At 55.3% G+C, this 60,948-nt stretch overlaps 4 protein-coding genes across 5 annotated transcripts; 2 read left to right on the top strand and 2 right to left on the bottom strand.

Annotated features, from left to right (window-relative positions):
- Positions 1 to 7,377: 7,377 nt before the first annotated feature.
- On the top strand, positions 7,378 to 7,833 carry GNG8 (G protein subunit gamma 8; the record flags this gene model as incomplete). Its single annotated transcript, XM_080829532.1, has 2 exons — positions 7,378 to 7,461; positions 7,705 to 7,833. 2 exons carry the CDS (start codon positions 7,378 to 7,380, stop codon positions 7,831 to 7,833), a joined length of 213 nt encoding a protein of 70 aa, XP_080685658.1.
- Positions 7,834 to 15,223: 7,390 nt separating this feature from the next.
- Positions 15,224 to 19,245, top strand: PTGIR (prostaglandin I2 receptor; the record flags this gene model as incomplete). Its single annotated transcript, XM_080829428.1, has 2 exons — positions 15,224 to 15,991; positions 17,046 to 19,245. The coding sequence occupies 2 exons, from the start codon at positions 15,224 to 15,226 to the stop codon at positions 17,430 to 17,432; spliced, it is 1,155 nt and encodes a 384-aa protein (XP_080685554.1). The 3' UTR covers positions 17,433 to 19,245.
- Positions 19,246 to 22,384: 3,139 nt separating this feature from the next.
- CALM3 (calmodulin 3) lies at positions 22,385 to 31,861 on the bottom strand. 2 transcript variants are annotated; one of them, XR_013968275.1, is made up of 7 exons: positions 31,669 to 31,861; positions 27,195 to 27,225; positions 24,856 to 24,999; positions 24,574 to 24,680; positions 24,233 to 24,368; positions 22,878 to 24,079; positions 22,385 to 22,568 (listed from the first exon to the last, which is right to left on the bottom strand). XR_013968275.1 is itself a non-coding variant. In XM_080827998.1 (6 exons), exons 1-6 carry the CDS (start codon positions 31,669 to 31,671, stop codon positions 24,051 to 24,053), a joined length of 450 nt encoding a protein of 149 aa, XP_080684124.1. In that variant the 5' UTR covers positions 31,672 to 31,861; the 3' UTR covers positions 22,385 to 24,050. The 2 variants fall into 2 exon arrangements, 1 of the variants encoding a protein (XP_080684124.1); XM_080827998.1 differs by having other exon boundaries at positions 22,385 to 24,079.
- Positions 31,862 to 58,542: 26,681 nt separating this feature from the next.
- Positions 58,543 to 60,559, bottom strand: LOC308358373 (paraneoplastic antigen-like protein 8B; the record flags this gene model as incomplete). The annotated part of the gene is given in 5 exon segments (XM_080828557.1): positions 58,543 to 59,700; positions 59,889 to 60,078; positions 60,247 to 60,404; positions 60,408 to 60,466; positions 60,469 to 60,559. Coding segments are annotated over 5 exon segments (1,656 nt in total).
- Positions 60,560 to 60,948: the final 389 nt, after the last annotated feature.

Below are 60,948 nucleotides of genomic sequence, written 5' to 3'. Positions count from 1 at the left end.
GTTGGGGACTTCGCAGCAGTAATGTCCTTGTACCTACCACTGTGCCTATATGCGTGTATTTCCAGAGGCTCCACTGCTAGAAATAGAATTGTTTGGTCATTATAATATGTTCATTTAAAATCTTTTAATTGACACTGCCGCACCTCCTTCCACTAAGCGTGCCCTCAGCTGACATTTCCAACAGCAGTTTCTGAGATGCCCATTTTTCCATCAGTTCACTGGACATTTTTGCCAATCTTATGGGGGAAAACTGTGTTCTCTTTTAATTACCACGTCTCCCTCCCTGTTGCCATGAGGCAACACATTTGTATCTCTATTAGGCCACTTTTAATTCTATGAGTTGCCTGTTCACACCCTTTGCCCATATTTCTATTGGATAATTTCAGTAATCACACCGATTTCATGGGTGCGTAAGGAGAAGTTTGGAGAGGGGCCTTTACTAACCTTCGCACAGCAGGAAAGAGGGAGCTAAGGCTGGGACCCAACCCCCACCCGACTCCGAAGTCTGAAGAATGGTACTTATTCTGCATTGACCTTTGTATTTACATGGGTGGGTCCATCTCTCTGTAGCTTTGAACCCTGAAAGAGCAGATACCAGACCTGCTCTGCTCACCTGCGTGTCCTGTGCCCACTGAGTCGGTGGGGAACAAAACAAAACAAAACCCAAAAAAGGTCCTTCCTGTGGAATTTCCATTCTAGAAGGTGGGCAGGTAGTGTGTGTGTATGGATAAGCATGTATTTCTTTCGGAGTACCAATAGATAAAAGTCAGTTTTGAAAGTCTGCCAGGAAAAGCCATTGCTTGTCAGGCTTTTGGGAATATTTGCCTCATCTCCATTCCATCAAAGAGACAGCTACACTCAGGGGATGGGACTTGTCGAAGGCTACACAGGTCGCTTGGTGGCCAAAATGGTTGAAGTACATATGGGTGACCATCCTTCTTTTTTAAGATTTTAGTGCTTGCTCATTAAAAATAATAAAAGAGTAACAGCGGGATACCTGTCTGGCTCAGTTGGTAAACACATGACTCAATCTCGGGGTGGTGAGTTCAAGTCCTACATCGGGCGTGGAGCCTATTTAAAAAAACAAAACTAAACAAAATAACAGTTAACAATAAATTGAGCATTTACTGCATGTGAGACTCTTCTCAGTGACTCATTTAATCCTCAGAAACTTGAGAGCCTATTAGATAGATATATAGATACTATTATGCCCATTTTACAGGTGGAGAAACTGAGGCACAGAGATGTTAAATAACTTGCCTCAAGTAAGTTAATAAGTAGCAAAGCCAGATTTAAGTTCAGGCTGCCTAAAAGTCTATGCTCTTAAGCACTGGCCTATATAGCTTGTTTGCTATATGGATTATTTCTAGAAGGGTGCAAAAGGAACTGCTTACCAGGGTGGGAGGTGGAGAAGGGGCAAGGCTGATGAGTTAAGTAAATAAATTGTATAATTTGTTAAAGGCGATAGGGACTGTGGGGAAAAAACTGAGCAGAGATATGAGGGACTTGGAGGGGTTGGGGGAGCGGAGTGATCGGGGATGATGGAATTGAGAAGATGGCATTTGAACAGAGATCTGAAGGAGGTGGGGGAGGGAGGCTTGTGAATGTCTTGGGGGGGACGGACAGCAGTGGTGAGAGGAGCCAGGGTGGAGGCCAGAAAATGGTAGGGCCCACCACATTGCATGGGGCATCATGGGCCTTGGTGACAATTTTGATTCTTACTCTGAGGGAGGTGGGAGACATGGGAGAATTCTTAGCACAAGAGGGACTTGGGTTTTTCCCGGTGGGGCGGGGGGGGGGGCGGAGGGAGGTGAAAGGATTAACAGCTCTACTGAGATATAATTCATCTACCATAAAATTCACCCATATAAGTGTAGTGTTCAGCGGTGTTTCATATATTCACAAGTTGTGAATATTTCCATCCCAATAAGAAATTTTGCACCCTTAGCTGTCATCGTCCACTATCCCCCCCCACCCCCCGCCCCTGGAAACCACTCATCGGATTCTCTCTCTGTCCCTGTATATTGGCCTATTCTGGACATTAGGCAATACATGGCCTTTTGGGACCAGCTTCTTTCATTCAGCATGATGCTCTCAAAGTTCAGCCCGTGGCAGCACGTGTCAGTACTTTGTTTCTTTTTACTGCCAAATGCTATCCCACAGTCTGGACAGACCACACTTCGTTTTTCCACTCATCCGTTGATATTTGGGTCATTTCCACTTGGGGGCTATTATGAATCGTGGTGCCACGAACGTTCATGTACAAGTCTTTGTGTGGATGTATGTTTTGGGGGTTTTTTTTAAGGTAGGTTCCTAGGAATGGCATTGCTGGGTCATATGGGGACCTTAACCTTTTGAAGAACCGTCAGACTGTTCTGCTGCTGAATGAATGCAGAATGACCACTACAGTGGCCGCAACATTTTACTTCCCACCACCAGTGTGTGAGGGTTCCAATTTTGCCACCTCCTCGATAACATTTGCTATTATCTGGGGACTTCATCTCCACAGGATCCCTCTGGCTGGTCTGTGGGGACCAGGATGAGAGAAGCCAGTGAAGAATGGTGGCTGGACCAGAGTGTGGAGAGCAGAGGAGGTGAGAAGTGACTGCATTGGGGACAGCCGGAAGCCGGCATTGATGGTATTTGTCACTAGATCAGTGATGTGAGAGAGGGAGGGTAGTGACAAATGAGTTACTATCAGACGGTTGGGACTGCAGTAGGAAGAGGGTTTGGCAGGTGGAATCTGGAGCTCACTGTCACACCCACCAGACATCCAGCTGGAAATAGACAATAGGCGATGGGGTATGGGACCTTAGAGTTACTGTTGGCATTCATTGCACACTTCTTGAATAATTAAAGCTAGAACTGAAGCCAAATGCAGGGTCTCAGTTTCCTTCTCCAAAAAATGGGCACAACAATACCATGGACTCCTAGGCTGTCACGAGGCTGGGGCCATTTCCTTTGCGGCACAAGACAGCATTGCACACCTGGAAACTAAAGTTATGCGGGTGGAAAGACGGCTGAGGTTTGCAGCTCCGGCGAGAAATGGAGGTTATGAACGGTTCAAGCAGCGTCGGTCAGTCCGTCTCCCCCGCCCCCCAGCGTCTGGCTGCCGTCAGGGAGGGGGATAGGAGACTGGGTCGTCACCCTGTCTTCCCCCACTCTAAGCTGGGTTTCCTCCTTGGGGGCGGCCCGGGCCAAAACTGCTGATGGAAACCAGCTGCGGGAGGCTCAGAGGCTCGGCGCAAGCCCAGGCCCCTCCCCGGCGCCGGCAGACCCCGTTAAGGGGGAGGACGAGGGCGCCCTAGCTCCCCTCCCCCTTCTGCAGCCGGGCCCGGGCCCCTGGCACGTCCGGCGCGCCTGATGCTTTCCAGATGTGAGCCCGGTTCCCCTCCCCCACCTGGGCCCGTTGCTACCGCAGGGCTGGGGGCGGGGGAGTCAGGGTCTGATACCCTCATATCAAATCGCTGCCAGGCACCTGGGCCGGCGTCCCCTTCCAGCCGGTCTCGCTTCCCCATGCAGTCGGTAAAAACCGAATTTGGATGGGCTGACTGCGTGGAGGCCCCCCTCTCCCCCAACACCCGCCGCTCGGGACACGCCTCCGCCAGCCCACGCCCCTAATGGTCAGCCCCGGGACGCGCCTCTTCGGAACCCCGCCCCAACCACGCCCACAAGAACGCCCGGGCCACGCCCCTGGGGCGCGCCCTGCAGGCCCCGCCTCCGCCACCCTCCCCCGTGGGCCGCTGAGTGTGCGAGTTCGTTCGTCTGTTCGCTTCTGTGTTTCTAGGTGTCTGCGTTTCTCGGTCCCTGTCTCTGACTCTCTATATTTCTCTTCTTTTTTAAAGATTTTATTTATTTGACACACACAGAGAGAGAGAGCACAAGTAGGCAGAGGGGCACGCAGAGGGAGAGGCAGAAGCAGGCTCCCCGCTGAACAGGGAGCCCGAGGTGGGACTCGATCCCAGGACTCCGGGATCATGACCCCAGCGGAAGGCAGCCGCTTAATAACTGAGCCACGCAGGCGCCCCTGACTCTCTACATTTCTGTCTGTGTGTCTCTCCTATACCCTGCACGTCTCTGTCTCTGCCCTCCTCTGCCTGTCTCTGTTGCACCTACTCCCTAGGTCTCCATCTCTCCAAATTTCTGTCTCTGCCTCTCTTTCTTTTTTTTTTTTGTTTTCCTGCCTCTCTTTCTGCCACACTGCCTCTCTCTGCAACTCTCTACTCCCTCTCTTTGAACTTCTCTTGTCCCAGTCCATCTTCAGTTCTCTCCCTCGGGCCTCCAGGCCCCGCCACCCTTCCGTGTCCTGGTCTTCCTCTGGGGTCTGCCGCTTGCTCTCCCAATTTCCACCTCCGCCTACGGCTTCGGCGTCGGCGGGCCACGGGCGCCCCCGTGTGGCCATCATGGGGCAGTCGCGAGAGGCCCGAGGGCTGAGTGTGGGCGCCCGCAGGCGTGTGCCCAGGGCTGGAGAGACACCGTGGGTGCCCCTGGGTGACACCGGGGAATGGCGTGTGACGCCAAGAGACTGTGTGAGAGTGTACTACCGTGAGATCGTGCATGACGCCAGAGGTTGGTGTGTGGCCGTGTGACCTTGGGAGGTTTTGTGACTACCAGCCAAAGGGTATGACTGTGAAACCATGTGTTACACTGAGAGGTTATGTGCGATGGTGTCTGTGAGATGGGAGAGATGACGCGCGGGTGACTGCGTGGGACCCCTTGAGGTTGGGTGTGCCTGAGACACTATTTGGGGGACCGGTTGAGACATTAAGAGACTACGTGAGAGCGAGAGATTGTGTGGCACAGTGTGCAACATGGGGAGGACACGAGTGCTGTGTGTGTCACATGGCAGATGATGTGTGACAGAGAGTGAGACTGGATGAGTGGGACACACTCAGAGATGGTGTGAGAAGGCGGTGTGACAGGCCCCAGGGGAGTGGGGGTGACAGAGGGACCATGTGAGTGTGACAGTATATGTCAGCCACACTGACGGACTGTGAGAAACTGTATGACTCTGTGTGGCACAGATCGTGTGGGATAGTGAAAGACTGTCACAGTGTTGTGACAGCGCATGAGGGCGTGTGTCACTGTGTGGGGCCCTTGGAGATGAGAAGATGAGCGAGATCTTGTGCCCGTAAATGTGTGTGCCACACGAGACTGCAGGGAGAGGGTGGGGACGGCTGTGTTCGGTGTGGACTGCGCAAGGCTTAGCAGGAGCTTGTGTGCGTGACAGTGTGTGGAGGGGACACTCTGTGAGGGACTGTGTAAGACTGTGTGTGACACCAGCAGATTATGCAAGAGCGAGCGTGACTGTATGTGTGTGGGGGTCACTGGACGTGTGACTGTGTGTCACCATGTAACACCACAGAATGTTGTGGTTGTGTGACAGAGCTCCCCAAAGATGTCGTGTGAGTAATTCCATGTCACCGTGTGAGACCCTGACAAAAAGTGTGGCGGAAGTTGCTGTCAGGTGTGAGACCCAAGTTTCAGCTGCCTGCGAATGTGTGTGATGGACGTCTCGAGAGATTGCGCGGGACACTGGGTGAAATTCTGTTCGCACACGGGACAGTCTAAGATAGGATATCTGTGCTTGTGCGAGGTGGCATGGATGCTTTGTGGCAGTTTGAGGGGCTCAGTGGCTGTGGAACCGTAGGACCCTGTGTGTGGAGCGAGCGGGTTGGTTGTGAGACAGTGAGTGAGGTAGTGTGCGCCTCTGTGTGATGGGCCGGGGTGGGGTGACACAGGTGGCAGGAGTGACAGGGTGGGAAAGCACATGTGATGGAGTGACATGCTGTGCGGGACTCACAGGAGAGGTTTTTGCGATGTGGAATAAGGACAGGGTGTGGGCACACTGGGAGAGACTGTCTTTTCCTGAGAGAGAGTGTGTGTGTGCGTGTGTGAGTGTGTGTTCCAGAGGGACAGAGACCGAGGCAGAGGCAGAGACTGAGAGGGGAGATTGGGAGAGAGAAAGGGGGAGAGCAAGAGACACCCAGAACAGGAGCGACAGAGACACAAAAACAGAAAGACAAAGAAGGGGACAGACAGAGGGGACCCATAGAGACAGACCTGAGGCGGCCAGGGCGCTGAGGACAGCGGCAGCGGCAGCAGGAGGAGGCGGGCCCTCAGGGGCTAAGCCCTGGGGGAGGGGGCGGGGCGGGACTGGGGGTGGGGGGGGGGACCCAGACGCTTTCTCCCAGCCACCGCCACCTGCCCGCCATCCTAGCCCGGAAGCAGCAACAGGTAGGAGGCTCGGATCTCCACCGCACAGCTAATTCCTCTGCCCGATTGCAGCCTCGGTCTGTCCGCCTGGGAATGAATGAATGAGTGAGCGAATGAATGACCTTCTACTTCTGCGTCTCCATCAGTCTGTCTCTCCCCCAGCCCCTCCAATGGCTCCCTCTCTCAGTTCCCCTGTCCCTTCTCTCCTCTGTCCCTTTATCCCCGCTGTGCCTCACTCTGCCCCTCCATTTGTCCATCTCTCTCCCCTTTCCCACCCGCTTAACTCCATCCCTCCAAGACCCTCCACCTCCCCTTCTCTGTCTCCGCTCTGTCCCTTCGTCCCCCTGGATCACCCTGTCCCTTTCCTTACCGCCCTATCTGTCCTCCCCTCCCTCTACTCCTTCCGTGGCCCCATCCCTTCATCTCCCCCTCCCCAGTCTCTTTCTCCTGGGCCTCCGTCTATCCCTCTATCACTTAGTCGCTCTCTCCGCCCCTCCATTTGTCGCTGAATCCTCTCTGCCCCTCTCCCAGCCGGGCCTGGGTTACCCGCCCTCCCCCCCTCCCCCAGCCCTCTCTCTGGCTGCTAATGAGCAGAGGAGCCTTTGAGGTGGCCAGGGCTGGGGTGGGGGAGCTCCCCAAGGGGGCCGGAGGGGGCAGCTGCTGCCAAGGCCCTAATGAGGCCCCCTCTGCGCCTTTCCCGCCGCGATCTTAATTCCATGTTCTCCCCGGAGCCACCGCTAATTGGCCTGGGGAGGGCCCCCCTCCTGGCTCCTGCTCTATCCGCCAGGGGGCTGAGGACACCTGGATCCCGATTCAGCACCTGTGGCCCTGTTCTTCCGTCCCTCTCTCCACCTGCCTCTAGGTACCCCATCCTATGTACCCCTCCACCATCTTCCCAGGCCCCTCTCCCCTCTGTTCCTCTGTCCCTCCTTTGGCCTGCCTCTTGGTCCCCCATCTGTACGTCTCCTCATTCCTCTTTCTCTGTTTTCCTGTCCCTCCCTCCATCTCTGGGCACCCCATTTGTACGCTCTTCCATCCACGAGCCTGTCGCCGGGTCCCACTATCCCTGCCACCCTTACCTGGGGACTCAGACTTGCCCCAGTCTAACCCTCTCAGCCCCCCACTCCCGCCCGGCTTTTAAACTCTTCCCCGCCCTCAGTCATGTCCAACAACATGGCCAAGATCGCGGAGGCCCGCAAGACGGTGGAACAGCTGAAGCTGGAGGTGAACATCGACCGCATGAAGGTGCGGGGTGGAGGTGGGGAGGAAGGCGGGGGCTCCGGGGCTGGGGTCTGGACCGGACGCCGCTGGGGTGGAGCCCGTGGGAAGATTCCCTTCGGAACTGGGCGGGACCCGGGGGCGGGACTCGGGCAGGGGGCGTGGTCACGAAGGGGGCGGAGCCGGGCCCAGGGAGGGGTTGGGGGCGTGCCCGGGCAAGAGGCGGGGCCTTAGGCGGCCGATGGACGGACATCACTCGGGCGCCCCCAGGTGTCGCAGGCGGCGGCCGAACTCCTCGCCTTCTGCGAGACGCACGCCAAGGACGACCCGCTGGTGACGCCGGTACCCGCCGCGGAGAACCCCTTCCGCGACAAGCGCCTGTTTTGCGTTCTGCTCTGAGTCTTCCTGACCGCTTACCCTTCCCTGCCAAACTATGGATCCAATAAACGTGGTGACTGTGGTGGGACCCGTGTTTTGGGGGAAAGTGAGGCACGCCCAGAGCTTGGGATCGTCATGGAGGAACCTGCGTCCCTTCTCCTCTCTTCTGAGTGTGTGTGGAGTGTGTTGGGGGGTGATGATTCGCGGGGTGTGTGGGGCGAGGTGTGTGGGCGCGAGGCTTGCGCGGGAGGAAAGGCGCTCTCTGGGCTCTGACCTCCACTGAGCACTCCACGATCCTGAATTTATTTAATCATTTCCATAGCCCCAGAAGGCAGCTGGCTGCTTGTATAGTACCCATTTTGCAGATGAGGAAACCGAGCCAAAGGAGGTCCCTTATTCCAAGTCACACAGCTAGGAGGTAATGGGGTGAGGACCATGGCCTCCAGCGCTGAATCTCCGAACCCCTGAGCTGGCCTCTCTCCTCTCTTAGGCTGTAGATTTTTAGGAGTCCCTGTGCCCGTCGCCCCTTTCTCACCTCCCTGAATGACCAACCCCTGCCGCAGGCTTACCTCTGTCCTTAGCACTGATCTCTGTTTGTTGTTCATTCATTTCTGTGGTAGCTGCTGTGCGACCAGTCTCCTTGGGTGAAGCTAGGAACAGCCCTGGCCTTGCCCCCTTTGGGCTCAGAAACCCTTGGGAGGGAGACAGACCTATCCCCAGATAATGGTGACCCCGAGTGGGCAGAGCTGGGGTCGGGGGAGCTCAGAGGGTGTATTTGACTCAGCTTAGGAATCAGGGAGGACTTCCTGGAGGAGGGGACATCTGAGCTGAGACAGGGTGATAACAAAACTTGGGGACCAGGAGTGGCGCCTGGGTGGCTCAGTCAGTTAAGCGTCTGCCTTCAGCTCAGGTCATAATCCCAGGGTCCTGGGATCAAGCCCCACATTAGGTTCCCTGCTCAGTGGGAAACCTGCTTCTCCCTCTCCTGCTTCCCCTGCTTGTGCTGTCTCTCTCTCTCTGTGTGTGTCAAATAAATAAATAAAGAATCTTAAAAAATAAACTTACAACTTGGGGACCAGGAGGAGAGAGAAACGTGGCTAGAGGGGGAGGAGACAAATTAATATGTACTATTCTTTCCTTCAACAGTTATTTCTTTGTCCTGAGGACACAGGGAAGACTGTGACAGCTCTGGTTCCTGCCCTGTGTTTCTCAGTTCACACATGGGTGGCCCACAGGACATTTCTAGCCTGCAGTTCTATTTATTTCATCTTTTATTTATTCATTTATTTTTGGTTCTTTACTTTTGGCCTACATAATGTTTAAAAAATGTTCTTGACTTAGTGACCCAATGGAAAAAGAGGAGTCCTTTGCTTAAAAGTCCTTATTTCCAGCTTCTCCCAAAGTGGAAGTGCGGGTGGTCTCAGACCCATATCCTCTTCAGGGTGACCAGAGACTGGGAGGTGGGACCTGGGCTTTTCAGCTCTCCAAAGTCAACACCATGCCCCAATGTCTCCTGCTTAAGAAGTCTCAGTGCTGGGTGTTATTTTTCATGGAGCCTGAGTCAGGGGCTTCTTAGAGTGGAATGTATCACATCCTGAACGTCTGCTGAAATGAGATGAAGGGGCGCCTGGGTGGCTCAGTCGGTTGGGCGTCTGCCTTCGGCTCAGGTCATGATCCTGGGGTCCTGGGATCGAGTCCCACATGGGGCTCCCTGCTCAGCAGGAAGACTGCTTCTCTCTCCTCCTGCTGCTCCCCACTGCTTGTGCTCTCCCTCTCCCTCAAAAAAAAAAAAAAAACATTAAAAAATCTTAAAAGGAAATGAGATGCAGATTGGGTGAGTTGTGGGTTTGGTCAATTACTTTACCAGGTTGGCTGGAGGGCCACAGGGTTAGAGACCCCCTCCCGTCTCTTCATCCCCACTTCCTCTTTTCTCCGGACTAACACCTGTGTTCCCCAGCCTGGGGCTAATGGGGGCCAGACCCCCGAATCTGGATGGAGCCGGCTCACTGGGCCGTGTGTGTTTCTGGTGAGTGCTCCATTATTCACATTGGATTAGGGTCCCCTGGGCCCCAACTCTGAGCTTCCTGTTGGGTTGAGGCAGGACCAGCTGTAATTACATCTCCCTCCAGCCTCTCACCCCTCTCAGCTGGCTCCAGGCCGACTTGCATCATGTCTGTGGGAGCCCCAGGGGACACTGGGGACAGAGAGAGCCAAGGATGAGCTGGGGGGCGGGGTGGAGCTGGGGAGTAGGGTTACTGGGAGGGAAGTTGCCAGAGGATTCTGGAATTTCTCAGACCCAGCAACCGTACATCCTAGAACCTGAGATGCAGAGGAATCTAGAATCGCGGACTTCAGGGGGCTGGAATTCTGGAGTATTTCGACCCTTGGGGGCCAGAATCTTGTTCCTTTGTCTGGCTGGGACCCAGAGCTCTTCACTTCAGGAGTGTAAGGATTTCCTGAGCCTAGACCATTGGGATTTAGATCCTTTTAGAGCTGAAATCATGGGCCTGTGTATTGTGGATCCTTCCTCCTTTACATTCCTGGTCTTGGGGAATGGAAGTCAAAAGAAGCAAGGGGACTGGTTGACCCAGTGTGGGGAAGGGAGGGCTGGCAGGAAGGAGGTCTACCTGGAGGAGGTGTGGGAGGGAGGCAGGGGGGTGGGGTGGGGGCGGATGCTGGATGAGCTAGACAGGGCAGGTCCCGGGTGACCAGCATCCATGCATGCAAACCTGGGTAATCTTGTTAGCGGGTATGACTGTAGTACCAGCTTCTGGTTACCCGCTGCTCTTTCCGGCCAGCCTCCCCCGTGAGGTCAGCTCTGGGGTCGGAGCCAGGCCAAGAGGCAGAGAGGGCACCACCTGGGGAAGTGCTTGCTGCTAGCCGTCCCCTGCCACTTCACCCCAAACCCTGAAGGGCGCTAGGCTGTCCCTCCCAGCAGCTGTCTGCCCTTTCCACTCCACATGCTCTGAGCCAGGCTGGGCTCTGCTGAGGGGGTTTGGGGGAAGGGTGGCCCCTAGTCACAACTATGACCATCACTTACTGGAGTCCCGTTTCTGAAGCCGCACCTCACTTAATTCTCAGATGACCCCCCAAAGGACTCTGTTTACCCCCATTTAATAGGCATGGAATCAGGCACAGGGAAGTGACAGCACCTGGCCAGTTGGGGCTTGAGGTTGGGGTGGACCCTGATGGATGAGGGTTTAGGAGGGATTGGAGGTGTTGGAGGGGGGCCTGAAGGACAGAAGTGAGGGTATCTCAGAGGAGGGGCCCAGGCCAGGCAAAGGCAGGGTGGGGATGGCAAGAGTAGAGCCCCTTGGAGCAGGGACGAGAAGCAGAGGCTGGCAAGGGCCCTTTTGGGGTGTAGGAGAGGGTGGTGGGCAGAGACAAATGGCCTTTGTCTGAAGGCGTTGGCACCTGGCAATGAGGGACAGGTCGGGATGGCCACACAGCAACTTCCTGCAGCATGGGGAGGACACAGGTAGACAGGTAGGCTTGGCAGGTGTGAGCAGGGGATGGGATGTGCGGGAGCGTCTGCACTCGTTTGTGTGTGTGTGGGTGGGGAGGGGTACGAGGTGGGGCCAACCTCTTCCCACGGCAGGGTCAGGACACCAGGGAGTCAGGAGGTCAGGCCCTGGGTGAGCAGGGTCTTAGCTCAGGGGCAGGTCCGGAGGGGGGCCTGGGCAGGCGGCTGGAGACACTGGCCAGCAAGCAGGCGTGGGAGAGGCCCAGGGCTGCGGATGACTCAGTGGAGGATTTCTGAGCTCAGGCTCCTGCTCTTCCTTGCCACTTGGGAACACGTGTCCATCAGATGGTGCCGTCAGAGCCCCTCTGCACCCCCCACCCTCGGCACCCTGGAAGTGGGTGACAGTTTGTCGAACGAATAGTAACAACGCCAGCGGCTGGTTTGAGGGCTTCCTGGAGGCTGGCGGGGGGAACTCGGTCCCTAATCTTTGCACCACACCCCCAACAGGGACAAGGCGGCCACGCAACGAAGAACATCCAGGCTGAGCCAGGGGAAGTCGTTGTCCGGAGTCTCACAACACAGCAAGTGACTGGTGAGGGGCAGGAGGGGCGTTGCCAAAGCCGCTCTCTTCCCCCTGCGCTAGGCAGTCCCTCTGTGCAAGCAAACACACACGCGCACACACACACACACACACACATACACACACACGGAGACACAGCCATAAAGAAGCCCATGGGCCCACAATATAACCACACATGCACAGACCCACAAAGAGGTGGACAAAGGAACACAGACGTACAAATAGGTAGTCGAGAAAATCATGCCCACTCACAGTCACGGTGCCCACAAGCACACACATTCACGGTGCTGTCTAAATGCGCCGGTAGGGGGCGCCTGGGTGGCTCACTCCGCTGGGCGTTTGACTCTTGGTTTCAGCTCAAGTCATGATCTCTGGGGTTCGGCGGATTGAGCCCCATGTTGGGCTCCACACTCAACGGGGAGTCTGCTTGTCCCTCTCCTTCTGCTCCTCCCCGCACCTCGGATAGATAGATAAAATATTTCTTAAAATATTTTATTTATTTGACAGAGACACAGCGAGAGAGGGAACACAAGCAGGGGGAGTGGGAGAGGGAGAAGCAGACCTCCAGCTAGGCAGGGAGCCCGACTGGGGGCTCGATCCCAGGACTCTGGGATCATGACCTGAGCTGAAGGCAGATGTTTAACGACTGAGCCACCCAGGCGCCCCAAGAAAAATATTTTTTAAAAATGCTTACTTCAGTTCTGCAGGCCCCACTAATGTCACACAGACCCACGCCTGAAGTTCACATGTCCGCCACAGCCCCTTGCGCGCCCCCTCCCGGGTGCCCGTCTTCCCCTCCCAGGTACTGTGCCGGCCATTCCCGGTTGCCCCTGGGCCGCCCTCCCTCCTCTGCCCCTGTCCACAGTCCTTCTGGGGATTCCTGAGTCCTGTTCAAGTCGTGGGAGAGGAGAAGGGAGGCTGATTCACTCTCCCGGAGCTGTTCCTTCCCACACTACCCCCCACTCCCAGTCCTGGAAGCTGCCTCCTCACAGCCCAGCTGGAGTGACTTCTCACCCCCAAGACACCTGAGGGAAGAGGAACCCTTTGTGGCCCTGGCTGTGGGCGTGGTCACAGATGGGCAGGATGCCAGGGTTCCGGAAAATGAGTGGAGGGGGTCCAGCACTGAAACCAGCCTTGGGGACCTCTCATTAGAGTCGCTGCCTCCCCCACCTGTCCTGGAGCATATGACGGACGCCAGGGATGCGGGCCCTCCTGGCCCCCAGGGGTACAGGTGGATAAACTGAGGCCTGGAGGGGGGCAGGGTGCCAGAGGCCAGGCTACACTGGGCCTGGGAGCCGAGTGGACTTCCTGAATGCTCATCGGTCCCTGGTGGGGACAGGAAGCCAGGGGGAGGGAGGCTCCAGGAGCCAGTGCTGCCCCGCCCCGCCCCCCAACTCCCCTGATGCTGCCACAGGACATAAGCCCGCCAGGCATCATCCCTCATTAATATCATATAACTTCCTGAGTTCCTGCTGGTCTGCCTGGGGATTGCAGAAACCAGGGCCGTGGGGGGAGCCGCAGAGCCAGGAGGCTCGAGGCCTATGTGCTCCGGGCACCTCCCCAAGCCCCTGGCGTGGCTAGAGCTGAGGCCGGAAGCTGGGGTGCCGCTGCGCATGGGTGATAGGGAGAGGGGGAAAGGGGTGAGGCAGTTGTGGTCACCGAGGGGCTTGGGTGCAGAAAGGGGAAGTCTGCAGCTACCCAGTGTTCAGCCCTTGGCATCGGGAGCATCCCTTCCAGGGCTCAAAAGTGACACATGGGTGCATGCACTCTCCTTGTCACAGAGAGGGCTCTGGCACGGGCCACTGGCCATGGCCGGCTGCCTGGCCCATGAAGCTGGGGTTACCCCATTGTACAGATGAGGAAACTGAGGCACACTGGCTTCTCATTCTCACCCAGGTCATCACGCTGCAAAGAGGTGGTGGAACGGGGACGGCAGCTCAAGTCAAATGAACGAGCCCCCGAGTTTGTAATCTTTCCACTTAAACTGCCTCCCTCAGAAATAAGGGGCGTCTGAGAGGGGCTCTGGCACTTCTGCGTGGGGAGGTTGCATGGGAAGCCATTGACTCCGAGGGGCCCCGGGGCTGTGACCAGTGTGTGGGCAGCAGGGACATGTGGGCTGAGCACACGGGCCCGGGGGTGGTGGCTGGGGTGTGTTTGGGGAGGTGTGGGAGAGTTGGACATGACAGTGATCTTGGAGTCCTGAATGGCTGTCTGTGGCCAAAATATTATTCCTGGAAGTCAAGGTCCCCGGGGCTTGGCCTGGGGCCTGGGCTTGCCAGAGCGAGAAGCAAGAGGGTGGGAGGGCGCGCCCCTCTGATGCTCTTGGAAGTCCTGGGGCCTGTCCCTGGCAGACTGCTGGACACCAAAGCCCTCCTCCCTGGAATCTGTCTCCCCAAGACTCGGCCGGGTTGATAGGCTTGCACCCTAGGACAAGCTCTAGGGACTGGAGTTCTTTCTCGAGCCCCACCATCTCCTTCCTCGGCCTTCTGGAAGGAGTGAATTGTATCTGGGGGAGCAGAAATCTCAGTAGTGGCTGAAAAACACTACATCGGGGAGGAATTTCCTACTCATTTCTCAATCCCGGGCAATGTCCTAACCCCGGGGCCTGAAGCCCAGAATAGATCCCAAAGGCCACCCCCAGACAGCTTCTCGGACCAGCCAGCTGTGCCCCTCAGGTCTTGGTGTGCTCCAGGGTGTAATGACTCAGGGATCCCCATGTGCCCCGGGGAGATGCTGGGGAGGGGCGGAGGAGGGCAGAGACCTAGGTGTGGGGAAGCGGCAGGTGGCTCAGGGAATGAGACCAGGAGAGGAAGCAGGGAGGGAAGGCGGAGGTGGACTGGGCTGCACTGGGCAGGAGAGTTGGAGGGAGCGGGCCAGGGAAGGGGGGAGGAAGCAGGGGGGGCCCTCTGGAACAGGCAGGGGGAGGGAAGGCGGGGCAATCAGAGGAAATGAAAAAGCTGGGGCGAGCAGGCTAGATGAGAAGGGAGGAGGGAGGAGGGAGGGAAGTAAGGAGCTGCTTTCTCGAAGAGGCAGAGACTGGTGGAGCGAGCCACAGAGGAAGGGACTGAGCGAGAAGGCAGAGGTGCGGTGAGAGCAGGTAGAGGGCCACTGCGGGGAGAGAGGGAGAGGCAGAAGGAGAGACGGGGTGGTGGGCAAGTCGGGGAGAAGGACAGAACTAGGGAGAGGGAAGGACGAAGGAGAGAGGGGGAGAGAGGCAGAGAGCCGGCCAGCCAGCCGCACACAGGAGAAGGGGTGGCCCATGGCAAGGGCGGTGGGCGTCTGAGCTCCCCCTCTCCCCCACCCCCACCTGCCCCCCGGGGACCTCTCTAGTCCAGTCCGCCCCCGAGGCCGCCGTGGGGCCTGGGGGGATGGCCGACTCGTGCAGGAACCTCACCTACGTGCGGGACTCGGTGGGCCCGGCCACCAGCACCCTGATGTTCGTGGCGGGCGTGGTGGGCAACGGGCTGGCCCTGGGCATCTTGGGGGCGCGGCGACGCTCACGTCCCTCGGCCTTCGCTGTGCTGGTCACGGGGCTGGCGGTCACCGACCTGCTGGGCACCTGCTTCCTGAGCCCGGCCGTGTTCGTGGCCTACGCCCGCAACAGCTCACTGCTGGGCCTGGCCCGGGGCCGGCCCGCCCTGTGCGATGCCTTCGCCTTTGCCATGACCTTCTTCGGCCTGGCCTCCATGCTCATCCTCTTCGCCATGGCCGTGGAGCGCTGTCTGGCGCTCAGCCATCCCTACGTGTACGCCCAGCTGGATGGGCCGCGCTGCGCCCGCCTGGCCCTGCCTGCCATCTACACCTTCTGCGGCCTCTTCTGCGCGCTGCCCCTGCTGGGCCTGGGCCAGCACCAGCAGTACTGCCCGGGCAGCTGGTGCTTCATCCGCATGCGCTCCACGGAGGTCGGCGGCCGCGCCTTCTCTCTGGCCTACGCCAGCCTCATGGCCCTGCTGGTGGCTGCCATCGCGCTGTGCAACAGCTCCGTCACCCTGAGCCTCTGTCGCATGCACCGCCAGCAGACGCGCCACCAGTGCCCCCCGGTCCCCGGGCCCCGGGCGGGAGAGGACGAGGTGGACCACCTCATTCTGCTGGCCCTCATGACGGTCATCATGGCCGTGTGCTCCCTGCCCCTCACGGTGAGTCCCCCTGGTGGCTGGGGTGGGGGAAGGGGGTCTGACGGGGGTGGGGTGGGGGGGAGGAGGGAGGAGGGCAGCCCCCAGCTAGGTCTGCCAGCGGGGTAGTCTAGTTCCCAGACGGGGACACCGGGGTCCCAAGAGGTCAGAGGCTTTGGGCGTGGTCAGATAGCTCCCAACTTTCTGGAGAGGTGTCTCCCCTCCCGAGCCCTTGGCTCGCCCCTTTCTTATCTGCGGCAACCCCCCCAAACCCACTCCAACCTTCCCCCACCCCCTGTAATGGTCATAAGATAATCAGATCCTCCCGTCCTGGAACCGTGGTTCTGTGTCTGCCCCGTGCCCTGTGGTTCACAAATTCTCTCTCAGATCGTCTTCAGATGACCTTAGATACCCCTTCCACAAGCACTTGCCAAGGAGTGGAACCAAGTTCCTGTCCCGTCATTGTTTTTACAGACGGAGGGTGACGGGGCTTGTCCACAGTCACACAGAGCCAGGTCTGGACCTCAGGCTCGTCTGATTCCAGAGTCTGATTTCCCCCGCAACCTCCCAGCCCCGCCCTCACCCCCCCACCTCTGCCAGGGGCTCTCCGGCCTTGACCTTTTCGGGCAGAGCTCCTGCCGGCCTCCCAGGAATTGGATCAGGGGAGCCCCCTGTAATCATCCTTCCCACCTCTCCCCTGCCCGGTACTCTGGGCCTCGGCTTCTCTTTCTGTAAAATGCCAGAGCTGGTCGTCAAAACTTTGGGGGGATTACAGATGACTCACAGGCTGGAAACGTGGAGAGCCACACAGCTGTAGCCCCACGCCTTACCCGCACGACCTCCGACCTCGGCTTTGTCCCTCTAGGCTGGTGGTTTCCTGGGGCTTTCTCTCCCTTTGCTCCCCAGATGCATTTCTCACTTACTTTTCGTCATATCTTATTTCCTGCCCCTGCGGCAGGGACCCCCCCCCTCGTTCCTGCCAGGAAGCGCGTGGAAGGAGGGGAGTGAGGGGGGGTGGGTGTTCGGTGGGGGGCAGAGGATTCGGGGGTGCTTCCTGACGCCCCCGCCCTGTCCCCAGATCCGAGGCTTCACGCAGGCCATCGCCCCAGACAGCAGTGAGATGGGGGACCTCCGTGCCTTCCGATTCAACGCCTTCAACCCCATCCTGGACCCCTGGGTCTTCATCCTCTTCCGCAAGGCTGTCTTCCAGAGGCTCAGGCTGTGGTTCTGCTGCCTGGGTCCCAGGCCTACCCACGGCAACTCGCAGGCACCCCTCTCCCGGTCCGTCTCTGGGAGGAAGGACTCGAGGGCTCCCGCCACTCCCGGAGGGAAGGAGGGGAACCGGGTACCTTTGTCAGCCTGGGGTGAGGGGCCGGGGACACCCGGGCCCCAGGCGCAGCGAGCTGGCAGCACTGTGGGTACATCATCCAAAATGGGGTCCGCAGCCGGCTGCTCCCTCTGCTGACATCATCTGCCTGTGATCTCCTGCCCCTGGCTGCTGGGAGCAGGAGCCCGACGCTCAGGGCCGTGGCTGTCTGTGGATGAGCGGAAGTGAGCCCCTGGAGTCCTTGCCTGCCGGAATCTTGACCCCCCTGAATGCAGGGGGGGCAATCAGCTGCTATTTCCCTATTTCTCCTTCTCGGGGGTGGCCCCGACAGGCTCTGGGAGAAGAGGGAGGGAGACGGGGAATGTCTGTCCTGGAGCAAAAAAGAACACTTCTCTCAAAATAACCCCGGGCCCAGCCAGCCCAGTCTGGCCCTCGCTTGCCCATCCATCTCACTGTCTAAATATTTAGAAGGCAGAAAAGTTTCCCAGAAGCTTCTGTGCGTTCAGGTCGGCTCTGGTTTGGCTTCCGGCTCTGACCCACACCTGTTCAGGGTGCCCGGCTGCCCACCCCAAGCCCCCACGAACAGCCCAGGTTATCTCCCAAGCCGCTCTAAAAGCCAGACCCTCTCTGCCTCCTGGGATCCAGCGATTCCTGGACCAGCTCCCGGCCTCCCCTCACTCCTGATTTCCCATCAGACTTGGAAGCCCCCGCCCCCACCCTCCAAGGGGGAGGCCAGAGGAACGAGAGACTGCTGCATTGCAAGGAGCGTGGCTGGACGCGTACCTTGGTGGGCCACAAGATGTGGACTGTGGGAGCCCGGGGGTGTGTGTGTGTTGGGGGAGTGGGATGGAGAAGCTGGAGGACAAAGGCATGGGGGTTAGGGATCCCAGGGTCCCCCACAGGGAACACAGCCTGTCTCTGGATGAGTAGCTGTGGCTTACCTACAAAGCCCGCCCTCACCTCCTGCATTCTCAGAGCCCTCGCAAAAAGCTCATTCATTCATTCAACAGCGAGCAGCCCGATAGACCAGTCCCTGCCCCACTGGACTCCGCTGGGGTGATTTCCAGCCTTCAGGCTTCTCCTGCCCTAAAGAGAGGCCCAAGATCGAGGGTGCTCAGGAGGGAGCCAACTGGCAGAAGGGAAGTGGTGTTTACAGGAAATGGGAAAGGCCTTTTCTCCCCCCCAACCCCACCCAGTTCCCCTTTGAGGTTGTTCCAGGGTTGAAAGCACTTGATCTGGGGTTAAAAGGGTAAATGTGAACCTGGGGACAGGCTGGGTAGGGAGGCATGGGCCTCTGGAGAGTTAACAGCACCTCAGCCCTGCTGTCATTGGAGCCTTTCCACAGACACTGGAATCAAGGTCCAGAGAGGGTACTCGCCAGCCCCAGGTCACACAGCGAGGAGGAAGTCTCAGTGGGAAGCGGACCTTTCTGTCTCCAGAAGCCAGCTCCCTTGTTTGCTTACCAACTTTGCCTCTCTGTGCCTCGGCCTCCTTTGGTGCAGAACCGCGATCGATCAGTAATCTAGAATTTAGTTTATAGGGTGGTGCGGAGGATTAAGTGATTGCCTCTGATAAGCAGCCGAGCACTGGGCCTTCCTGGAATAAATACCACAAAAATGTTACAGTTACTGCAATCCTGTTGCTGCTGTTGTGTGTGGCTAGCTGGGCAAATGTGGGCTGAAAAAAAGCAACATTTCCCTCCATGGGTCTTTCCGCCGCTATGATTCAAATCACATTACAGAAGAACAAGGTGGTGTCTGGGGAGAGTTAAAGATTGGTCAGGATAACTGCCTTATGGGGTATGGGTTTCCTTTTGGGGTGATGCAAATGTTCTGGAAACCAATAGTGCTGAGGGTTGCATAAGATCGTGAATGTACTAAATGTCTGAATTGTACACGTTCGAATAGTTTATTCTATGTCATGGGTATTTTGCCACAATTAAAAAAAATGTAAGACTAAAAAAAAAAAATGAGGGTGTTTAGAAACATTTATGAGTCTTGCCAGAATGACATATTGTTTGAATTTGGTAATGAAAAGAGTTGACCTGTGCAAAACCCAAACAGGGCAAGAAGCATCAGATGGAGTCCTGCCTTTGTCACCAAACCTGGCCCAGCCTCAGTGGGGACCAACCCAGAGGGCTCCCCAGAGGGTGATGGGAAAAGGATGGCGTGGGTGGAGGGGCTCCAGAGCGGTATTTGGGGAGGGAGGCGCGGGATAGGGGGCCTGCCTGCCTGTCCAGGCAAGACCGCCAGGGGGCGCTCGCCTCCACGCTTGGTGCCCGTCCCAGAAAATGGGTCAGTCTGTCTCTCCAGCCTCTTAGGGCTCACTAAGTGATGGCCACACAGGGCTGGGCATTCCATCCCACAGCATTCAAGCCCGGGGTGGGCACTATTATCATGCCCATTCTTTCAGATTCGGATTAAGGGGTTAGTGAGGCTTCAAGCACGGAAGCTGGTTTTCTGCCGGCTTTTTCCCTTCAGACCTAACATCTCAAGAATCCCTCTGCCCTCTGCAGACCACCATGGCTTCTGGCCTGGGTGTGTACACCCATCTACCAGGTCAGGGGTTTGCAAGCATTTCCTGGCCCATCTATCTCCACACAGCCCCTCCGGGATGATTTGGAAACTCCTCTCCTAGCTCATGATGCTGGGGACACGGCAGTGACAGAGACAGCCCCGGCCCTGCTCTCCTGGGGCTCGGAGTCCAGAGTGGGCAGAGCTGTGAGATGGGGGTGGGGTGGGGTGCAATCTAAGGGGACATCGGGGAGGGCTTCCTGGAGGAGGCAATGGCTGAGCGGGACCTGAGGATTGGAAGAAAGTGAGCCTGGGAAAGAGGGGTGTTTTGTTGTGCTCACAGTTCTGACTCTGGCCTCCTAGCCTGCTGCTCCTTCATTAACTCAACAGATTCCCTGGAATTCGTTTGCGGCCCAAGGCTGCTCTGCACCTTCTGGGGATACAGCAGGGACTGACACTGCCTTGGCCCTCTCTCACTCACGTTCCAGTTGGATGACAACTTCGTGATCACAGAACCAAGTATTCCAAGAAGCAGGGGGAAAAAATAGAAATTTGTGAGCTGGGTTATGTGCTGAGGTCCTAGCCAAGGGGTTTGCTTAGTGTGGAGCGGGCGTTAGGAAGTTACGGAGAATGTGTGCATTTGTAATTCGTTTTATTCATTTTGGACTTCCTAGAACTGGGCCTGGCCCACAGATGGGACTCAAGCACCATCTGTCTGTCTGTCTGTCTCTCTCTCTCACACACACACATACACACACACACACACACACACATAGACTGACTGGCTAGTCCCCAGGAGTCTCAGCTCTCCAGGCCCTCAGTAGTCACAGCCCCACCTGCTGGTCAAAGGGGGAGTGACATTTAGAAATGGTCCCAGTGGCCACTACCCTGGGGGTGGGGGAGAAGGGAGGGGACCCTGGGTGGGCACCTCCCGCTGTGTCCCTTGGCTAGTCCCCGCTGAGGACAGGTGTGAGCTGGTCCAGCAGACCCGAGAGCCGGAATTGGAAACGATTCCCACTGTCAGCATCCTGCTCCAGGCTGGAATCAGCTCCCTCTGGGCCTGCCCCGTGTCCATTAGAAGCTCCGAGTGCCGTCTATGTGTCTTTGATTAATAAAGCATGGGAAAGAGAAGGCATGATTATTTAATAAAGCAGCCTGTCCAGGAGTAAAAGTCTTTCAAAACATAGGGCCCAAGGGGAAGAACTAATGATAGGAGCCAGAGCCGCGTGGGCAGCCTGGGGCGCTTGGGATCTGAAGGATCCAGGGTTTGAGACCCAGCTCGGCCGCTGCCTGGACGTGCGGTGTGAGAGGGTATTACCTGCCCGGGGCTTCCGGTTCTTTACTGTCAGGTCTCGACACTTAATTCATGCCTCTGCTCACCTTCCGTGGCCTGCATGCCGACTGAATGGGGTAGGTCTAGAAAGTGGTTGGCACAACCCTCCCGAGTGGGTATTCTTATCTTCATCTTATAGGGTCATTATTCTCCATCTTGCAGACCAGTAAACTGAGGCCCAGAGAGGTGAAGTCACCGCCCCAAGGTCATCAGGGACGAAGTGGCAGAGAGAGACCCTGAGGGTTGGAGAGCGCGCTGACCTTGGAGTGGTCTCTTCGCCCTTCTGGGCCTGTTTCCCCGTCTGGAATCACAGTGTCCTGGAGGCAGAGCTGAGCAGCGCGCCTGTGAAGCGGGAGCCTTCAGTGAAGAATGGCCAGCGGTTGCGGTGCCCCCGTGTCCCTGTGGGCTCACTCAGTCCTCAGCGGCCCCAGGGGCAAGTGCTCCCATGTGCCCATTTTAGGGACGGGCTCATCTGCCTGAGGTCGCGGAGCCGGCCCCAGGCCCAGAGCTCTCGTCCATACGCTCCACCTCCTTCACTAGATAGACCTAGAGGCAGACAACCAGGTGGTAGGAAGAGGGGGCACAGGCGCTGGGGTGCTGGAGAAATGACCTGCCGTTCCCGACTTCCCCACCCACTGTGCTGGGCTCCAACGATGGCCCACGCTGGGTCGGTCCAGTGCTGGCCTAGGGTCTCTGCCACAAGGAAGGCCCCCGAGGTCGGGCCCTGCTGCTGGGCTTCTCCACCCTTCCAAAGCTGGGTGAAGAGCGAAAGCGAGTTTTTTTTTTTTTTTAATTCCACTGGATTAGGTCTCTGCTTCCCTCCAGCCCCGCCGTTGCAGCCCCGTGCGAGCAGGTCACAGGCTAGACGGTGTCTGCGAACTGTTCATTCCTTGCACCCCTGAATGGGTGAGCACTTGGGATTTGCAGTTGGAGGCGGGGCTCCTCTATTTTGGGAAAAGCCCATAAGGATTCTGTTCCATGCCTTCCTACAGTACCACAGGACCCCAGGCCCTCTCCACATCCCCACTTGGGGCAGGCAAGTTAAGGGACTTTCTGTTCCAAATCCCTCTGTCCCCGTGCCCTCTGGGTGGCTAAAGCTCTGTGAGCAGAGGTCCCCCTCTGCTGCCGTGACCAGGATGAGGCTCTGGAGTGAGCTGTGTGCGGGAAAAGCCCTTCCAGGGCGGGGGTGCGGGGCGCACGCAGGGAGCAGGCCCAGAAACAGAGGCAAGCGGGGAAGAGCCACGTCAGGTAGTCACTGTATTTTATTGGAAAACATTGATATATATTTTTCTTCACAGCTTGAACTGAACACAATATTGCCCGGTTAAAAAAAAAAAAAAAAAAAGAAAGAAAGAAGAAATCCCAAACCAAAACACTCCGAAAACGTCCACAGCCTCACGCCTACCTGCCCTTCCCCTCAGCTCTTGGCTGGGTCTCCCATGACGCCCCGACCCTCCCCTCCCCTCCCCCGGAGGCTGGGTGCCAGAGGGTGGATGAGGAGGTTCTCAAAGCTGGGCAGGTCCCAGGAGAAGCCACTTGAACAACCTGGGGGGGTGGGGGGTGGGGCAAGATGAAATGAACAGAAAAAAGGAGAAGAAGAATCCAGACGACCGAACTGCCCACATTGACTTACTTGTCCCAGAGGCGAAAATCAGAAGCAAGGTCACGGGTCATGCTGGGGGAGTGTGGGGGGCAGGCGGGGGGGGGGGAGGGGAGAGAGGGCGCGGAGACCAGCACGGGTGTTACGGAGCCAACCGAGTCACCGCGGAGAAGCGGGAGGGGCCCGGCTGACCAGGCCGCGGAGCTGCCCTCGGCTGCCGGTCCCGGGCCAGCTGGCCCGTAAGACTGTCTTATTGCAGGGGTGTTCTCTCCGGAGCGTGGCGGGCTCATCTTCCCTCTCTCCACCCTCCAGCTAGCCCGGCATGGTTTTCGACAGGATCAGTTTTAAGGGGAATAAAGAAGAAAACCAAAGGAGAACCTGTACGGGACAAAGCAACATCCCTGGCTCCGCGGCAACAAGGGGCCTTTGGCGCCGGGTCGGGGAGGGTGGGAGGGGGTCGCACGTGGCAGCGCGGGTGGCATGGGACGTTAGCACCAGGTATTTACAGAACAGCTCGAGATCGCTTTAGGAACACGGGCACGTACAATTCGCAGAGCGGCCATCTCAGCAGCCCCCACCCAGCCCACCCCCAGGAAACCGATCAGATGGTCTCACATCAGCCAGTGGGACCGGAGCGGCGTCCACTCTATCCGTCCCCTTCCAGGAGTCGGCCCCCTCCAGCGGGAAAAAGAATGCCAGCTTCCAAGACTCCCTCGCCCCCATCCTGGACCATATCCAAGTCCACACCGCGACTCAAGTCCCCCCCCTCCCCCCAGCCCTTCTGGAATGCCTCTCTCGGCACCCCTGCCCCGAAAGGCTGCTGGGATGTGCACAGGGAATCACAGGGCCGGTCGCATGCAACAGCGGAAGGCATGCTCTCCTGCCTGGGCGAGGCCTCATCCCCTCCCCAGCAGGGCCGGGGACAGGGCCGGCAGCCACCCCAGCACCCAAAGTCAGAGGACACATGAAAGGAAACAAACCAAAAGAGAGGAGAGCCACCCGGGCTGGAGGAGGAGGGCAGAGGCTCCCCTCGGGGGAAGGGGGCTGCGTCCAGGAGTGCATCAGGCCTCGGAAGATGAGAACGGAAAGGGGGGAGGGCGAGAGGCGGAGATGAGGGGCACGGGAGGAGACTCAAGGAGGGAGAAAGAGCAGTCATGCAGCTTGGGACAAATCTTTTGTTGCTTTATCAGATTCTCAGTCAATCAACTGGTGTTTGCTAGAACCGGGGAACGCAGGGGAGTGTTGAAGAGAGCGCGCGCGCGAGAAGAGAGAGAGCACGAGAACGGGCATCACCAGCTGCCCAGGGGCCTTCACTTGGCAGTCATCATCTGTACAAACTCTGTGAAGCGAAACAGAAGGAGGGGGTCAGAGCGGGCGAGCGGGCCAGGCCAGCGGCCCTCCCGGACACGAGGGACTGGCGGCTCGCTCCTGATGTCGAGCCGCGGACTTGCTCCGGAGACCGGCCCCCGCCCCGCCCCCAGCGGCCACTTACCTTCATAATTGACCTGGCCGTCCCCATCGATGTCGGCCTCTCTGATCATCTCATCCACCTCCTCGTCGGTCAGCTTCTCACCCAGGTTCGTCATCACGTGACGCAGCTCGGCAGCACTGATGTAGCCGTTGCCGTCCTGGGCACCGGGACAGGGCAAGGCTCTGAGCCGGCCAGGGACCGTCAGTCACCGCCACCCGGCAGGGGAAGGGGTGAGGTCGCAGGGCAAGCCGGCAGCGGAGCCGGCACTGGGACCCAGGCCTCGGGGAAGTGGCGTCCCGGGGCCCCACGCAGTCTGTCCCTCTGCCAGAGCACTAGAGCTACTGTGGGAGACGACCGCCTACCTTGTCGAAGACACGGAAGGCCTCTCGGATCTCCTCCTCGCTGTCCGTGTCCTTCATCTTTCTGGCCATCATGGTCAGGAACTCGGGGAAGTCAATGGTCCCATTCCCTGGAAGGCGGGCAGGGGAGTCAGGAATGTTTTTGGCCCGGACCCTGGGAGACTGCCCCAGAGCCCTGGCAGAGGGGACGCAGGTTCATCCGTCGCCCCAAGGGAGGCTCCCAATGGTCCTGAGATGCGAGACCGAAAGGGGGCCACCCCCCCCCCACCGCCCCACGGGGCTCACCGTCCGCGTCCACCTCGTTGATCATGTCCTGTAGCTCTGCCTCAGTGGGGTTCTGTCCCAGGGATCTCATCACCGTCCCCAACTCCTTGGTGGTGATAGTCCCGTCTCCATCCTTGTCAAAGAGGGAGAAGGCCTCCTTGAACTCTGGGGTGAGAGAGGGAAGGAATCGGAGGTCAGGGACCACAGGGAAAGCCTCCGTGAAAGGCGGCCACAGGAGTCCTCCCGGAAGGAGCCAGGAGGAGCCTGCCAGTCCAGGCCCCTCGCTTCGGTGCTGGGGGCAGAGCCCTTCCTTTCTTTGGTCAACATTTATTAAGCACCTGCCTTGGCCAAGCTAGCTCAGTGAGGACCAAGGGGAAACAGGCTGACAGGGGTCCGCAGAGAAGTCTACATTTCTTTCTGGTCCCTGGCTTCGGCCTCTCCCTCCAATGATGAAACGGACTGCTGTCATGGAGCGGACGAGAGCGGAGAGAACCCTCCGTGTGAGGCGCGCCGGCCACGGTCGGCTGGCCGCGAGGGGCAGGGGAAGGTGCAGGATGCCTTGGGCGGTCCTCCCGGGCCAGTTCCCCGCACCGAGCGGGCGGTGTGCGGCCGGTGTGCCGTGGCATCGGGGCGGGGGGGGGTGCGTGGCGACGCGGCGGAGAGGTGGGGGGATGGAAGCAGAGGGGACGGCTGCCAAGCTGGGATGAAGAGCGAGTGGCGCTGAGTGGGAAGGCCACAGCTGGGGACGCATCAGGCGCGGGGAGAGGAGCACGTGGCTGCTGCCCTCCCACTGGGCCCATTTTGGCACCGGGTGCTCCCTACCCCCAAACCCTGGGAGAACAGATGCCTGGCAGCCTATTCCCAGAGAGTGTGGGCTGGGGTGAGGTGGTGGACAGTTTGCTAATGGGGACAGGGTGGGGAGCCTAGTTTGTGTTTGTGTCACGTAAGGGCAGAGCCCGGGCGTGGGTGGCAGGTGCGGCGGGAGACGCTCGCACAGCCCAGAAGCTGCGTTCCCGAGCCTCTGGGCCACAGGGACAGGAGTCTCCTTGGGGATGCCGGCACCTCTCTGTACTGAGGCCTTGTGCCTCTTGTGGAGGGCAGGACCCGGAGCTCATGATCACTCCATAACCAGGCGGTTCTCCAGCTTTCCTCCATGGGTCTCCATGGCCAGAGTTTAGAAGATGAAGGTGTGACTGCGTGCTGGGGGCGGGGGCAGGGAGGAACGGAGAGAAGACGAGTCCACTCTGGCCTCCTCCCGTGTCGGCGGCGTACTCGGCACTTAGCCTGCAGCCTGTTGGACCTGACAGCAAAGCTGGGGCTGGAGAGCTGCTGGGGCCCAGGGCCCATTCTGTGAATCCTTCCTCCTGTCTGCTCTGAGCTGGCCCAGAGCTGGGGGTAGAAACCGAGAGCTGGCTTCTGTCCTAAGCAGCTCACGGTCTTGGGAGAGGGAGACGGAGAAGCCCACCGAGTGACGCGATAGTTCCTGTAGTGGTGACCCTTCTGGGGTGGATGGGCCAGGTGGCTCCAAAAATGAATTAGACAGGATTCCAGGATTTCTGCCGGCTTCCTGGGGGATATACGGCCATTCCTTTATCCACCTACGTGGCCAACAAAAATTTACGGAGCTCCTACTATATTCTAGGCACTGAAGGTACAGCAGGGACCAACAGAAACAGCCCCCAACGCAAGGAGCTCACGTCTAGTGACAGGAGATACAGCAGGCGAAGACACGAAATACTTCCGACAGTGAGAAGAGCCACAAAGGCAATACACAGGGCGACGGGCCGGAGGGTAAAGGAAGGCTGTCCGTCCGGGCAGGGAGGGAAGGCCTCTCCGAGGTGACATCGGAGCAGAGACCCAGAGAATGCAAAGGAGCTGCTCACGCCAGGAGCTGGGGGAGAGTCCTCTCTGGCCGAGCAAAGTGACTCGAGATGTGTGAAGGGGAGTGCAAAGCACAGGCAAGTGCAGAGGTGGCAGTGACAAGCCATCCTCTGGATGGCTCCTGAAGCGGGACAGGAGGCTCACCTTTGGAGCCCAACGGCGGGAGCCGGGACCGAGAGCTGGGTTTACCCTGCAGCCACCAAGCAGTAAGAGGCCCCCAATGGCCCGCAGCCAGGAGAGGACATGGCTCTGACATCTGGTGCATGCCCGGCTCAGGGCCATGGGGGTCTGTCTGGTGTTCCTGGGGGGCAGTGTGCTTCTACCCATGGTCCCCAGAGTTCTAAGCACAGGACCCAGCACTGGGGCAGGGGCCACATGAGTCCAGCTGTCAGCTGCTACTCCCGCCGGGGTGAGAGCCAGCTGGGGATGCACAGGCCTTCCTGGGGCAGGGCGGGGAGGAGGAGGGTAGGCAAGCTCACCTGCGATCTGCTCCTCGGTCAGCTGGTCAGCCTGGAAAAGCGAGGAGGAGACAGTCAGTCCCGGGGCTCACCCGCGGTGGTCCCCACGTCCTGCCCGCTCAGCCCGGCAGCCCCCTGGTGAGGCCGGCTCCACAGGACACCCCCTGCCCCTGGGCTAAGGAGCTGCACGCCAGGGTCCAGGGCTGCAGGAAGGCCAAGTTCTGGGAGGAAATGTGGGGATTTAGGACTCTGGGAACTAGAGTGGACTGGAAACCCAGGCCTGCCTGCCATGGGGCCCAGTTAAGTTGCCCAGACCCAAGGCCTTCCAATCGTGACCCAGCGCTTGGGAGCCACGATGGGTGGGGAGACGGCCTGCTCCAGTCCAGCCCAGCCCAGCCCAGCCCAGCCCAGCCCAGCCCAGCCCAGCCGAGCCAGCACAGCGGGTTCCTGTCTCTGCTTAGCTGCTGCACTGCTGCCACCGAGAGCCCCAAGGGGTGAGTGAAGGGAGTACTTGCCCTGGAGGCCTAATCAGGCATTTCTAGAAGGCTCCAAACTGAAGCAGGCCAGTCCTTGGGTAGGACAGAGGGAAGATGTCTGGGGCTCTCGGCTAGTTTCTGTGTCACCTATTTGGACGCAGCTGGCAGGAATTCTCCTAACTGGTCGCTCTGAATCACTCCGGGTACTCTGGTCGGGCCACAGGCAGCCGCCCCACTTCCCCGTGCACAGGGCAGGCGCAGGGCACCGTTCTGTTCTGTTCTGTTCCTTTGGGGCCGGAAGGGCCACGGCTGGCCCGGGGAGGGGCTGTGGGACCCAAGTCAGCTTCCCCGGGCTCTGCTGCAGCTTTTAACCCTTTCCAGTCCTGGCCGCTCTGGGGACTGGCCAGGTGGGGGCAGGGAACCCTTGTTGCATGCTGGGTTTGGGGATGAGGCAGAGGAGAGGCACGGACCAGCTTTTTCTGCACCGGTGTCCCGCAGAGGAGCTGGGCAGGCGGCTGAGCCCCAACATTTAGCTTGAGGCAGCAAACACATGAATTTTCCTTGGTTTTTGCCAATGTCGCCAAGAGGGCACCACCCTGCCTTGTGCCCAGACGAGCGCCCCCTCCTTTACTTCCTTTTACAATCGGGAAAGGGGCTCCGCGTCTCCGGCAGGGCTCCAGCCTGGAAGCTGAGAGCCCTCAAAACCAGAGCAAAGAGAGCAAACCATCTGCACCACGGTTCCGGAGCTTCCCCGCAAGCTAGCAGTGACCCGCCCACCCCCACCCCGTCCCAAATAGAAGAACTGGTCACATCACAACTGGTCTAAAATGTCCTTTACGGGTTTTTTTTTTTTTTTTTTTTTTTAATCAAAGGGGGAAGGAACTTGAGGCCAAGCCCCAAAAAGGCAGAAGGGGAGGGAAATCAAAGTGATGATGACAGAGGAGAGACGGCTAAGGGAGGAGGGAAGAAGGAAGGTAGAGAAGGAAAAACACACACATTCTGGAAAAGTCCAAAGACTAAAGGGACGGCTAGGAGGCCAAACGGAGACCCTTCTGCATTGCCTCCAAAGGAGACTCGGGGCTGCTGGGCTCTAGATGCCAAGCCGGCGGCCCCGGCCCACAAGCCCCCTGCTCGGGCCACTGCCCTTGGCTCCCACGGGCAGAGAAGCCTGGTCCTGACACCCGAGGAAGCGGCTCGGGGAACGCGAGAAGACAGGATGGGCTTCTGGTTACCAAGGCCAGGCAAATGCCAGGGGAGAGGGAAGAGAAGGAGCCGAGGGCAGAGAACAGGCTGGGGAGGAGGGCAGCCGTTCTATCTGCTCCTGGTTCTCTCTGCCTGGCCCAGACTGGAAGGAGCTAGCCCGAGTAGGGGGGGGCTTTCCCACCCCTACCGCCCCACTCTGCAAGAAGCCCAATTGTTCCCCCACTTTGGGCAGCCCTGTCAGGGGCTGGGACACGTGGCCCCGCATGCCCAGGAGTGGCTCTGAAGGGCTGGGGCTGCCACCCGCGGCTGGAAGGCAGGGATGATCCACACCAGGTACGGGGCTGTGGCAAAGAGGCCTGGCTCTGCTTCTAGAGCCCGTCAGACACTCTCCTGCCTGTTAAGAAGACCCTCTCCCTGACCCCCGTGGGGTGAAGGAAAGGTCCCGGCTCCCAGCTATGGATCTCAAGGCATGGCTGCTGCCCACAGCACTGATCACCCAAGAAACTGTTATCGCCGGGGACCCCTTCTCAGGATTTCTTCCCTTTCAAAATCTGAGAATTTTACGCTTCCAAAAAATTGTCTCCAAAACAACCCAGCTGGTCTCCTGCTTCCTTATTCCTCATCTTCGGCTCCAGCAAGGGGCCAGACAAGAGAAAAAAAAAAAAAAAAAACCCTGGGGTGGGGGAGGGAAGAGGTATTATTTCTCTGCCGTGACCCAGCCCCCAGCCAATGCCAGAGAGCAGTGTTAGATGAGAGCTGAAACCAAGGCCAGGGCCCCTCACCCGGGCCAAGGAGAGCCACAGCGCTCAGGCCAAAGTCCAAGGCCGGTGACCAGGGCTTGTCCCACCCACACCTTGCAGATTACAAGTAGGAAGAGAAACTAGCTGGGGCCGAAGCTCAGGTCCTGTTTGGGATGCGATGGGGGGTGGGAGGGGGCTCCTGGCACCAGTCAGGAAGGCCTTGCGGGCCCCTAGAGCAAGGTTCTGCTGGGGGAAAATAGGGTAGTGGCAAGAGGAGCCACTAGGTCTGTGTCAGCAAGTCTGAGATCTGATACACAGCAGCGGCTGCTTGCTCTCCCTGGCCTTGCCAGGGAGGAGGGCTGCGCGCGGTTCCGAAGCTGAGCCTGGGGGGGCTGTGGGTGCTGTGGGTGGCAGGGAGCAGGAAAGAACCAGTCTGCTGGTTTTCTCTCAAAGCTCCAGCTGTGTGAATGAACAGAGGCGCTCAGTGAGGGCCCCGGACGGAACAAGTAGCCCTCGGGCAGAAGAAGGGGTCCCTCTGGAGGTCCTCTCTGTTCCAGCTCTGCAGCCCCCTCCCTGAGGCCACCGGAACAGGCGTCTGATTGTCACCGACGCCACACTGTACTGCACTGTCATTTGGCACAAGTGAGGAGACGCGCAGAACAGTGCCCGGAGCTGGAGACCACAAGAAAACCAGCACTCCTGTTTGGAAAAAGCAGCTCTCTCGGTCTGAAAGGGGCAGCGAGGGGGTGAGATTCGAGGCTGAAAAGGCTGGCTCATTTGATGCATCCCAAACTTTGGTCCCCCACCCCCCCATTTCATGCTGCTTCAGTGCGCAATAGGGGCCTGAACAACTCCACCCACCTGCTCCCACAGCCAGGGCGCCTCCTGCCCAGCCCCATCCTTCCTGGGGAAGGGGGACCGTAGGGCCACTCCCTTCAGCCTCTGCAGCCCACTCCCCATTTAGACTGAACAGTCTTTGTCCTGGTCTTTCCCTGGAGACTTCCAGGGAGCAGCCCACATCCACCTCCAAATCTAGGCCCACCTTGGCTGCCATTCATTTTCTCCTCCGACACCCCCCCCACCCCCGCCCTCCTTCCACCTCACCTCCCACAACCCAAGCCAGGCTCCTCTTCTACCCCCACCTTCTCAGGGACCCAATGCAACACTCCGCCCCAGCCCCCTCCCATGAAAACCAACCTCCCTAGTTCAACAGCCTCAACCCGCTAGTAACCTCAGAACCTTTTCTGGCCGCCCCCCAAACCAACCACGAGGTCTCCTGCTCCCCCACCACTGGCAAGCACCAGTCTCACCATTCCCTCTTAACCATCTCCCCGACCCCAATCCTTTTCAGGCCCTGCAGGCTCCCAGAGCATCTTCCAACCTCCACTGCTACCCACCCCAGGCTCTTCCTCCCCTAAGCTTGCACCTCACCCTCCTCCTCCTCCTCCTCCTCCCTCTGCAATGCTGGTCTTCCCAGAACCACCCCCTTCCCCTCCAGGGTCTGATCTGCAGAAGTCGCCCCCATCCCTGCGACTCTCCCCACCCAGGTCCAGCTACACACGGCCCCCTCTCGGGAGCTCGCCGGCAGCCTGGCCTTCCTCTGATCTCCCTTCCCCGCATCCTTTGAGGACCCAAAGTCTTCATTAGGGCCCGAATACCCCCTTCCCCAGCCAATGCTTCTTACCTCACCCTCCAAGGGGTCCAAACACCCCACCTCAGAGATCCAACGCTCCACCCTGGGTCCTAAAGTCCTTTCTGGTGTCCAAACCCCCTCTGAGGGTCCAGATGCCCCATTCTGGGTTCAGATGCCCCCTCTGAGAATTCGGGTGCCCATTTTGGGGTCTAAATACCCCACCTGGTATTAAAAGTCGCTTTTGAAGCTCCTAACCCTCTTCCGGGATCCAAACGTCCCGCTCTGGGTTCGAAGGCCCCCAACAGAGGGGCCGAGAGGGGTCCAGGGGCGCTCGCCGGGGCCCCGACACCCCCTATGCCGGGTCCACTCGCCCCTTCAGGAGTCCTGCCCCGCCGTGCCCGCCTCAGAGCCCCCAGCCTGGGCGGCCCCCCAGCCTCACTCACCATGGCGAGGCCGGGGTGTCCGGAGCGCGGGGATCAAGGTTCCTCCGGCGGCGGCAGCAGCTGCAGCAGCTCGAGCTCCGCCGCGCGTCCGCGCCTCCACACTCACTGCCCGCAGCGCGCGCCGCCGCCGCCGCCTCCCGCCCCAACGGTCCTTCAACGGCCGCCGCGCGCGCGCCCCGCCTCGCCCGGCCCCGCCCCGCCCTGCCCGCGCGCCGCCGCACTGCGGCTCCCGCGGATCCCTCCGCGCCACACTCCGCACCGACGGACCCGCGGATCTCTCGCGCCCGCCCCACACAGAGCCGGGCTTTGCCTCCGGCCGCGCGCGGCGCGCGCGCGCGGACCCGCCGCGGGACTACTTTTGGTCGCCGCGCGCTCCGCCCCCCTGCGTCCTCTCCACTTGCCCCCCCCACCGGCGGAGGGACATCGCTGGTGTGGCGCGTGACGCGTCCCTGTGTGAGCCGCGCCGCTATTGGGCCTGGGCCATGGGGGAAATGAGAGCGCGGTGCCGATTGGTCCGGCCTTCCCTGCAATGCGTCAAACTGGGGCGAGCCACTGCGTGGTGGCGGTGGGGAAGCCTGAAATGTGCGGCCGCGGGGAGCCGTGAGGTGTAACGAGGCGAAGGGAGAAGCTGCGTGGATGTTAGAGATGCAAACACATCGTCTTGGTGGCCAGGGAGTGTTAAAAGGGCTGGCGGAAGATGCAGAAGGAGTATCTCGGGTCTCCCCTCTAACAGATGGAAGATGGTGCAATCCAAAATGCTGGGGTTTGGAGGCCCCGCCCCCAACTGGGCCCTTCGAGGTGGCGGGGTCTTCAAGGTTTTGCTCTTCCAGTAAAGGTTTTTCCAGTAAAGGTTCCACCTGTGGGGACAGATGTGCGGGACCTGCTTCACGCTTGATCAGCTCAGAGTCTATGAATTGGGGCCGTCACAGGACAGCCTCTGGGAACTGGGCACTCATGCAACCTGTGTTTGGCTGGACTGGGGAGACCGTACTTCCCAGCCATTCTCCTGGTATCTCCTAGACCCACCTGATTCTTGCACTTCTTGTACCAAGATTCCAGCCTTAGGAAGAAAAAGAATGCGAAGATGAGCTGAAAACTGTTTCCTGGAGCTCAGAAACAACCTTTTTTTGGTTTAGAATAGGAGATGCCATTGCTGTATGTGCCCCGCCCCTCATCCCCCTACCCTTGGCCGAGGAGGATTGGGGAAGTGAGTCAGGCTGGGCCAATCCTTTTGTCCCACCTGGAACAGAATGTATAGGTTGAATCAATGAATGAGTCCTTCCCTGGGTTTTTGGATTTGGAGTCTGGGTGCAAGAAGTCTTTGCCTTTGCGGCGTGGGGGTGGGGGGTGGCGTTCTGGCTGGTTCAGTCGGAACATACCATTCTTGATCTTGGGGTTGTGAGTTCAATCCCCACCTTGGGTGTAGAGATTCCTTAAAAATAAAATCTTTTAAAAAAGAAGTCTTTTCTTTATGGGTGGCGAGGCTTTGAAGGAATAGGTCCGGAGCTGTCTGTGGCCATTTCCCCACTCCTGGAGGAGAGAATAAAACTGACACCAGGAAGAAGCAAGTAAGAGATGGAATGAGAGCCCTGTTGACATTTACTACCCTGGTTCCAGTACTCTCGAGGCCGGCTGCACACCATCATGTCAGGACTTTGAGTACACTAACTATTAAAATTTCCCTCAAGAGGCGCCTGGGTGGCTCAGTGGGTTAAAGCCTCTGCCTTCAGCTCAGGTCATGATCCTGGGATCCAGCCCCGCATCGAGCTCTCTGCTCAGCGGGGAGCCTGCCTCCCCCGCCCCCCCCCCGTCTGCCTCTCTGCCTACTTGTGATCTCTGCCTGTCAAATAAATAAATAAATCTTTTTAAAAAATCTTAAAAAAAAATTTCCCTCGAATCCCAACTAGTTTGAGTTCAGTTTTTATCACTCGCATCCAAGCAACCTGACTGAAAAGCCCACACTCCTAAACACCATTACACTACCAGTGAGAGTGATTGGATTTGTCTTCGATTATCCATTCTCCCTCTCTTCTAGAGTAATAGAAACATAGCTGGGCACACTGCCTCCCCCAATAAAAACTACGTTCCCCAATCTTCCTTCCGTTTAGGGGTGGTCCTCTGATTGAACGAGGGCCAAAAAGGAGGTGAGCAGAAAAGATGCGTGCAACTTCGGGGTATCCTCTTAAAGGGAGGGGACGTGCCCTCCTTCTCTCTTGCCTGCTGCTGGAGCAGCCGTCGTGGGCGTTAGGAGACACCAATGGTGAGTTGGGATCTTGATAATTTCCTGGAGCAGAGCTCATCCTTTCAGCCCCATTGCCAGACTTTTATTTAAGACAGAAATAAGTTTCTGTATCACTTCGTTATAGCAGCCAAACCCACACTTGCCTCCCAGCTCCGTGCCCCCTTGCTTACTCCCCTAGGTGACTGTCCTCGCTTTGGTGGAAGCTGACTGTAAGGCTCACAGTGTGATTCAGGCATTAGCCAATCAGCAGGTCCTACGTCCTTGCCTCTGAACCAATCAAATTGCTCTGATTTGTTCTGAGCCCAACGTGTGACCTTTTTTTTTTTTTTTTTTAAATCTATGGCATAATTTCCATTCAATAAAATGCCACAGATCTTAAGAACTCAGTTCAGTGAGTTTTGATAATTGCCTACAACTTCATAACCACGATTCAAGACAAACTATGGAACATTTCCATCGCCCCCAGAAGTTAGCTCCCATGTGGACCTTTCCAGTCAATTTCTGTACCCTTCAGGCAACCACTGTTCTGGCTTCTGTCATTGGAGATTAGTTTTGCCTGTTCTAGAGTTTTATAGAAATGGAATCATTGAGCATTTTTTTTTGTTTGTTTATCTCGGCATTCTTTTGCTCAATGTAATGTTTTTGAGCAAAAGTTGCATGGGGACATTCATCCAAGGAGCCTCTATTTGATAAATCTGGTGATCCTCATCTCCAAGCACCTCCTTTCCAGGCTTGGTAAATGATCTTACAGACCTTACAGGGATCTTCCTGGGCTTCCAAGCCTCAGGTTGTCCTACACTACAGCCAGCCAAGACTCCGGGTAGTGGCTTCAAATCTGAGCCGGGGCGCCTAACTTCAGTGGATTAGGCCTCTGCCTTTGTCTCAGGTCGTGGTCTCAGGGTCATGGGATCGAGCCCCACATCCGGCTCTCTGCTCAGCGGGGAGCCTGCTTCCTCTCTCTCTCTCTCTCTCTCTGCCTGTCTCTCTGCCTACTTGTGATCTCTGTCTATCAAATAAATAAATAAATAAATCTTAAAAAAATCTTCTGAGCTTTCGGAATGATCAATAACACTGAGGCTCAACCCTATTATAATCAGGGGAATTCAAATTATCGTCCAGACAAATGCTATGTTAACCTTAAAACTGTTGGTTATTTTGCCAGCAAACATGGGTTTATTTGGGGATAACAGAGCACTGCTGCTAGGTAGTAAAACCACAGGCACGTCTGTGAACAAAAGAGAGGAGCTCTCATTTGGTGGTGGTGGTGGGGTGGGGGTAGGTTGGCGAGAGGTTGTTACAAACCAAAAGTCCATTGGAGTAATCTGGGAGTTTGAAGTATAGAGGCTGTTCATTGGTTGGGTTGTGACTGCTCTCATTGGCTGGGCCGTTGCTGGGCAGGAGAGAATCTTTCTTCCTCCTCGGGCCATTGTGAGTTGAGCTTCTGCGTGCTGGGAATGCAAAATCCTTTCTTCTTGTTGGGGTCCACAATTGGAGGGGTAGGGAGTGGGAGCTCCCTCTTCTGGCCTCCCGCCCTCATTTTATTTTTTTATTTTTTTAAAGATTTTATTTATTTATTTGACAGACAGAGATCACAAGTAGGCACAGAGGCAGGCAGAGAGAGAGGAAGGGAAGCAAGCTCCCTGCTGAGCAGAGAGCCCAATCCGGGGCTCAATTCCAGGACGCTGGGATCATGACCTGAGCTAAAGGCAGAGGCTTTAACCCACTGAGCCACACAGGCACCCCCGGCCCTCATTTTAAGTGAGGTTTCCTTTTATTGATGTTCGCCCTGGGTCAAGGGGGCCCACGCCACGATTGGGTGACCCTGTGATTTCTTTGACATCCACTCCTGTGCTCTCCCCCTCACTCTGTCTGTTCCAGCCACTCTGGCCTCTTTGCGGTTCCTTGAACACTTGTGTCTGCCTCGGGGCTTTTGTACTCTTTCCTCTTCTTCGGATGTTCTCACAATAGCCACAGGGTTTTACTTTCCCTTACGTTCAAGTCCTGGTTCAAATGACACATTCTCAGGGCTCCTGGCTGGCTTGGGCAGTAGAGCATGTGACTCTTGCTCTCAGGATTTTGAGTTCAAGCCCCCATGGGGCATGGAGACTATTTTAAAAAAGAAAGAAGGAAACGAAAGATTCTAGCAAACGACATGTTCTTGATGGTCCCATTTAAAATTGTAACCCAACACTCCCAAACCCTTTTACCTGGCTTTATGGCTTTTTGTAGGAGTGACCACCTTCTCAAATATGAGAGTATGTTATTCTTTTCATAGTTTGAATCTGGCACTGAAGCTCCATGAGGTTAGATCTTCCTGTCTTTTGTGCTCACTGTTGTCTGCAGCGTCCAAACTAAAAGCCAGGAATGTAGTAGGTGCTTAAGAAACGTGTTTGTTTGTTTGTTTAAGATTTTATTTATTTATTTATTTATTTGGCAGAGAGAAAGACACAGTGAGAGAGGGAACACAGGCAGGGGGAGTGAGGGAGGGAGAAGCAGGCTTTCCACTGAACAGGGAGCCTGATACGGGGCTCCATCCTGGTGCCCCCGGGATCATGACCTGAGCTGAAGGCAGACGTTTAACCAACTGAGCCACCCGGGTGTCCCAAGAAACCTGTTTTGAATTAAGAAAAACGAGGAGATGGAACTCTCCTACACTGTTGGTGGGAGTACATGTTGATAGACTCACTCTAGTGAGTGAATCAGTTAGGTTAGACTAGGACCGCAACAGTCTCGGTGAATACGGTTAAAATTTCTTTCTCCCTCATGCAGTCTACTGTGGGTCTCAGCTGCTCTGCAGGACAGCTGTCCTCCACATGGTGACTCACTAACCTGGGCTCCGTCATCTCTCCCCAAGGTCTCTACGTTGCCACAGCTGAGGAAGACAGAGCTCGGAGAATCTCCTGGGGCGTTTTCGTGGACTCAGTCTGAGAGTGACACCTCTCACTTGAGCTCACATGTCATTGTTCAGAACCAGCCATGTGGGGGATGGGGAAGTCTATTTTCTCACGTGCCCTAGGAGAAGGCACAGGAAGTAGGATTTGATGACCATAGCATGGTCTTGGCAACAGAGAGCCATTGGACAATCTCTATAGGCAAGTCAAACGTGCACATTTGCTAAAACCTAGCAATTCTATTCTTATATGTATCCCGATCAGTCACTTTCAAGCTTTTCTGAATGAGATTCATAATAGGAACTACATTTACATAATAACCCAGGCATATAATTAATATATATGTATACATAATTAATAGATGCATTCTGTATATGAACACAAATACTGAAACATTTCAGAAGCAAAACAGCTTTTAAAAAATTTTTTTTTAAAGATTTTATTTATTTGACAGACAGAGATCACAAGTAGGCAGGGAGGCAGGCAGAGAGAGAGGGGGAAGCAGACTCCCTGCCGAGCAGGGAGGCCGATGCGGGGTTCGATCCCAGGACCCTGAGATCATGACCTGAGCCAAAGGCAGAGGCTGAACCCACTGAGCCACCCAGGCGCCCCACAAAACAGCCTTTTTAAAGAAAGATCTAGGGGAAGGGGAAACTTTTGTTTTTATTTATTTTTTTAAAGGTCTTTTTTTTAAAAGATTATTTATTTTTCAGAGAGAGGAAGAGAGGACAAGCAGGGGGAGTGGCAGGCAGAGGGAAAAGCGGTCTCCCTACTGAGCAGGGAGCCCTATGACATACTTGATCTCAGAACCCTGAGATCATGACCAAGCCGAAGGCAGATGCTTAACCGACTGAGCCACCCAGGCATCCCTAAAGGTCTTATTTTTAAATAATCTCTATACCCGACATGGGGCTCAAACTCACAGCCCCAAGATCAAGAGTCCCACTCTCCTCCAAATGAGCCAACCAGGCGCCCCATCTTTCTTGATATTAAATTACAAATGGATAAACATTTCCAGTGTGCCCAGGAGGGTTCAAGTATTTAGAGGTCTGCGTCCAATATGGTAGTCACTAGCCACACCTACCAACTGATCTCTTGAAATGGGGCCAGTGCTACATAGTGAAAATACATTATTTAGGACATATTGGGTTAAATAAGATACATTACTACATTTGCTTTCATGTGTTTTGTTTTACTTTTTCAATGTGACTCCTACAAAATATAATAAACACATGTGACTTGTGTTATATTTCTGTTGTCAGCCCTGCTCTGAGGATATAAAATTCATTAAATCCTCATATTCACCCTATGAGGTAGGTACTATTATAATTTCAATTCCAAAGATGAAGAAACTGAGGCACAGAGAAGTTATTTGCCTAAGGTCACAGAGCTAGGTAGTAATAGAAACCGTATATGAACCAGACAGACTGGTTTCAGATTCCATGATCATAACTACTGCACCGTCCTTCCAATCCAGGGTAGATTTTTGTCTAAGATAAACATTTAAAATTAAATTTCCCTGTAAACACTGCTTTAGCTGCATCCCCCAAATTTTGGCTTGTTGGATTTTGATTTTTTTTTCCAGATTTTATTTATTTACTTGACAGACAGAGATCACAAGTAGGCAGAGAGGCAGGCAGAGAGAGAGGAAGGGAAGCAGGCTCCCTGCTGAGCAGAGAGACCGATGAGGGGCTCGATCCCAGGACTCTGGGATCATGACCTGAGCCAAAGGCAGAGGCTTTAACCCACTGAGTCACCCAGGCGCCCCTGCATTTTGATTTTATCAAGTTCAAGACAATTCCTAATTTCCCTGGTGGTTTCTTCTTTGATCTCTAGATTATTTATTATTGTGTATAATTTTCAAATATCTGGGATTTTCCCATGGGTTTTCCATTGATTTCTACTTTAATTCCATGACGATCAGAGAATATACTCTTCAATCCTTTGGACTTTATTGAGACTTGTTTTATGGGCCACCAATATATAGTATATATTGGTGAATATTCTATGGGCACTTGGAAAGAATGTGGTTGCTGTGTGGAGTAGTCTATAAATGCCAATTATGTAAGATTGGTGCTCAAGTCTTCTATGTCGTTACTGTTTTTTTGCCTACTTATTCTAGCAACTACTGAGAAAGCAGTGTTAACACTTCCAACTGTAATTGTGAATTTGTCTAATTTGTCAAATTTTGCTTCATGTATTTTGAAACCCTGTTATTTGGTACATCTACATTTACGATTGTTATGTCTTCCTGACAAATGATTTTGTAAGTATGAAGTGACCCTCTTTATTTTTGGTATTATTCCTTGTCTTGAAGTCTAAGTCAGTCTGATCTCAGTTTAAATGCTCCAGGTTCTTATATGTCCTGTTTTCATGGTACATTTTTTTCTACTCTTTTAGTTTGGCTGTGACTATCTTTAGATTGAGAGTGTGTTTCTTGTGGATAGCACATAGTTGGCTCTTGCTTTTTTATCCAATCTGACCATCTCTTCCATCCTCCACATGTGGCTTCCTCGTCTGCATTCAAACAGCTGATACAGCTGTTGTGTTTCCCTGCTGGCAGAAAGGAGAAAATGAGGGACACCGGAGTGGCTCAGTCGGTTGAGCCTCTGACTCTTGGTTTCTGCTCAGGTCATGATTTCAAGGTCTTGGGGCGGAGTCCCAGCTCCCAGTCCTGCTTTTTGTATCTCTCTCTCTCTCTCAAATAAATTTGAAAAATCCTAAAAAAGAGAGAGAGAGAGAGAATGAAGAAGGGTACTTACTGTTGTCACTGGGAAGATGAACTAGTTACAGGAAGTGATGATTGTGTTGTATTCTATTGTAACAAATAAGGTCCCAAATCTCAGTGGCTTAACACAAGGAAAGTGTGTCTATTTCACTCGCACAGTATGTCATGTGTTAGTTCCTTTTATGCAGATAGCCTTCAGGGATCCAATTTCCTTTTCTCTTCTGGTTCTGCTGTCCCCCGCACACTCAGTATTCTCTCCTGCATCCACTGTCCAGCCAGGACTGGGGGGAAGAAAGGACATCGAGGACCATGTGGGTGAATTGTCCTGGATTCAGAGCACGTGTTTTATTTTTTATTTATTTATTTTGTTTTATTTTATTTTATTTTTTTAAAAGATTTTATTTATTTATTTGACAGACAGAGATCACAAGTAGGCAGAGAGGCAGGCAGGGGAGGTGGGGGGAAGCAGGCTCCCCGCTGAGCAGAGAGCCCGACGCGGGACTCGATCCCAGGATGCTGGGATCCTGACCTGAGCCGAAGGCAGAGGCTTTAACCCACTGAGCCACCCAGGCGCCCCAGAGCACGTGTTTTAATTGCAGTTTTGGGGCCAGAACCCAGGTCCATGGCCAGATGTAACTGTAAGAGAGGCTGGAGAACATAACTGGCTGTTTGCCCAAGAAGAGGAAACGAGATGCCATGAACATAGGATATTCTTCGTTGCAGCAGGTATGCTAAAACGAGTAGCTGAGAACGAATTATCCATATATACGTTTACACATCACATTTTCTGGGGGCGCCTGGGTGGCTCAGTCGGTTAAGAGTCTGCCTTCGGCTCAGGTCATGATCCCAGGGTCCTGGGATCGAGCCCCGCATCAGGCTCCCTGCTCAGCAGGAAGCCTGCTTCTCTCTCTCCCACTCCCACTGCTGTGTTCTCTCTCTTGTTGTCATGCTCTCTCTCTGTCAAATAAATTAAAAAAATCTTTTTTATTTTAAAAAAAGGAAATATTTTTCCTTCCTTCCTCCCTCCCTTCCCTCTTCTCTCTCCCTCCCTCCCTTCTCTCTCCCTCTCTCTCTCTTTCTCTTTCTTTCTTTCCAGCCAGGATCAACTATTCTATTTAACTGCCACATTACTTTAGTTAGGAGCAGTTCCTCAGTCTTTGTGTTTTATGAAATTAGCAGCTTTGAAAATTTTCTGTCAGTTACTTTGTAGCGTGTCCATCAACTGGTGTTTGTCTGATGTTGTCTTGTGTCCTCAGTGCCTCTTATCAGGAGGCCGTGGATGCTAGTTTGCCTGTTACTGGGGGTGGTGAGGTTTCTCGCCGGAAAGTTACTCTTTTTCCTTTTGGAACTAATGAGTAATCTGTGGAGAGATACTCCAGGCCTGTGTACCTGTCAGTTCTCACTAAGCCTTCATCTATTAACTTCAGAGGACTTCATTTTTTGCATAGCCTGCTTTTGCAAATCTAGAACCAGCCAGTCTGAACTGCAGGGTTCCCCCTGCCCCGGCCCCCGTACAGAGGTCTTCAGAGTCAGAGTTAGGGCTCTTGTTAGTGTCTTTCTGTCTTTATATAAATCGTAACCCTCATCTTATCTTTCTTGCCCAGAAATGTAGGACCACCTAATCTCAATCCCTTTATGACCCACCCCCACCCCTACCCCGTGCACAAGGGGCAGAGACTCTGTTCAGCGAAGATGCCTCCAGGGTTACCCGTGCATGTCTGTGACCCTTAGACTACCCTGCACAGGACCTTTGCACGGATTTCCACCACCTGCTATCCCTTTCTAGAAAGAGTGTCACAGGCACCAGCTCTCTGGAGAGATCCGCTCTGTACTCGGTGAGCTCCCTGTGAGCTCACTGTGCATCCCGCCGTGGGGCAGGTGTTGTTCTGGGTTATACTAATGGAATTTATTCCATTTACATGGTGCCAGTCCCAGCTCGTGGGCAGTTCTAATTGGGGATGGGGACCGTGAGCCTGGGTGACCCCGATGGAGCAGCCTGTGTGCCCACAAGGGCAGGGAGTGGCTCTGGCACTAATGGAAATGGAGACCGGCCACAGCGGGGCTAAGGGTGCCGGCCCCACCAGTTCTGGGAAATGTTCTGGATCTTGCTCTGGTCCACACGCCTGGTTCTGCAGGCTTCACCTGACCCACCCCCACAACACTGGATATACTTTTGATTCCCATTTTGCCAATGAGGAATCTGAGGTTGCAATGGACCAAGGGTGTACACAGACTGTGACAAAGCTGGGATTCTGGACACTGGCCTGTTTGGCCCTAAAGGCAGAGACTTTGGGCTTGGTGCCATTCTGCCTCCAGAATTACCCACTGGATTCTCCAGAGGTCTTTCGTAAGTCCCCCAATAAAAGGCAGGTCCAGCCTAGGGATCCTTAAATACCCTCCCCCGAAGTGATACCCTCTCCCCAAATGACGCCTTCTGTCCCCAAAACAACTCTTAGGTTCTTTCTTTCTTTTAAAGATTTTATGTATTTATTTGAGAGAGAAAGAGCACAAACGGAGGGAGGGGGACAAGCAGACTCTGTGCTGAGTGCAGAGCCCGACATGAGGCTCGATCTGGCCACTCTGAGATCATGACCGGAGCTGAAATGAAGAATCAGATGCTTGCCCAGCTGGGCCACTCAGGTATGCCTGATTGTTATTAGATTCTTTTTTTCCCCCCCAAAGAGTATTTATTTATTTATTTGACAGGGATCACAAGTAGGCAGAGAGGCAGGCAGAGAGAGGAGGAAGCAGGCTCCCTGCTGAGTCAGGAGCCCCACGTGGGACCCAATCCCAGGACCCCGGGATCATGACCTGAGTCGAAGGCAGACATTTAACCAACTGAGCCACCCAGGTGCCCCTAAATTTTTATTGACTTTTATTTATTTATTTGTTTTAAAAAGATTTTACTTTTAAGTGATCCCTACACCCAATGTGGGGCTTGAACTCACGACCCCAAGATCAGGAGCCACACACTCCACCCACTGAGCCAGCCGGGCACGCCTATGCAGCGTAGCCTTTAAGAGTAGGGCCGATTTTATTTTCCAAAGGTGGCCACACCAATGTGGCTCATCCCACATGCCCTTCCAGAGACTTGCTACGCGGGCATTAAGAGGTGGGGTCTGGGTCCCCTTCCCGGGAACCTGCATGGACCTTGGGGACTGCCTTGAGGAGCAAAGTAGAAGTGAAGAGTTCGCTGGTAAAAGCGCCCCTTGCTTCTGTCTTGTTCCCTTGGCCTCTAGCTGCCCATGCTGTGAGGAATGAGGAATGTCAAGGAGCCAGAGGGACGGGCCCCAAGTGGAGAGGAGGTGAAGCCCTCAGTTCAGGCCCAGCTCCCAGAAGACAGCTAGCGTGACCACGCCCCCTTGAGACCCTGCTCCCGCAGCAGAGAACTGTCCCTCCTCCGAACTGCTGGTTTGTGAGCAAAATAATTAGCGGTTGCTGTAAGCCACCAGGTTCTGCGGGGCCTTTGTAATGCTGCGGCAGATAACTGGAAGAAAGTCCCCAAAGAAGATAAATGGGAAAAACCGCTGGGCCTCTCTGACCCTCTGGCTCCTCCTCTGTGAAGTCAACACACTGATAATAATTCTCCCTAAATTTGTCAGGAGGATTTAGTGAGATTACACATCTAAAGCGCTTGGCCAAGAACATAACACAGAGCAAGAGTTCAGTAACTACGCACCAGGATTTACTGTGACTCTTATGTATAGTTGAGAGCCTCTTGCTGACAAACCCAGTCTGTACCGGATAGTCTCTCTTGAGAGAACATTAGAAGCCTTCTGGGTCCCAGCACACTTGGTTTATGCTGAGAGAACTGCCCAGAGTCCGAAAGACCTGGCTTTATTATTATTTTTTAAAATATTTTATTTATTTATTTGACATACAGAGAGAGATCACAAGTAGGCAGAGAGGCAGGCAGAGAGAGAGGAGGAAGCAGGCTCCCCGCTGAGCAGAGAGCCCGATGCGGGGCTCGATCCCAGGACCCCGGGATCATGACCTGAGCCAAAGGCAGAGGCTTAACCCACTGAGCCAGCCACCCAGACGCCCTGAGACCTGGTTTTAAATAACTCATGGCTCCTCCTCAGTTTCTGGCTGTGTGACCTTGGACCAGAGACTTTACCTCTCTGTTTTTTGGAGTCCTCGCCTGCCGGAAGTGCAGTTAGGATGGCCTAGGGGACAAAGCACAGTCCCTGGCATGCAGGAAATGTCCGTAGTGGGTGCTGAAGGCTGGAGGGCATATTCCCCTACTCTTTGCAGAATCCCCAGGGATTTCTGTCCCCGCCCCACCCCCCGCCCTCCACCGCAAGCCTGGCCAGGTGGGTGGTGGTGGTGAGCCGCCCAGAGAGGAAGGGAGGAGGGAAGGGGTGTCCTAGGAGAGCCAGCCCTGTTGTTCTCTCATCTTCCATCAGTGGGCGCTCTGGTGAAGGGACGATCGCCGCTCGCCGCACCTTCTGCGCAGATCTGTGCTCGGGACTTCGGTTTATTTAAATGACTTCGGACTCTCAAAAATAAGAAATCGAGCAGAACCGTAGGCTTTTATTTCCATTATGTTTGTGGGAGAAATATGCAACGATCCTCTTCTGACTGAGAGAGAGAAAGGGGGGGAAACCCCCCTACAAGCATTTATTCCTTTTAATAATAGAAAGATGATGTTATCACCATGGCAACAAATGATCAAAGAAGACAACCAATCAGAATTATGGGCTTCTCTGGGAGGTTATTTTTCTCAAGAGATAGCAACAATTTCTAGGAGACTCTCACAAGACTCTCTTGTTCAAAATGGTCCTTTCAAGGACAGACTTAAAGAAACAGACCAGGTTGGGGCCAGGGACTCAAGCCTGGGGACCGCATGGGAAGACAAGTTGCCCATTCCTGGGAATGTCCTCCGTCTGTTTACCTTACAAGGCAGCTTTTTAAAAAAGATGGGCTTGATCATGCAAAATAGTATGTCTGCGTGGAGCTGCGGGGGAAAAAGAACCTTGTCACCTCTTTTTTACGTTTTAAAAATGATTTTTGTTAAAAAGACCTTTTCGTCACTTTGTAACACTCCCTTTGTTAACAGTCGGAAGTCTTGCATTTTAAAGGGCTCGGTCGGAATTTCCTTGTTAACATCACAGGCAAAAAGGCAGGCCAGGGGAGCTCAATTCCCAGGCAGCCTTTTGAGCATTTTCTTTCAACCGTATATAGACATCCGAGCAGTCATTCCTCACTGTCCTCACCGTTCCTTAGAAGAGCTGTGCCCAGCGTGTCCCTGGGCAAGGGTGCCAGGTAACGGATGATGCCAGAGGATGTGGGTCCTGGAGCCACACTGCTTGGGATGTGAATCCCAGGCTGTGTGACATCCGGCAAGTTACTTCACCACTCTGTGCCTCAGTTTGCTCATCTGTAAAGTGGGCATAAAAGTCGTACTTCCCTGTGACAATTTAGAACATGCTCACGGGTTCTTTACAGGCCTCATGTAAGAAAGCAGATTCAACTATCCCCACAGTCTTGAATATGCGCTGGCCACACTGACTTGTTTGTCATGAATAGAATGAGGTGGGAGGCTGGGCGGCTGGCCTCAGGCGATTAAGGTATTAAGCGTCTGCCTGCCTTCAGCTCAGGTTGTGATGCCGGGGTTCTGGGATCGAGCCCCGCTTCGGGTTCCCTGCTTCTCCCTCTCCCTCTGCCCCTCCACTTGTGCATGTGTGCACGTGTGCATGTGTGCACGTGTGCGTGTGTGCACGCTCTCTCTCTTTCTTTCTCTCCCTCTCATTTAAATAAAATCTTAAAAAAAAAAAAAAGAATGCAGTGGAAGGACTTCTGGGTGACTTCTATTTCTGAGACTAGGTTAGAAAAGGTGACACAGCCATGCCTGGGTGTCTCTCTCTCTCTCTCTCTCAACTTGTGCCTTGGGCGCCCTGAGCCTCCATGCTGGAGAGACCTCATGGGGACAGAAGATAGACCAAGGAGCTTCTGGCACCAGACGGGGGATGAAGAAAGCTTCAAGGCCATCCCAGTACCATCTGCCCGCAGGCCCCGAGAAGTATAACGAATGCTTGCTGCTGTCATTCGGAACCACCAAATCTTGGGCTGATGTGTAACCCAGCAAGGGATTGCTGACACAGACTTAAGATTGTCATCAGTGAGGTCGTATGCACGAAATGTCTGGTGCGTAGAAAACGTCACACTGGAAATGGCAATGATCATTATTAGCACTTTCTACCTGCTTGAGTGTTACGGACTGAAGGTTTGTGTCCCACCTCCCACTCCCACAACAAATTCATATGTGGAAGCCCTAGCCCCCAGTGTGATGGTATTTGGAGGTGGGGTCTTTGGGGGGTAATTTGGTTTAGATGAGGTCATGAGGGCAGGGACCCCCTGATGGGACTGGTATCCTTATAAGAAGAGAAACACCAGGGTTTCCTCTCTCTCTCTCTCTCTCTCTCTCTCTCTGCCATATGAGCACACCGTGAGAAGGCAGCCGTCTACGAACCAGGAAGCAGGACCTCACCAGGAACCGAATCTGTTAGCGCCTTGATCTTGGATTTCCCAGCCTCGGGAATGGTGAGAAAATAAATGTGTGTTGTCTAAGCTCTCCAGGAACTCCACCGCCATCCCTTACACTCCCTGGAACAAGGTCACGTCCCTGATCAGCCTGGGTGAAAAAACGTTCTGTGTGCCCAGAATCTTTCCTCGGTTGCGGCAGTCAGAACAACCACCGTTCATCTCGCTCCCTTTCCAGCTGGGCTCTGCCCAGAACAGGGCTCCTCTCGTAGAAGCTGAGCTCTGCAGAGCCATGGTGTCTGCAAAGGAGCTGCTCCAGGCATTTCAAATGGTTCCCTGCCTTTTCCAGTTAGAGGAGACCCCAGTGCAGCCCCCCTTCCAACAAAGAGGCACACGCTGCAGCGTTGTAGCTGGGACGCGGTAAAAGGGATGTGGTTTCACCTTTTGCAAAACTGTTTCAGTGGCTCCTGGCCTCTGGAAATCACTTCCCCTTTTTATGCTCCCTGCCACATCCTTTTCCTGCTCTTGCTCCGACAGCCCTTCCAAAACCCCCTGCATTAAATTCCCATGCTGGGAAGCGTCCCTCCATCTCCAGCCACCATGCACGCTGAAAGCTCCCAGAACGGGTGCCTTTGGTTAGAAGACAAATGCTAATCGCGGCAAGAACTGCAGCCCCAGCTTAGGTAGAACTTACCAAGGGCCAGGCTCTGCCCTGTGGTTAAAAATGAAGTTGCTGTTAAGACAGGAAGTAGTTTAGTGGTTGGCTGGGATTGCGGGACCGCACGGTGGGGTGATTGGTAAGTGACTGCTAATTGCTACAGTGTTTCTTTGTTTTAGAATACACAGGACACAAAACGTACCATTGTAACCATTTCAAAGCGTACAGGTCAGCGTCCTTCAGGACAGTGTTGGACAACCTTCACTGCTATCTTGTTCTAGAACATTCTCTTCACTCCCAGCTAAAACGTCTATGCCCACGAAGTCGTTACATCCCATCCCACCTCCCACAGCCCTTGGCAAGCACTAATTTACTTTCTGTCTCTGTGGATTCGCCTAGTCTGGATAGTTCATGTAGGTGGAATAGGGCATTATGTGGTCTTTTGTGTCTGTCTTCTTTCTTTAAAAAAAAAAAAAAAGACTTTATTTATTTGAGAGGGAGAGAGAGAAAGGGAGCACAAGCCAGGGGAGGGGCAGAGAGAGAAGGAGAAGCAGATTCCCCATTGAGCATGAAGCCCGATGCGGGGCTCGATCCCAGGACCCCCGAGATCATGACCCAAACTGAAGACAGATGCTTGGCTGACTGAGCCACCCAGGCGCTCCTGTGTGTCTGTTTTATTTGACTTACTGTAATGTTTTCAAGATTCATCTACTTGTAGTGTGGAGCAGTGTCTCGTTCCTTTTTAAGGCCAAATAATATTCCATTGTGTGAATGTGCCACACTTTACTTATATGTGTACCCACTGATGGACATCTGGGTTGTTTCTGCCTTTCAGCTGTCATGCGTAATACTGCTATGAACACGGGCATTCACATTTTTGATGGAATACTTTGGCATTTCTGCTTTGGGCGATAAAAATGTTCTCAGAGGGATGGTGATGGTTGCGAAACTTGGTGACTCTATCCCAAACCATTGAGTAGTACATGTTCAAAGGGTGGGTTTTCTGGGACGGGAGTCGTATCTCAGTAAAGCCTGACAATGAACCTGAAACTGGTTTAACATAAGTTCATATTTCCTTACACAGACTGACAGTTGTGGTCCGGCGGGGGGTGGGGTGGGGGGAGGGTTGGCGAACAGCGCGCCGGTTCTTTATGCAACTCCAGGAGCTTCTCTGCCATTTCTGCTCGCGGCGAGTTAATTATTATAACTGGATTAGTGATGATGTCATCAGGCGTTAAATCTTATGAGCCTGAGGAATAAATTCAAGTTCCTGTCAAAACTGCACAATAATTAAACACATCTCCCTGTAGCAAGCGCATAAGGCAAGCTTTGTGGTGTCCTCAGTCTCAAGGTCAAAGATGAAATGCTAGCTGGGATGGACACAAATGACGTTGGTGGAGGGCACCTCTTCCCGGCAAGCCATTGGCTAAAGAACCAGCTAGGAAACGCTATTCTGCCACAAAAATGAAATCATTTGTACAGGTCCAGCTTTCACTCATTCATTCCTTCAGTCATTCCTTCACTCATTCATTTCTTCACTCATTCATTCCTTCAGTCGTTCCTTCACTCATTCATTTCTTCACTCATTCCTTCACTCATTCATTTCTTCACTCATTCATTCCTTCAGTCATTCCTTCACTCATTCATTCCTTCAATCATTCATTCCTCATATTTCTGCATGGCTCCTATGCTCCACGTGCTACTCTAGGACAAGCTTTCTCACTCCTGACTCTGTTGACATCTGGGGCCCACATTAGTTTCCTATGGGCTGCTGTGACAAATGACCACAAACTCACCAGCTGGAAGCCACACCCATTTACAGCAGTGCCCTCTAACCCAGAAACAGACGGTCCTCCTTCTCGGTATCGTCAGAGGTCAATAGCAGCGTAAGGTGACATCACAGCACCTACATTATCGTCCTTCACTTCCTCTCATTATGGGGGCATTTTATCAACTCACATCATCACAAGAGGAGGAAGGGCGCTGGACTGGAAACTAATATCACCCTGTGCATTAACTCTACTGGGATGAAAATAAAAAACTTAATTAGACGGTGGGGAGGGGGCACAGTGCCTGGGTAGCTCAGTAGGTTAAGTGTCTGACTCAGGTTGTGGTCTCAGGGTCATGAGATCGAGCCCCACGTCGGGCTCCGTGCTTGGCAGGGAGCCTGCTTGAGATTCTCTCTTTCTGCTCTTCCCCCACTCAAAAAAAAAAACTTAATTAAAAAAAAAAAGATATAACAAGCAAGATCTCTGCCTTCCTGATACTCAATATCTGAGGTCAGGTCAGGGGTCAGAAAGCCACAGCTCATAGGCCAAGTCTGGCTTGCTGCCTGCTTTCACACTGCCCACGAACTAAGAATGATCTGTCTGTTTTTAAGTGGTTGGAAAAAACCAGAAGAATATTTTGTGACGTGAAAAAACATTTTTTAAAATACCTTATTTATTTATTTATTTCAGAGAGAGCGAGAGAGAGAGAGAGAGCGAGCGCATGAGCAGGGGGAGTGGGAGAGGAAAAAGCAGGCTCCCCGCTGAGCAGGGAGCCTGATGTGGGGCTCGGTCTCAGGACCCCGGGATCATGACCTGAACCAAAGGCAGTCGCTTAACCGACTGAGCCACTCAGGCACCCCTGGGATGTGAAAATTATATGAAATTCACACTTCAGTGTTCATAAATGCGATTTTATTGGGACACCCATGCACAAAAGCGAAAGAACGAATCCAGTACAGTAAGACATTTTGAGAGAGAGACTACATTCTCACAACGTTTATTACAGTCTATTACGATTTTCCTACTTTATTTTTAGTTATTGTGGTTCATCTCTTACTGTGTCTAATTTATAAGTTAAACTTGATCACAGGTATGTATGGATAGGAAGAACGGTATATCTGGGGTTCGGTACTATCCATGTTGTCTGGCATCCACTGGTGGGGGGGGTCCTGGAATGTGTCCCCCACAAAGAAGGGGTGGGATGACTGTATTCTCTTCCAGTTTTATTTTGTTTATTTTTATTTTTAAAAAAGATTTTATCTGTTCTCTTCCACTTTCATTATTTATTTATTTTTAAAGATTTTATGTATGTATGTATGTATTTATTTTTTTAAAGATTTTATTTATTTATTTGACAGAGGGAGATCACAAGTAGGCAGAGAAGCAGGCAGAGAGAGAGAGAGGAGGAAGCAGGCTCCCTGCTGAGCAGAGAGCCTGATGCGGGGCTCGATCCCAGGACCCTGGGATCATGACCTGAGCCGAAAGCAGAGGCCTTAACCCACTGAGCCACCCAGGCGCCCCAGATTTTATGTATTTATTTGAGAGAGAAAGTGAGAGATCACAAACAGGGGGAGGGGTAGAGGGAGAAGCAGACCCCCCGCTGAGCAGAGAGCCTGGTGCGGGGCTCTATCCCAGGACCCTGGGATCATGCCTTGAGCCAAAGGCAGAGCAAGATGTCTAACCAAGTGAGCCCCCCAGGAACCCCAATTCCCTTCCAGTTTTAAAGCTTGGGCCTTCATGAGCTATGATCAAGGTGTTGGCAGGGCTGTATTCTTTCCAGGGGGATCTCTAGTGGAGAATCTGTTATGTCTCCTTGTCTTTCCCAGTTTCTAGACGCCCACATGTTTTCCTTGCCCTGTGATCCCTTCCGGCATGCACAAGGCAACAGCAGTGAGCCCCTGCCCTTCCCATGCTTCCCATCTGGTTCTCCCTCTTCCCATTGAGATTATACTGGGCACACTGGGGGATCTAGGGTAACCGCTGTATCTTAAGGTCAGCTGATTTGGCAGGACTTCATTTCGTCAGCAACCTCAGTACGCCTCTGCCATGGCACCTAACACATTCATAGGTTCCGGGGACGAGGACTTGGACTTCTGTGGGGGCTGTGGTCTGTCTGCCATAGGGCGGGATTACTCTTCAGTGTGTGTGTGTGTGTGTGTGTGTGTGTGTGTACGCCAAGCATCATCCCTGGCCTCCCCTGGCTAGATGACCGTAGCCCTGCCCTTGACCCCAACTGTGACCACCAGAACACTCCCATTGCCGAATGTCTCCTAGCATCACTGCCCAGTTTGAGACCCACAGTTCTAGATTCTGGGAACCCAGAGGTGAGCAAGACAGACAAGGGCTCGCTCTCATGGATTCTCCATTTTCACAGTCAAACCAGCACATGGATCCTGTCACACTGGGAGACGCTCTGTTCCCAGTCTCTCCATTCACATCTCCTGGTTATACCTTTGGAACCTGCCCCCTGTGGGTCCCGTGTAAATGCAACCAAGGCCGGTTGGAACTTGGGGCTCCGGTGCCAGGGCAGGAGGGCCACACGGAAAGCCATCAGCACAAGGGTGACACTGGGATCTTCCCTGAGAAGTGGGAGCTCCGCGCCGTCTAACAAGTGACAGGTATCAGCCGCTGGCTTTTGTCCTTCACATCTTGCGCCTTCTCTTCCGTGGTTCATGCATGGCGAAGCCCTAATGCCTCTTCACCCTTCAACCCCATAACACTCACCCCTACACTTCACTCTCTCATACCTCCCCTCCCCTCCTGCACATCAGCCTGCTGTGTTCATTTCCTGCTGCTGCTGGGACACATCGCCACAAATCTGGTGGGTTAAACCAACACACAGGAAAGATCTTAGCAGCTCTGGAACATAGCCATTGGACACGGGTCGCAAGGAGCTTATTTTAGCTGTTGGCAGGGCTGTGTTGCTTCTGGAAGCCCTGGGGGGGGAACGCACCTGGTAACACTTTCCAGCTTCCAGAGGTACCTGCCTTCCTCCTCAGCCGGGGCCTCTCTACCTGCAAAGCATCTTCCTCTCCCCTCTGACCTCTGCTCCCCTTGTGACCCCCCACCCCGCACCCCTCTTTCCTTATCCGATTGTTTCCTAGGGCTTCTGAAACAAAGAGTCACAAACCAGGTGGCTTGAGACAACAGAAGTGCAGCGTCTCATGGTTCTGGAGGTTAGAAGTTCAAAGTCGAAGTGTGGGCAGGGTTGTTCCTTGCCTCTTCTGGCTTCCAGCAGTGGCCTTGGCCGTCCCTGGCTCTTGGCTGCCTAACTGTGCTCTCTGCCTCCATTGTGTGGCCCGCCCACCCAGATAATCCCGAATAATCTCTCCATCGCCAGGAACCTTAATTTAAACATAGCTGCACGTTCTTTTTGCCATGGAGTGTAACATTTGTGGGTTCCAGGGACAAGGATGTGGGTATTTCTTGGGGGTCTGGATTCTGTGTACCACACAGCCCCTCTCTCTGAGCTCCCAGCTTGGGTTGCCAGAGGCCTCCTGGATGAACCTCCCAGGATGTTCAAGGAGTTGTTTTTGGTATAAGTATATCCCAAATGGTGCATGGGACATACTTATACTAAATTTTCTTTTGTTGTTTCTCGAAATCCAAATTTAACAGGTCATCTTGTGTTTTATTCTGCCAGTACAACTGTGGGAGTTACCAGTAAAACTTCCCATCTCGTCACAGACCCTGTTGTTTGCCATTCCTTCCCACCAGATGGAGCCCTGGTCACACGGATGTTCACCTTGTCTACTTGGTAGGCAACCTCTAAGCTATGGGGTAATTTGTTATGCAACAGTAGATAACCAGTATGCTTGTTTAGTGCCCCCTTCCCCCCACACTGGACTGTGACATCTGTGAGGGCAGGGACAGGTCAGTAATGTCACCTCCATGGCCTGGGACACGGCCTAGCAAGGGCGTGCTTCTGCTGGCTGTTCAGAATCCTCCATTCTGGGGGCACTTGGGTGGCTCAGTCGGTTAAGCATCTGCTGTGCGCTCAGGTCATGATCTCAGGGTCCTGGGATCGAGCCCCGCAACGGACTCTCTGCTCAGCGGGGAGCCTGCTTCCCCCTCTCCCTTTGCCCTTCCCCGCTGCTCATGCTTTCTCTCTCTCAAATAAATAGAATCTTAAAGAAGAAGGAGGAGGAGGAGGAGGAGGAGGAATGGGCAAGGCCAGCCCCTGGATACTTAAGGACCATTCAAAGAGTGACACCCTCTTCCCTGACGTCACCTGTCTTCCAGGGGCCCTTAGAACTCAAGGCCAAAATGATGCCAGGTCTTCAGTCTTCTCTCTCCTACATAAACTCCCTTGGCAATGACAAATTGGGCTGAGTGGGAGAAACTCTGTTCTGTAGAAACTCTACCTCTAAAGGAGGGAGCAGTCAGAGGAGGAGCAGCTGCTACAGGGCCCAGAAGGCTCCTTCTGCCTTCAGTCAGTCCCCTGCTGGCCCAAAGCCCATCTCTCTTCCTAAATAGTGTAGTGAGAAAGACCAGAGGCTTTGGGGCCAGGCAGTCCCCAGTTCACAAGTCTGGTTCCAGTGCTTCCCACTTGTGTGGGCCTCTCTGAACCTCGGTCTCCTCCTCTGTAAAATGAGCATCTAATGGTTTCTCTTCCTAAGCTCGTTCATGGTTTTGTGGGGGAGGAATTTGAAAAGGGTTGGGTTGGGGGGGGTCATCTCCGCTCCGTGTGCCATGAGCTGAGGCGGCTGGGGCTGGAGGATTCATTTTCCAGACGGCTTCTTCCCTCAGCGGGCGGAGCTTCGGTTCCCCCGGGAGACTTCTCATAGCGCGACGATGCTCTTCTGGCTTGAAGAGACTACGATGGAAGCTGCTTGTCCTCTTAAAAGCTAGGTCCAGGACCAGCATCGTGTCTCTTCTGTCATATCCTGTTGGTCAAAGGAGTCAGGTGTTCTGGCTCAGTCTAAGAGCACCAGGAACGAAACCCGTGGTATTTGCTAGGGCTGCGCGGTATAACCGTCCACACAGCAACCTGGGAGCCCCACCCCCACCCCCGCGCAGACACAGTCTTGTTGTTCTCCCACTGACCGCCAGAGGGCGCTCTGGTGCCCGTCAGCAGGTGCGCGGACCCCACGTTGTGTTAAGTGCTTTTGTTACCCTAGTTGAGAGGAGACTCTTTTTTATTTTTTTAAGATTTATTTATTTATTTATTTATTAAAAAAGATTTTATTTATTTATTTGACAGAGAGAGAGATCACAAGTAGGCAGAGAGGCAGGCAGAGAGAGGAGGAAGCAGGCTCCCCGCTGAGCAGAGAACCCAATGCGGGGCTCGATTCCAGGACCCTGAGATCATGACCTGAGCCGAAGGCAGAGGCTTAACCCACGGAGCCACCCAGGCGCCCCGAGAGGAGACTTTCAATTATTTCGTTAAAAAACACATCTAGAGACTCCTGGGTGGTTCAGTCAGTTAAGTGTCTGCAACTGACTCTGCACAGCGGGGAGCCTGCTTTTCTTTCTGCCCCACTTCCTGCTTGTGTGCTCTCTCTCTCTCTCAAAGGTGAGTAAATAAAATCTTTTTAAAAATTCTAGAAGAGCCTTGCACTTTTATTTCAACATGTTCGTGGAAGAGAAGTGATCTTTGCCCGATTTAATAAAGACCTACTGTTATTTATTCTTAAAAAAAAGAGTATATTTGACCTCATTATCACCATGGCAACAAATAATCAAGGAAAACAGCCAATCAGAAATGTAGGCTTGGGGGGGGTCATTTTTCTTCAAATATTGCAACAATTTCTAAGAGAATCTCCCAGACTCTTGCTCAAGTTCTTCCCAAGGACAGGCTTAAATGAACAGGGAACAGAGGATGTTGGTAATGGAGCCTCTTGTCTGCACAGGGAACAAGACGGATGTTTTGGGAATGGTCTCAATCCGTCACTTTCTTGAAGCTGGTTCCTTTTTCCCTCCTCCTCCCCCTCCTCCCAGAAGTTGATTCTCTAAATGGATTTTATGACGCAAAATAGTATCTATCCCTCCCACTGCAGCTGCAGGAGAGAAGGAAATATCCATCTTGCTGTCTCTCTGTCTCAGTGTTTAAGAATTATTTTTTCAGGGTGCCTGGGTGGCTCAGTGGGTTAAAGCCGCTGCCTTCAGCTCAGGTCATGATCATCGAGCCCCCACGGCAGGCTCTCTGCTCAGCAGGGAGCCTGCTTCCTCCTCTCTCTCCCCCTCTCTCTGCCTGCCTCTCTGCCTACCTGTGATCTCTGTCTGTCAAATAAATAAATAAAATAAATAAACAAAATCTTTTTAAAAATGTGCAACGATTAAATACAATTTCTCATTACAAACAATTTGAAACAGGATTCGTAGGAACTGTGGCCTCAGGATGGAGAGCTAACATTCCAGAAGGGATCAGTGCAGAAACCAGTAGGGTCAAAATGGCGTCTTGTAGGCGAGCCTCCCATTCATTCATGTGTTCCTTCAGCTAACATGGATTTTCCCCTCTGTGCCAGGCACAGTTCTAGGCAGCAGGGGTCCACACAGTGAACACATCGGACACTGGTCACTGTTTATACAGATCCTACATTCCTATAACCAGGACCTTCCCCCACCTGCGGGGGATGGGGGGGGACACTGTGCTCCCACTGTCTCCAGTTCAGACTTTTCCCACTGTTATGGGCTAAAATGTATCTCCCCTCAAATTCACATGCTGATGTCCTAACCCCCAGGAGCTCAGGGTGTGACTGTATTTGGAGAGAGGGTGTTTAAAGAGGCAGTTGAGGCAATGTCCTCATTTGAGGACCATCTGATCCCCAACCTTGATGAAAACACAGTCTGGTGGGGGAGACAAGACCTGGAAAGCCACATGGAAAGAGGTTTTGCCTTTGCTGCAAGGCGGTGTTGTGTTAAGATGACTCTATCATCGCGTCCCCTGCCGTTCTAAGGAGGGTACCACTCCGGAGTGTGGCCAGACAGCTGCTTGGTGTGGCTCCTGCAGGGGAAGTAGGTACCGCCACCCCCAAAACATCAAGGCGATTGGTGAGTTGCCTCGGCTCACGTCATGTGAGAGGAATGTACTGAGTGCCTAGTGTGGAAGTGACAAGAGCCACTGAGCGGTCTGGCCACTTAGTCCCGCAAACCACCAGAAGACCATATCCCAATGGGAGCTGCTCCTTTGGCTTCTAGAATCCCAAAGACCCACAGCCACTGCCCTGATGTGTAATAATAGGTGTGAAAAATAAACCACCAAGGTTTCAGGGTGATTGTCCCAGCGACGATGCCCGCGGTCAGGGCTCTTTAAGCTGTCAGGGAGTTGGGTAACCAAGGCTGCCCCGCAAACCAAATCTCCGGCAGGTGGCAAGTAACTTGAAGCTAACCGTGCATGCAAGTCAGCGACGAATGCCCTCGATTTTATAAACCGGAGAGCAGATTCGGATTCTCAGAGCCGTTTCCTAGGCAACCATGCGCTCGCCCACGCTCCTTGTCACTGCTCTGGAGGGGCAGGTGCATCTGGAGGGCAGGGGATTACCGAGTTTCCTGGATGAGGAGGGATTTGCAATCCCGGAGATTCAGGTTCAAAACCCGGCTCTGACATGTGCCCCTTGTGTGGGGTTGGGGGAGCCTCCAAACTTCTCAGTGCCTCAGTAAGATGGAAATTCCAGTAGTCCCAGTATATGAGGATCTAAGCACGAAGTTCTGGGGCACTTTTTTGTGCAGCAATAGATAACCAGACACGTATGAAATAATGTCTAGTGCCTACCCACAAACAGAACCTAGATTTTATTCAGGTGGAAGACAGAGCTTCCTTGACCTTAATCAGCCCCAACCTGGTCAGGGGGTATCCATGAGGCTCAGTACCGGCCAAAGAGATATGAAAGGAGGTCTGCTGATGAATTCTGGGAGGTGTTCCCATCCTTAATGAGGAGAAATTTCTTGCTTTCTGCTTTCCCCTGCTTCCTGTCTTTGAACGCGATGTCTGGAGTGGCTGCAGCCATCTTGTGATAATGAGGAGCAGAAAGGGAAAATTGCAGGCTCTGAAACTGACATTGTCGAGCTGTTAAATCAGTCCCGGAGTGGGGCTGGTTCAGATCCCTGCTAGACCACAGACCAAGGATCAGGGATTCAAGTGGATCTCAGCCTTGATTTCGGGGCTTCCCAGGCTCCAATGACAAAACATCCCTGCTCTGGGTCTGAGAAACCTGGTGGGGACAGGTTTGTGCTGGAGGAGGTGATGCTGGGGCAGGGAGCCGGGTGGGGGGCATAGGCACTAACACAGGGTGGAAAAGGGGTTGCAAATCAGTGATAGGGCTGGCCCAGGTGTTCTGGCTGAACTACAGTTATGGGGGGTGGGGCATCTGTTCTCCAACCTCAGACACTCCCCTGCCTCCCCCTGCCATCCAGAGCACAGAGACACCAGACCAGCATGTTCAAATGTTCAACTCACTTTATTGAAGGGTCCCAGGCAACAAGTGCACCAGGAGAGGCACTTACACCTGCTATGGGGCTCTCCCCACCCCTGGCATCCACAGAGGCCACTCAGCCCAGGGCCATCCACCGCCCCAGGGAGGAGGGGGCTCGCTCCCCAGACCCAGACCCAGGCCCACCCTGGCCTGCTCCCTGGTGATCTCAGGAACTGTCCCCCGGAGGTCCTTGGAGTTCTGAGGGAGGAAGCTTCTAGAACGGTTGAGGCACGTCCCGAGTCTGCTTCTGCACCTGGGTGTCCCCAGGTGGGGCTCGCACAGTCCAGTTGGGCTGTGAGGGCACCCCCAGGCCCCTGAACCTTTCTGGAGATGTGGAGGAAGGGCCCTCCCAGCAAACGGGCCTGTCACCCACTAGGGACAGGGACTCTGGCACAGACACACACAGCCCCAGGGCGAGAGGACTAGGAGCAGCACCCAGTACAGAGTGCTCCGGAAGGGACACGCTGAGGTGGGAAGGAGGGGCTGATGTCCGCTTCACCATGGGACAGGGACACCCCACGGAAGCAGCCACACTTGGGACAGCAGGTGCTGAACCCCACAGCGCTGAGCCACGCTCCTGGGGGGACCTGGGGGCTGGGCTGCAGCTCCCTCCTGGGGACACTTCCTTCCTCTCCAGCCATTCCCATTCCCAGGGCAGCTCCTACACAGGCTGGACCCACCCCTGCCCCTCAGGGTCCCCTCTGATGTCACTCAGAGGGTGAACCCGGGACCTGCCTCCTCATATGCCCCCTGCAAGGCCACTACCGAGGGCCTGGTCAGCCCTCGGGACAGGCGGCACAGCTGCTGGGACAACAGGCGTGGGTGGGGGTGGTGAGGTGACCACAAGCCTGAGGGAGGTGAGCTGCCCTGCACAGCCACCGAGGGAAGCCAGAAATCCAGAGTTTATGGGATCGCAAATGGTGGCAAGTAATTCAGATTCCTGGAACTCACTGGGCAGCCCGAGTGACAGATTCAGCCTGTGGACAGTAGCAGCTGCCTGGCCTTGGCCTTGAGGAGCTGGGTCACTTGTCTCAGCGGCACCTGAGGGGGGCGGGGCTGGTGCTTTTCCCCTTTCTTCTTCCTCCTCCTCTTCCTCCCCTGCCCCACCCTTCCCCACCTGTCCTCCCTCCTCTCCCAGAGGACCTCTCCCCTCCCCCAGGAGCTGCCCCCTCTGCCCTTCGGCTGCCCCTCTTTCTGGAATCATCTCCTCCCCCAAGCAGGGAGGATCAGCCTTCAGGCGTCCACTCCACGCAGACACCCACCACCCGGCTGGGTGGCCCAGGCTGCGTCCCAGACCTCAGGCCCCATGAGACTGGGGCCGGGGGACAGGGGCCCACAGACGCCGGCCATAAGCAGGTGTCTGGAAGGATGGGCGCCTCGCAGAGAGCTTGAAAGAATTTTCTGGCACAGTGAGACTCCCCACCGCCCCACGGCCACGCTCAGTCCCTTGCTAACCCGGCGCCGCCCGAAGCCCAGCCGCCGGGGTGGGGGGGGGGATCCGAAGACGCCGTCCCATCCCCTGGGACTGCTGCCTCTGGGGTGTGCGCGTGTCTCTCCCTCTTCCCTGGGGATCGCTCCCGCCACCCGCGACGGCGGGACTGAGAGGGGCCCGGGAGGCGGGCGGCCGGCGGCGCGGCGGAGCTGGGGTGGCGCAGCGCCCCGGGTGCGGCCGAGCGACTCCGGGTTCCCCTAGCGGCACTTGGGGGGCTGCCTCCCGCCGCGACGAGCCTTCCTCCCGCGGGCCGACTCGGAGCCGGGGGGCGGCTGAGCCCTGGCCTCGCCGGCCTGCACCTGGGCCCCCGCGCCCGCGCGCCCCTTCTTTTTCCCGTGCGCCGCCGCCCGGTCCCCCGCGCGCGTCTCGGGAGTGACCGCCCGCCCGCCGCGGCCTCCGCCTCCCCCTCGGCGTCTGCTGGAGCCCGACGGGCCCGGGGCCGCCGCCATCTCGCCCAGGGCCCCGGAGGCCGTGCGCGCCCGCTGGGTCCGCGCCTTCCCGGACGCCCGGCGCTCGGGTCCCGACTCCCGGCTCTCCGCCGCCTCCGCCGCCGCGCCCTCCCCCGCAGCCAGCAGCGCCAGCACCTCGCCCAGCTGGCCTCCGGCGCGCCCGCCCCGCCCGCCCTCCCGGCCGCTGTCCCCGGCCTCCGGCGTCACCCCCGCCGTGTCTCGCGCGGCCAGCAGCGCCACGAGCTCCAGGAGGCCCCCCTCGCCGTCGCCCCAGCCCGCCAGGAGGCCACGCGGCGCCCTCCTGCCCGGGGACGGGGGGTCGGGCGCGGCCAGGGCGCACACGCACTCCCGCAGGCTCCCGCCGCCGCCCGTGGCCTTCCGCAGCACCAGGCAGTCCACGCGGCGGCCGGCCTCCTGCACCTTCACGCGGCCTCCCCCAGTGTCCTGGCACAGGACGGACAGGACCTCGCCCAGGGCATCGGTCTGGTCTGCGCGGGGGCTCCAGCCCAGGGACGCGATCACCGAAGCGATCTTCAGCAGCTCCTCGCGGGCCGAGGGGTCCGACGGGTCCGTAGAGGCCACAATGGCCACAAACTCGGGGTGGTCCAGCGCCTCGTCTCCCGGCTCCCCGTTCGGCTGCGACTCGCCTTCGGGAGCGTCGCCATCGGCGGGCTCCTCGTCGCAGGCGTCCCGCACAGCAAGCAGGGCCACTAAGTCGGGGACGTGGCTCCGGGCTTGGCTGCTGCCACCGCTGCCGTCCAGGCTGACGGCCTGGGGCCCCGGGGCCTCTTTCTCCATCGGCTCCTGCTTGGCCTCGTCCGTCACCGTCACCAGGGCCAAGAACTCACGGGGCCCCTCTCCTGCATCGGCACGGCCCTGCAGGGCCCACTCCTTCTTCTTCTTCTTCTTTTTTTTTAAGATTATTTATTTATTTATTTGACAGACAGAGATCACAAGCAGGCAGAGAGGCAGGAGGAAGCAGGCTCCCCGCTGAGCAGAGAGACCATGTGGGGCTCGATCCCAGGACCCCAGGATCATGACCTGAGCCGAAGGCAGAGGCTTTAACCCACTGAGCCACCCAGGCACCCCAGGGCCCACTCCTTCTTGCTGAGCTCCCTGGCGGCCTGGTGCAGCGTGGCGGACAGCGTGCTCTCCCCCTTGTCCACGCTCAGGTCGTCCTGGTCCAGCTCCTCCAGCAGGATGCCCAGGCTGCCCTCAGAGGAGACGTCAGACTCCCACCTGGCTGATGTGGGCAGCCGCCCCTGTCCCTCGGTGCTCTGGCCCCTGGGGACACACCTGTTGCCTCTAGCTCTGTTTCTGCGAGCCCTGTGGCCCCTCCTAGGAGGTGGGCCAGTCCTCCTGGCAGTTGGATCTGAGCCCTGAGCCTGTGTCTCCGAGGCTGGAGAGGGGAGTGTGTCCCCGGGGGCCCAGGGCCCTGTGGCCTATGAGGGCCTGTCATCCAGCATCAGGAGTCTCATGTGCCTTAGGACTCCTGGGTCGTCCGAGGGGTCCTTGCCTGGGATCTCCCTGGGGATGGACACATGATTTATGTCCTGCACAAACTCCACCAGGGAGGCCTTGGCCTCGTGGTCCCTCATGGCCCTGGTGTTTCACAGCCTGAACGTGCCCAGGGGCAGGAGGGCTGGCTTCGAGAGAGCCTCGATGGCGGCCGCTCCAGGCCCTCCAGGATGCCGGTGACCAGCAGGGCCCGGTGCGTGTCCACATCCAGTCCCTGGCACCAGTTCTGCAAAAGGTTCACGGCCATGGTGCTGCCCGCTGTCTGGCGCCAATGGCCACGGGGGGGTGGGCAAGCCTGGGGCGGACTTGGGCTGTGGTTCTCCGTGCCTGTCCTGATGCCCCCTCTCTTGTGCTGTTGGAGAATCCACAGTCTGCTTACTGGTTTGGCCTGTCTTGCTGTGGACCTGGCTGAGAGCCCAGCCAGGGTGAAGCTCTCTGGGAGCAACAGCTCCCCCCTCCACCCCTGCTGCCCCCAGCTACGGGGAGCTCCTGATTGAGGATCGCTGGTCTCAGGCTCCAGCCAAGTGTAAATGTGCACCTCCTTCCCCTTCATCTGGATGGGGTTCTCTCTCTCCCAACCCTAGTGTAGGCAGCACGCTTGGACTACTGATGCTGGCTGGCATCCCTCTTCCCCAC

Source organism: Martes martes (assembly GCF_963455335.1).
Source record: "Martes martes genome assembly, chromosome: 17".
Lineage (NCBI taxonomy): Eukaryota > Metazoa > Chordata > Mammalia > Carnivora > Mustelidae > Martes > Martes martes.
The sequence above is the reverse complement of the archived record's forward strand: the minus strand, read 5'-3'. Positions and strand labels throughout refer to the sequence as shown.

Bases quoted from the DNA above. Each gene is read 5' to 3' on its own strand.
- CALM3 (XM_080827998.1), bottom strand. The intron at 24,681-24,855 runs GTGAGCCCCGTG...CCCGCCTTCCAG, and splicing joins CAACGAGGTGGACGCGGACG to GGAATGGGACCATTGACTTC. The intron at 24,080-24,232 runs GTAAGTGGCCGC...TTCGCTTCACAG, and splicing joins CGGCCAGGTCAATTATGAAG to AGTTTGTACAGATGATGACT.